This window comes from Euwallacea similis, chromosome 2 (genome assembly GCF_039881205.1).
Source record: "Euwallacea similis isolate ESF13 chromosome 2, ESF131.1, whole genome shotgun sequence".
NCBI classification, from domain to species: Eukaryota; Metazoa; Arthropoda; class Insecta; order Coleoptera; family Curculionidae; genus Euwallacea; species Euwallacea similis.
This window is the reverse complement of record NC_089610.1, coordinates 8,277,324-8,348,955: the sequence shown is the minus strand read 5'-3', so window position 1 is coordinate 8,348,955 and position 71,632 is coordinate 8,277,324. Positions and strand designations below refer to the sequence as shown.

General features: G+C 35.2%; 6 protein-coding genes across 10 annotated transcripts in view; 1 reads left to right on the top strand and 5 right to left on the bottom strand.

Moving 5' to 3' along the window:
- LOC136419249 (juvenile hormone epoxide hydrolase 1-like) overlaps window positions 1-2,311 on the bottom strand; it is a 4,748-nt gene extending 2,437 nt beyond the window's left edge. Inside the window, exons 1-3 of the mRNA XM_066405460.1 lie at window positions 2,189-2,311; window positions 2,031-2,131; window positions 61-400 (exon numbers count right to left, since the gene is read on the bottom strand). Coding sequence (XP_066261557.1) covers window positions 61-400; window positions 2,031-2,131; window positions 2,189-2,267 — 520 coding nt within the window. The 5' untranslated portion in view covers window positions 2,268-2,311. The remainder of the gene's footprint in view (window positions 1-60; window positions 401-2,030; window positions 2,132-2,188) is intronic.
- An 11,295-nt stretch (window positions 2,312-13,606) lies between these two features.
- On the bottom strand, window positions 13,607-27,430 carry LOC136419507 (uncharacterized). The gene is made up of 9 exons (XM_066405893.1): window positions 27,120-27,430; window positions 21,943-22,083; window positions 21,707-21,886; window positions 18,693-18,794; window positions 15,001-15,173; window positions 14,752-14,947; window positions 14,301-14,393; window positions 13,841-14,239; window positions 13,607-13,785 (listed from the first exon to the last, which is right to left on the bottom strand). The coding sequence occupies exons 1-9, from the start codon at window positions 27,147-27,149 to the stop codon at window positions 13,672-13,674; spliced, it is 1,428 nt and encodes a 475-aa protein (XP_066261990.1). The 5' UTR covers window positions 27,150-27,430; the 3' UTR covers window positions 13,607-13,671.
- Window positions 27,431-28,913: 1,483 nt separating this feature from the next.
- LOC136419405 (protein GVQW3-like) lies at window positions 28,914-29,978 on the bottom strand. The gene has a single exon (XM_066405689.1). It carries the CDS (start codon window positions 29,976-29,978, stop codon window positions 28,914-28,916), a length of 1,065 nt encoding a protein of 354 aa, XP_066261786.1.
- Window positions 29,979-30,692: 714 nt separating this feature from the next.
- LOC136419508 (uncharacterized) lies at window positions 30,693-33,866 on the bottom strand. Its single transcript, XM_066405894.1, has 2 exons — window positions 33,398-33,866; window positions 30,693-33,342 (listed from the first exon to the last, which is right to left on the bottom strand). The coding sequence occupies exons 1-2, from the start codon at window positions 33,806-33,808 to the stop codon at window positions 32,887-32,889; spliced, it is 867 nt and encodes a 288-aa protein (XP_066261991.1). The 5' UTR covers window positions 33,809-33,866; the 3' UTR covers window positions 30,693-32,886.
- Window positions 33,867-34,108: 242 nt separating this feature from the next.
- LOC136419506 (mitochondrial inner membrane protease subunit 2) lies at window positions 34,109-38,030 on the top strand. 2 transcript variants are annotated; one of them, XM_066405890.1, is made up of 9 exons: window positions 34,759-34,892; window positions 34,946-35,104; window positions 35,155-35,364; window positions 35,514-35,690; window positions 35,750-35,903; window positions 36,347-36,527; window positions 36,580-36,780; window positions 36,838-37,075; window positions 37,792-38,030. In XM_066405890.1, exons 2-9 carry the CDS (start codon window positions 34,958-34,960, stop codon window positions 37,981-37,983), a joined length of 1,500 nt encoding a protein of 499 aa, XP_066261987.1. In that variant the 5' UTR covers window positions 34,759-34,892; window positions 34,946-34,957; the 3' UTR covers window positions 37,984-38,030. The 2 variants fall into 2 exon arrangements, with proteins under 2 accessions (XP_066261989.1, XP_066261987.1); XM_066405892.1 differs by lacking the exons at window positions 35,155-35,364; window positions 35,514-35,690; window positions 35,750-35,903; ... (2 more) ...; window positions 36,838-37,075; window positions 37,792-38,030 and adding an exon at window positions 34,109-34,468 and having other exon boundaries at window positions 34,659-34,892; window positions 34,946-35,084.
- A 128-nt stretch (window positions 38,031-38,158) lies between these two features.
- On the bottom strand, window positions 38,159-53,306 carry LOC136419329 (homeobox protein OTX1-like). Of its 4 annotated transcripts, none has more exons than XM_066405566.1 (8): window positions 53,084-53,306; window positions 47,115-47,152; window positions 42,470-42,642; window positions 42,208-42,359; window positions 40,625-40,821; window positions 40,351-40,459; window positions 39,589-39,795; window positions 38,159-39,353 (listed from the first exon to the last, which is right to left on the bottom strand). In XM_066405566.1, exons 2-8 carry the CDS (start codon window positions 47,138-47,140, stop codon window positions 39,273-39,275), a joined length of 945 nt encoding a protein of 314 aa, XP_066261663.1. In that variant the 5' UTR covers window positions 47,141-47,152; window positions 53,084-53,306; the 3' UTR covers window positions 38,159-39,272. The 4 variants fall into 4 exon arrangements, with proteins under 4 accessions (XP_066261663.1, XP_066261665.1, XP_066261664.1 ...); XM_066405568.1 differs by having other exon boundaries at window positions 42,476-42,642; XM_066405567.1 differs by lacking the exon at window positions 53,084-53,306 and adding an exon at window positions 49,327-49,456.
- Between the last annotated feature and the right edge of the window lie 18,326 nt (window positions 53,307-71,632).

The following is a 71,632-nucleotide window of genomic DNA, read 5'->3' as shown; positions in this document are numbered from 1 at the left end:
TTACAACAGGAGTCTCACAACACAGTAAGAATTTGAGTAAGAAAACTCAAAGCCAAATACCTTTCTGAGGTTGAGTCAGCTTAGGAATAACCTCATAGAACTCCCTAAAGGAGCTCAACCATCCATGCAACATCATCAAGGGTAAAACCTTCACATTTTGTCCTTTAGCCACGTTTGGTTTGATATGCAGGAAATGCACTTCCAAACCTCTAATCTGGACAAAATTATGAGAGTACTGATTCAGGAACCGTTGCCTTTCAGTCCAGTTGTACTGGTTTTTCCAGTATTCCATAAAATTTTGGAGAACTGTATTGTGTATTCCATAACGTTGTTTCACACCCTCTAGGCTTGGATGAAAGGGTTTTGTGTGGTGCAGACGGAAGTTCAGGTCATTAAGAGCCTGAAAGGTTGTTTGAAAGTGATTGAATAGGAAATTGACCATATTTCATTAAAAAAATATTAAAAATGTTGCGCATATTATACCCTAACGGACAAAACTAAGGAAATTTTTGAAATTTTCAGAAATAAATTTAATTTGACCCTTTGAAATGTTCATATATACCATGTCTTATTTATAAAAAAGTATTCGTTCAATAAGTAATTTTTTTTTATTGTTCTTATCGATAATTTTTTTTGCTGATTTACCATTTATACTGGGACAAAACTAAAGAAACTACGGTTTATATTAATTTTTATTAGTTTAAACTTATGTTTTGTGTAGAATACACATACGAATTTAGTGCGTAACATTGCGAGAATGCCTACCGGAAGACATTTATCTGAAGACTTGGAATCAAAAATTATTAAAGCGTTTCAGAATGAGGCAAAAAAAAAAGACATGCGAAATATCTTTTTACACATATCCGTGGTATCCAAAATATCAAAAAGGTATAGGACATGAGGAAATGTTATTACTAACAGACGTTATGGTGGTAGACCAAGAAAAACGATCAAACACTTAAACAGGGGGAAAAATGTTTGCTGGGGCACAATCGAATTTGTCTACTAGGGGTATTCTACGTGAATTGAGAGTCAAATATTTGAGCTATGAGACTATATAAAAATGTTGTAATAGGGTAGGGCTCTAAGCAGACGAAAGGCAAAAACACCATTGACTTCTCCAAAAAATAGAAAAGCCCGCTCGCTTTCGCCCAAAATACATTGCTATTAGCATTTTGAAAAAAGGTCATATTTAGTGGCGAGGCCAAAATAAATCTTTTTGAGTCTCATTGGATAGCATGAATAAGGCGCTCAGTTGGTAAACGGTATGACCCCAAGTATACTTTTCCTACAATAAAACACGACGGAGGTTCTGTTCTTCTATGGGTATGTTGTTCACCATACAAAATTTGTCCAATTTATTTCATTGAAGGACAAATAAACAAATTTGTATACTTAAAAATTTGAAAAATGTAATGGAACTTTTTTGTGACAATAATTTGCGAGTTAATTGGATATTCCAGCATGACAAAGATCGAAAACATAAAACAACAATCGTTACCAATTAGCTCAAGCAATCGAAAATCGTTATTTTGGATTAGCCAGCGCGAAGTCCAGATTTGAATCTAATTGAAAACTTACGAAATGAATTAAAAGTACACATTAGGAAACAAAATATCGCAAATAAGGAATATTTATAGCAATCCATTCAAAACACGTGGAGAAATATGGATATGTCCGAAATAAGTACTCTTCTTGAATCGATTCCCAGAAGGTGTGCAGAGGTTATTAAGAATAAAAAGTGTGCTGCACATTATTAATTTGATCGATTTTGTTTTATCACAACTATTGTTTATTGTTAGTTGTTCCACAGTTTCTTTAATGTCTTGTTCAACTATATTTTTTATAGAATAATTAACTGTTTTCTTTATAATACAAACTATTTGTAATACAGGTTAGTATGCTTCTTTTCTCGGCTTATGCATATTATTATTAATCAAACTACGTTAGTTCAACGGAAGTATTGAAAAAGAGCAATATCGAAAGTTTCTTTAGTTTTGTTCATTAGTGTACTTAAGGTAAATTCTTACGCTTTGAGGAAAATCAATTGGTTTGGTGATGATTTTACGGCGTTGATTGGACACAGGGCCTTTACCCCACCATTTTTCTTCCAAAGGGGGATATGTTTTGACTACAAATTGAAGTTAAATTTGGTTAAACTGTAAACAAGATAACGACTTTTACTAACCTTCGAATAATTTGTTGTACACCAAAAACGCGATTATAGCAAAAATTGCAACAACTACACTGCGACAAATCCACGACATTTTTTGTTTTAAGCTTCAAAGCAATTGACGATTAGATAAGTGTTTTGTAAATAAGTTAGCTCTCAATAAGTGAAACAAACAAATGGTTCGGTAGCTTCATCCTTTTTCTCGCAATTTTATATGATAAAGACAACATGAGGATCGAACCAATGTTAAAACTACTTTAACCTTCGACCGTGGTTCACCTTGATCTTAGCAAATTCATAAATAGAAACAGTAGACGTTGCAACCATAAAAATCGTGTATTTTGAACGTTTGTAGATCCTCTGTATGTTAAAACCTCCTGGAATGACGACATCGTCAGGAACATAAGATGTAACTGGGTTATCTATCCCTGTCTGGCATCAGTCCCTTTACATTGTAATACAGTAAGGGCCCTAAGGAATGCAAATTTATCTTGTCTATAAAGATGTTGACAGACCTGTCCTGTATTTTGTTGTATAAAAAGGTCCTCCCTTGACAGTCCCCTAAAGGCCTGAAATTACGTTTAATTAGCAGTGCTGGGCCAAGGGAGATATTATAGGCAAAAAAGCTGAAAAATTATACACTCTTTTTACAGATGGACAAGAGGGATTTATAATTAGCGACCCTGTGGACCTAATAGGGCTTGAATTTGTCATAATATAATATGGCTCTTATTAATTGCATACAGAGGTACGTTTAAGCCCTCCCTAAAGAAAAATCTTACTGGTGGAAAGTATATTAAATTTTCATTTATTCCAAGAGATAATGCTTATAAGGGGGAAGATAACCAAGGCGGCTCTCCCATCCCGGAACGAGGTACTTAGACTCCGAACGACAAGAAGAACAAAAGCATCGGGGGTAGTCAAATTTGCAATTTGAATAATTAAAACACGAAAGGAGCGTTTTAAATGCCGTCAAAATGTTATTCTTTTCCTTCACTCTTAGGGGCTTACCTCCTTATTTTTAATTCCATTGTGCGGTCCCACCAATTGGGCTTTTGAGAGAATTAGCTTTCCTGTTAGTGGAAAGAATTGGTAAATAGATTTTAGCATATCTCTTACTTCTTGTGAAAATTGCAAAAATATGCAAAAAGCAAATAAACTTTCTAATTCTGGACGGCAGAAGTTTACTTGCCAAGAAAATGAAAGTGGATGGCTATAGATTCATCTATGCAAAGATATTTTTGTAGTTTTATAAGTCGAAAAGAGTAAGAGATAGGCATGGGGCTACGAGGATAGCCTCAAAAGTACCCGACGTGACATATAGATAGCGATTTTTTGTTAAAAATTTGCCCATATTACGAAAACCTAACCTTAAAAAGCTTATGTCTAAAGCTCGAGGGCGCTACGTTGACTTATGTTTGCTTTGGAGCCATTTATACTGAACGCTTTTAGTACACATGGGAAAAATTGGTTACTACTCTCAATACTTTCATTTGAAAGATTTTAGTCCATGCAACATCAAAACGGAGTTAAATTTTACTCTAGGGGAATCTGGTCCTTCGTTAACGATTGTGGAATAAGAAAGTCTTGTTTCATCAATACAACGCACCAGACCACGCTTCTGTCATCGCGATGGCCAAAATCAATCAACCTAGTTTCGAACTTTTTTCACCCGCTCTACTCGCCAGATTTAGCCCCCTCAGATTATTTTCTATTTCCCAACTTGAAAAAATAGCTCGATGAAAAGAAATTTGCCAATAATGAAAAGATGGAGTACGAGGATGATGCCTATTTTGAAACATTCGAAGATTTTTACTATAAACAAGGTATAGAAGTCATGGGATATCACCAGGAAAAGTCAATCAAACTTAAAGGAGACTAAGTTAAGAAATAATGTAATTTTTTTCATTTTTTTTTCTTTAAGTGTTAGGTTAGGTACTTCTGGTACTGTCCTCGTATGTATACTTGAAACCATTCCCCTCGATTACAGGCTCTAAAAGGCCGCAAGTACACAGTGTTCCTTCAAGAAGGTTGAGTTTTTAGTGACATAGTGACGACAATATAAAAATGACTTTTATGCAAAATTCTTGTCGAAACTCTGTAACTCGGAAACAATAACAGATGTGTACACTACAAAATCGTCCCGTTGATTACATTTCCTAAAAGTCTGTAAATTTACAGGGTGTTGATTCAAGAAATAAGAATTTTCAGTGGCAGACAAGCGAAGGCACTACTGGTAAAAGCTCTTCTGTGCAAAGCTGTTTTTAAGGTTCTATAAAGTAACTGTAAAGAGACAGTTCTGGAGCGATGTGTACTAAAAATCTTTCCTCTTGATTACAGTTACGATTTTTATCACTAACAAAATAGTGGAAAAGCGAAAAAATTTAAACCAAAAAACCTTTCACATTTAGTAATAATATTTCATGAAAGTATGAAAGTTTCAGGTATGGGATGAATGCACGAGGTATCCACATCCAGGCCCTGTTTGCTTTTTCATTCCAGGGATATGTTATATTAAAAGTTTGATATATAACTTTTAGTGGGGTAGACTGAATGTGGGAACAAGCCGCCTTACAACAAAAGCGCCGCGAGTTTGTTGCTTTTATTGGCGTCAAAGAAATGTTATGTTGCTTTATATGAAATATTCGAAGACCGTACTATTTGTAAGTTAATATGCATATTTACTTCACGAACTGAATTATTAATACAGTCTTTAGAAAATAAAAACAAAGCACTCTGGACGTGTATATGAATAATGAAGAAGGAAAAAATTGTTTTTTTCCCCCAAGGAAATCTTCGATTCCGAAAATACCATTAATGTGGGGAAAAAACATATAATCAATCTTTTGTAAAAATGCTCATAGTTTATGGCGAAAAAGGAGACAATTTTAATTCCAGGAGCTCCATTGAGCTTTTAATTAAGGTGACGATAGTCGTTCCCCCAACTTTCCCAAAACTCAATCAGCAATAAATTTACATGGCCTGTTATTGAGGGCGTTTTAACGAAATTATTTAGAATCCACTTTTCGGATTGATTTACTTCGACAAATCCGGAGCTTTTCGCTTTTCAAAAAGAAACTAATTAAACTTTTAACTTATTGTCAATCTAGTTTAGCTTTACGTCCTACAGTGTACACCTAAACACTGTTCCTGTATGTGATTTAATTTAAATTTTCAACAGTCGCTGCAAACTTCCAGAGCTAGTTTCCAGTCAATATTTTAGTATGTTTGAACAGGAACATAAATCAATTCAAAAAGCACAACAAAACCCTGTCAAACATCAGGTAACAGAAACACAGTCGGCAATTATTTGCATAAATGCATTAAACGAACTAACAAAAACTGGATAGATGCCAGCTGCTCCTGCAGCTGAAACTTCATTATTTAAGTGCCGCAATCAATTAAAGTGCCAGTTATTTAAAATACAGGTCAGAATAGGAAAAGTAAGGCCCTAATTCTTAGAAGAACTCGTTTGATTTGTTGCTTTGTCGGGAAACAATAATGGAGCAGCTAGTTTAAAGCTTTAGTTCGTGTTTGTGAGTCGGAATAAGTTTGCGTTGCCAGTGAGAAGACGAGTTTGTCGCATTTACTTCGAGTTATGAGATTTATTGACGGCTAGGAATTCTGCAAGTTATTATATAACCAAATATCAGATGATCAATGAAGATGGTGTTGGTTTGCATGGTTCCGCACCTCGTATTGTTGGATGAAACCTATTAAGAGACATTTTTCGGAAAATTCTCAGGACATTTTCCCCCAGAACACAATTAATTTAAACGGAGCGGCCTGCATAATTTTGGTTATTTAGAACGCGGATAATGTGAAAAATGTGGCATTTACGTTGCCATATCCATCTCCGCAGGATTTGAGCCTAAAAGGCTCAAAAACTTAATTAGCACGAAAATTAGAAAAATTGCAATTTGAGCTTTCTCAAATTTTAACCACCCAAAACCCGGCCGTTTTAAAGAGAACACCCTGTGTATTTTACAGGGAGGCTTTTTCTCTTTTAGAGGATTTGAAAGGGCCGAAATCGATGGCAACGCAGTAGCAGCCCATGTAAGCTTAAAACCTGGAAACCGGCACCACTGGAGGAAACAAACGAGGTGGATCCTAAAGGTGGCTCAAAGAGTTAAACCGTTTTCTTTATTTCTAAATTCATCCTCGACATCAATAGCGGGAATGTCACGAGTTTCCTACAAGATAATAACCTTGAAAAGGGATGGTGGATAAAAGAAAGATAAATTGGAATCCTCGTTTCATCTGGCGGCTCCCTTCATGGATCGGGAAGGGCATTTGCATCCAAAATTATGTCCGCAGGAAGTATGATAAACCGTAAGCACAAACTTAAGGAAGTTATCAGCAGGAGTAACTTCCTGACCGCGTTGGGTGTGATATCAACCCAACAACTATTCCCTCAAAATTTCACTCTTATGACTTACACTCAAATTACTTCACATTTTTTTAATACAAGCAGTGCTGCGCTCAGGACAGTTCCTTCCAATTCGACCGTTCTTATTGACGTTGACCTTCCTGGACCTTCATTTTGTTTAAACGAGCCTGCTTCTCGAAGACTTTGACGTACACCTGGAAAAATCATTCTTTCAGGAGTTTAACGGTTGAGAAATCGTTCAATGTACAACCGCCTAGCGACTGTTGAATTTCAATCGGCAAGTCCGTATATGAAATGCATAGCAGTCATCTGGGTGTTCGTATATCGATTTATCTGCAAAGAGAGAAGCTGGCAGACCACCAGACGTATCAAACAAGTGCAAAAAACAACCGTTATTAGTAATCGCAATGAAAAGAAAAGGACGTTTTCGTGAAATTTGAAGCATTTAATTTTTTCCGGACAGGTTTAGAGACATGCAAGAGATTGGAATTTAATTTTACCCTCGAAAACGAAGCCAGATATAAAAAAATCAAGCGGCAAAAAAGTTTTATTTTTAGATGCTCTGCTGTAAAGAATAATGAAAGTCGCAAAAACCAGGCGTTATTTTTGTGTAAAATTCCGACAAACCTGCCCCGTGGGCACGTTCCTGAAATGTCTTAGGAAACGCCCTGTACAACGCAGACGGCACCGGTCGCTGGGAGGCAGTTCTTTTATAAAATGTCAATCACTGAAAACACTCAATATGAATTATTGAGTATTACCAAGAAAAATGGGTGTAATAAAGTCTGCCTTGACCTTCCCTCGACGGGTTCTTCCCCTTTATCTGGGCAAACCGACACTAGTATCTGTCTTTTGCTCCACATTCCTAACTTCTTAGATATAGATAGCTCTGAGCTAAGACACCTCGCACTGCACATAGCGAAGTTAATACCGCCAACCTGCAATTTTATTTTATCATATTAAAATAAAAAATGCCTAACCGATACTCGTTGAAGAAGAACTGAAGTGTCCCTGCTTTGGAACAGTCCCCGAGTTTCTGAGAGGAACTCAAATTATCTTGTTTTCTCATTTTGGTATGCGGTGACCAATGAACAGATGAACAACATTCCAAAAATTTCCAGACCACTTGTAGTTCCATATCCCTCTTCTGTTTTTTTATAGTCTTGCAACAGAAGGTTTAACTCGTTTTGCACGCAATTCCTTATTCCTTATTTTAAGGAGTTTTAAACCCCTCAAACGGCTATTTTCTGTATTTATCGCTACTTGTATATTTCAATACAACATCCAAAAATTACAAATAATGCCTTAATACCACGTATACACCCATTGTCCGTGACAATACTTTAATTAAAATCCGATGTAGACCAACATGTGTGGACCATTTGGCCAGGATCCAAATTAAATTAAATATCAAAGAGTGGTGTAACATGAAATTTCTGTTAACTCATTTAAGGCAATTATCGAATTTCACGATATAATTGGAAACCTGCAGAATTATGCCAAAGTATAATTAAAAACTCTAATTGATTTTCATTGATTCTATGTAGTGAAACGTATGAAGGGAGTAATTTAAAGTTCCACCTCAGACGTTGCCAATATAAAACTACCAAGAGAAATATATCTCCGATGAATCGACAAAAACCCAATGTAACTTCACTTGAACTCGACAGTTCAGTTGTTTATTCTCAAAGGGCTTTATTGGACAATCCAAGAAACGGAACTTAGGACATTCTTTTACTTTTATATGCTTACTCGTGCACAGAGGCTGTCTCAGAAAGTTCGCCTTTATCTGCGCTACTTTCAGCGAAAAAATACATCAGTTTCCCTCTCTCAAACTCTCACTACGTAAGTTGCAGAAACACTCTTCAAGAACGGTCAATAATAAGGGGCAAAAGAGTTAGGGATAAAAATAATTGCGAAACGCTACTGTTAGACCACCGAAAACTGCTCGTAAATAAATTCAGTGGACATGTTTACTCTGATATATTCGAAAACTTTACTGCAGTCCTGTCAAGGTAATAAAGAGAAAGTTTGGCGCAGTCCGATGGAAATTTGCCTTGTAGTTTCCTGCAAATAGTTAAATGGGGCGTCTAAATTGTTTACAATTACGAGGGTATTTCTTGTTCCGGCTTTATTGCAAGGAAAGTTAGAGGGAGAACTAATAATTAGTAGTAATAGGAAAAATCTAAAAGTGGATTCAAAAGCAATTTCTGCAGGAAACGTGAGCCCTTAGACCAGGTTTTAACTATTTAAAATATATACAGGGTGTTACAGAATGTTGCGAGGAAAATTTAAGGGCAGATTGTACATCTACAAATATGAAAAGAACCCCATTTAAACGTGGGTCCGGAAACGCTCCGTTTCTAAAGCAGTTACATCAATGGCGTTCGTGCCAGTAAGTCTTTACGTTTAGCGAGAAAAACTGTACGCCACTGGTTTTTGCAAAAATTAGTGTCGCTTTCTTAAAGCCAGATTTGTTTTAATTTGACCAGAAATTTATGACATTTATAAAAAAGACCAAATAGATTACCATTTTTTAATTACGATTTCGAAAACAGCTTATTGCACTGATTAATAAAATAATTTTTATTTCGAAAACGGTGCGCCGCAACGAAAAAGTACAGGAGACACTTTTTAGACAGAATTAATCTGGCTTTAAGAAAGGGACACTAATTTTTGCACAAACCAGTGGCGTACAGTTTTTCTCGCTAAACATAAAGACTTACCGGCACGAACGCTACTAATGTAAGTGCTTTAGAAAACAATTTTGTACATGTAAATGTGACCTTTAATGATACATTTGCGTGTACCAAAACTCATCTCAATATCTCAACGGGTTTTTGATAAAAAATAAACTATTAAAGACGGAAAAGTTAAATCACCCCGTATCATGAAAACGGAACATTTCCGAACCCTCTTTTATATAATCTTTTTTTCATAATTTGTAGATACAATTTGTCCTTAAATTTTCCTCACAACATTTTGTAACACCCTGTATACAAGGTGTCCTATTAAAAAAAGACCGGCTATTGAGATGTTACAAAAGGCCATTTTGTACGAGTTTTACTGGAAACATTCACTTTGAAGCATTGAACTCCTCAGCTATAAGACATAGGTATAGGAACATCCATTAAAAATTGCCTCCAGGATATACATATATGTCTCAACGGCGACAAACATATAGAGTGTTTTATTTAAAGATTTCGCTTTCTGGATCAGTTCATGTTCGACATGATAAATTTGCAAGTTTTATCGAAATGTTCACATACGAATTAGTAGAACACCGGAACTGTAGGAGATCGTTTGGTGTATGGGACCTCTAATATCAGAAATAATCCCCATGATATATGACTACAAAGTATTGAAAAATATGCAAGATGTTCTATTTAAAAAAACTAGACTTTTGAGTGGCCAAAATATCAGATACATTTTAACCAAATTTTGCTTCAAACGTTCACTTTAAAGCAACAAGTCTTTTCAATCAGACGACATAGACATAGGAACATCTATACAGGGTTAGTCACGCAAATCGTTCATCAGGAATTTTTGGACTTCCTACAATCGTGGCCCAATGAAATTTGGTTTCAAGCTAGAATCGACAATTTTGAATCCAAGTAAAATATTTTGAAAATGGCGGCACTTCGGGTGATACCGGAAGTAGCCACTAACTGCGATATTTTACATGGAACCCCCTAATTTTTTTGTCTTTTTGGGTTTCTCGTTTAATTTTAAAGTCATTTTATGTAAAGTGTTTTATACCTAAAATTTACCATTTCCAAGTTATATTGGAAAATTTGCAAATTTTGACGGCTGCAAGGTCCCACGGAAATTGATGTTGTGAGCTAACCGCTGTGAATTTTGGAATCGCCGTTCTAAGGCTTAAAGAGAACCTAATAAGCTAGGTTCCGGTATCACCGGAAGTGCCGCCATTTTCAAAATATTTTACTTGGATTCAAAATGGTCGATTCTAGCCTGAAACCAAATTTCGCTAGACTATGACAGTGGGAAGTTCAAAATTTTCTAATGAACAGATTATGTGGCTAACTCTGTATTAGAAATAATCTACAGGTCGTAAGTACCGGAAAAGATACAGGCTGTCCAATTTAAATTTCTCGAATTTTAGAGGGGCAAAAGCTGAAGAGACAAACTTGATCTCACAATTGATTTTACACCGAAAGCTCTTCCGCTGCTTAATGATGATATCCCCGTCCTTCGCATTAAGATCTTTCCATTTCAGGCCAATTCGATTCTTCCGGTTGCGGTGATTGTGAAAATGGTGAATGTGTCGGAAAATGTTGAAGGTTGTTGTTGTTCTACAATTGCTTGTTGTTGTCTTCGCTGGTTGGTCTTTGGTTCGATCCAATCCTAGTCTTTTTGTTCATAAGATGAGATTCTGAGACTAGTAGCGGTAGAGTGAGCTTCTTTTTCACTCCAGACAATAAAGCCCGAGTACTCTCAAACACGAGGATACAGTTACGAGGGCAGTTATTGTTCCGCATTTATTGCAAAGCAAGCTAAAGGGATTACAAAAAATTAGTAATAACGGAAAAATAGCCTAAAAGTGAATTCAAAAGCAATTTCTCCCGAGAGGACGTGTCGCTAAACCGGAAAGTAAAAGTTTAAATCTCATCCGATTTTCACCTCTCTGAGCGGTATAGAAATAATGTAATCCCAGAAAATCCCTGGACTGGCCATTCACCGCTAACAAGCTACTCAATTCTGGGGAAATTTGTGGACACCTATATAGTGTTACATTTTTATTCCCACACCATCCACGTTCCAGACTCGAAACACGCTTGTTATGCGACGTAGCTACACACAAAGAATATACCTGGAAACTTTAATAGGAGCTTCGCAGAATATTGAAACAACATTTTTAAGTGTATCGATTAAAAATGGGAAAACTGCAAACAGAACCTGAGGAGATTCTCATCGGAAAACTTCTTAATTAAGGTGACAATACTGGCTGAAAAGACATCCAAAAACTTTCCCCTAAACTCAATCAGCAATAAATTTACATGCTCTGTTATTTCGCGTTTAACTAAATTATTTAGTTTCCGCTTTTCAGATTCAGATTGATTTACTTCTATAAATCCCAAACTTTCGGATGCAGGAAAATAAAGGAACTAATTAAACTTTCAGGTTAGTGGGAGTTTCGTTTAGTTGGCTCCTCTCTGCATTGTAATTGGGGGTGAGAGGAGCTAAAGTTGGTTTAGAGGCAAGATTGTCTAGGATGTCCTCTATTTAACATAATATTGCACCAATTTGGTCATCCTCTCGTTATTAATCAACAGCATGATGGCGTGCACAACCGAAATCCCCGCTTTGTTATCTTGACTTATACAAGATCAAAGGGAAATTCCGTATTCAATTCGTACACTCCAGAGTGCTAACTAGGGAGGAATATGTTATACATTGTAAGCAAAGCCAAATTAAATCTGAATAATAATGAGTTATATTTTGACGAGGGGTTGCTTTTAAATTATTTCGAATTCGTCATTGTTATTACTATTAGTATGCCGGATGGTTCTGGTGTTATTGGAGAAAGCATCGTTTTTTTCTTTTCATCCGGCATCACATTTTGATATCTGTTCTATTCCTTTTAATCTTCCCTTGGCAAGTATCGATCGGGCATAATTTCGAAAAGCAGACCACCCGCTGGGAAAGCACAAAGGCTTCGGTTTTTCTTTGTGAAATGCTTTATTAACACCAAGTAGATATCGTTCGTTTCGTTGAATCCTCGGATGCTCCCTCTGAAAATATATTGCCGCAATATCTTTGCACTGAGGAAACAATGGCGTTTCTATATATCGAATGTCTGGTCTATACGGATAATAAGCGATTCAATTTTCTGTTGAGTCAGCCCGTTTCCCATCTATACACACGATTTTATTGGGCTATGAGCTGTGACGTCCCTCATTCCCATTATACCCTAAAAAACAAATCTCTTCAATTTTTTTCCCAAACAGTTTTAATGCGCTTTTCAGACTGTGTTGCGGCCTTGTGCGAACAAACAATATTCTGGAATATTTGAATAATTTTTCATAATCCGGATTCTACGCGGATTATGTTGCGAATTCCCAGCTTTATGGCCAAGTGTTTAATCGAAAACACAAAGTGGAAGCTGCTTTCAACTCGACAGATATGCGAGCAGTGTAGACATCCCTTTAGAGGGCATATTTCATTTTTGTCCGGAAGGGAGGAAAGGGTGCAATGGAAAGTTTGTTCGTGTAAAAGTTGAAAGTTGCATCTTTTAAGGCAGAACTTGCATGGCTGGAATTTTGAGGGTTTCTATCGTCAGTTTTATTTGTCTTATACGGCACTAAGCAAGGGATATATGATTAGATAATAAAGTTTATAGGAGTTTCAATTTTATAACTCACGAGCGATGTTATAGAGTCAAATTTGTTTTATTGAGTGCTTGTAGAGTTATTGGAAAAGTCGTTTCTGTCGTGGACATTGTGCTATCCAAGAAATCGCCATATGCTTCCGCACTGCGTTTAAAGGTGTTTACCTAAAATAGTAAATAATGAGAATTTTTTTAACTGCAATCGTGCTAAAATTTCACAATTTATCCACGAGAGATTTACGTTATAACATCGGATGCAAAGCGAAATGACAGGTGTGCAAAAGGTCTTCTGGAACATTCACTTTGAAGACTTCAACACTCCAAAACTATACGAGATAACACCCCCACGTCAGGATATCTGGATCCCATATTTAGGGAAACGCCCATGTCAGGAATAATCTCCAGAACATATAACTTCTCATCAACGTATGTATATTTATAGTGGTTTTGTCAAAATATTACCTTCCGATACCTTAGAACTTCCAAACTCTCTGAGATAGCTATAGTAACACCCATATCATGAATTATCTTCAGGATACATAGATTCTAAAAATAGAAAAACATACAAAGTGGTTTGCCTAAGAAAGCCAATGACAAAAGTGGGTAGAACCATGAATTTGAATGTGTGACGGCACTTTGTGGGACCCTTTATGGCATACGAGGCACCTAATAATAAAACTTATATTAAAAAGTAATGAAATTGCTTTAAGAAAAATATATACACTGCAAACTTAACTTCCTAAACCACAAATCATTCAATCATTGTTTGGGCTTCCCCACAATGTAGATCCCTTCAGGCAGCTCATTTTCCTGCTCCAATGTCTGCCTATATGCATCGTTTTGCTTACTCGACGACGACAGCGTATTTATAACCTAAAAATCACAAATCATTCGCAAAAAAATCACACTCCCCCTCTAAACGACTCACATTATTATGTCCAGCAGGTGCTGGGTGGACGTAGCTAGTACCAGGCTTAAACAACCCCCTGTCACCGTTATTGACTACCTGTGCATGCACGGCGGGCGTGGCCTGGGTGGACGTGTAACGCCCTATTGGCTGGTTGTAAGAAGGAGGAGTTGGAATTGGGGTATAGTGCTGATTCTGATAAGCGGGGGTGACTTGAGAGGGCGCGTACGGCGTTTGATAGGTGGGCGGGTTTTGGCTGGGAGCGTACTGTTTTTGGAAGGTCGGTGTGTAGTGACGTTCATAAGAGGGCGTGGCTGGTGTGGGAGAATGATATGACGCAGTTGATTGAGTGTATGATGGTTGATATTGGTGGGAGCTTGTTGTATAGATTTGAGTGAGTTTTGAGGGGTAGTTTTGGTCCTGAAATTTTTTATAGATGATTAATTGTTGCTTGAATTGGAGATTGTGAGATTATTATTACGTGAGTTGCAGGTCCTTCAAGGTAATACAGAGGGCTAGGAGTGGTGTGATGCACGTATTTAACCGGGGATTGATGTTGCTCTAAAGATCCTTCCTGTAGAATGGAAAAAATTAGGGACGTTAAGCGAGTCGTAAAAACATCCACCTGTCATATACAAGCTTATAAAACCTCTGTAAAACAATACGCTTCCATTGAAGATACTGTTTAAATTTATCCTTGAGATAAATTTATACAGCCCATAAAAAGGCTAATCGGAGATGAAAATACGGCTCACCGGAGAATTAGAGTCGTCAACTGAGCCCGAAATTATGAGCGGCTTTTGAGCTGATACAGGAAAACAGGTAATTTTACGCTAAATAAAATTTGATATTCCCGCTCTGATTTCCATAACAGAGTTATTTGAAAAGAAAGAAAATTCGTATTTCCTTTTTTGTGTTTCCAAAAGACTTACATAATCGCTATTCTCAGACTCCACATAATCGTAGGTTTTCACAGTTTTACTGCTTGTTTCTTCCCTTGAACTGTACTGAGATACAGGTACCGGATTTACATTTTTCTGAGGTACATAAACCACGTTCGGATGAGCAATGTATTGAGGATGTTGTTGAGCTTCCGGATCTTCTTCGTACTTCACATCTGCCTTATATCTGATTAAATCCAGGGCTAGATTATAGAAATAACAAATTATGAAAGATTTTACCCATGTTTGTCAGCTTTGTAGGAAACAATTTGCACCCTCCCATCTGGAAGTTTCACTCTGTATTCCCCATTGGTGGCCTTAGAACTCCTCACTTGCTGGTGGGAGAAGTCATCCCCAGTAGCTTTATCGAGGACTTTATAGGCAAAAGCATAGTTGTTCTTCTTGATGGGAGCCTACAGAAAGGTGAATTGATTTTACAGTGTAAAAGTAAACCAAAATTCACATAAATTTGCGTTGTCAAATAAATTCGGTAATAATATTCGACATTTCAGTGTCCGACTTTCCCAGCAAACAGATTATGTATTCGCAATTATTAGTAGAGATGCGATTGGCGAATAACATAAATTCGGCATTGGTTTGGTTTATTTGACGAGGCTTAAAATTGAAAACAAATATGGAGATGTGTCTGCAAAACTTGTTACAGTTATTAGTATGAAATAGAAATCCCATGTGTCACAAGGTAGATTGGATATTGAGGATGGAATTTTGCGAGAGGTGAAATCATGAAATTTATGATGATTCGATAAAGAAAAGAAATTGGATAGTTGATGAGGAAATCAAGGAAGAAAAGATAAATCAGAAAAAAAGACTAAAGAAAGCACAAATCACACAATTTGAACTCTGTGTCTTCAATTATGGCTTCACTACGCCACGATTTCTTTACCCAACAGGCTGCAAAATTTATTGATTAGAAAGAATACGTGACTATTTATTCAGCCTGAAACTCATTGACGTAGGGAAACTATTGGAGGCATTTGACTTTTTAAATTTTCCTGTCTTGAAGGTCAATCAAGTGGGTTTCCTCAGGACTTAAAATTCAAACTCACTACGGCACCGTTGATTCATTAACCAAAGTAAAAATTTTATTGTTTATTCAAAACACCTGAGAACTTCGCGACCTGAAATTCATGGGAGTAGAATGTTAATTTATGGAAAAAAATCGACATGTTCGCTTCTGGAAGATTATTTTACCGCCGTCACTTAATGGATCAAGCTGAAAAGTTTTATACATCCTGAAAATTCATCGTATATTCGAATAAGTGGAATTTTGCAAAAAAGTTACTTCTTCTATATTCCCCTAAGGGAGCTGTCACCAGGCCTCAAACGTCGTTTAGTTCAGTAGAATCCTCCCCTGCCTGACTGTTCAAAATTTAAAGGATGACTGGGATTTACCTTGATTTACCGTTCGCTTGAGTACCAAAATATTTAGTCACGAGTGTTGAAAAAAAAAGTTTTCTCGGCGCTTCCTTCCAAAACAATCTGCTGCAAATCTCGTGAAAACCGATTTAATAGAGAAAATGTTCATAGAAATGAAATTCCATTAAACCAACAAATAGTAAAAATTTCCCCGTAACTACGTAATAACGATATTATTATGCAGCTCAACCGAAATGCACCGGTTTCGCGGTGAAGTTACATAGCATTAATCTTTTTTGAGCAATTTTAATTTTAATTTCGCCTCGAAATATAAAAATTGTTGCGGAAAAATGTTACGAGGAAAAGTAAAATCTTGGCTAGATTAAATAAGTTGCTCAGCTCAAAATGATTTACGGGAGGCAAATTTTTGTTGTTTGCTTTTGGGCCGGCTCTAAAAGATTAGCTCAGAGCTGGATTTTGAGGCAATAAAACTACCGCAATTTCAAGAAAAGTGGCAAAAAGCAGGATTTTCTCCCCTCCTCAGAATTCATTTTCATGGCTTTTCCATGACGAGTTGAACGAACGAATTTATCATAGAGAATGCGCTCTATATTTTCCGAAACTGCACATCAAATATGAATCTCAATTCCTGCGTATGAGCCGCATATATCCAGAGCGCGGCTCTATTTCTATTTTCCTCTATAAAAATAGCGGAAAATATTAATAAGTAAGGAAGAAAGTAGACAAATGTCTCGCCTGGAATTTAGGGTTGGCAAGAATGCAAGCAATTTGCATACTAAATGAATCCGGGACCGACGTTTTTAAACTTGCAAAAGGGGTTATTGAACGGTCAAGTTTTTGTCGTCTGGAATCACAATACTTTCGGATTTCAATGGTTTTTTCCAGTTTGTCAGTATACTAACGAGTTCCATCATATATCTCACTCTATCTGCCTCATAAAATATTTAAAGCAAAAATGGACGAGGAATCCAAACAAGTCAGTGAACAAAAATAGAGCACTGCAGATGGTTTACAAGCAATTTGCATATCAAATGTAACGAGGCAGGCATGGAAGCCCTTTTTGTTTTCAAACTTTCATGATCAGTCTTTTTTCAGCAAGACTGAGCGATTCCAGGGGTCGGTCCTTACATTAGGGAAAATTTGGGCGTTACGTAATGTCAGCTATTAGACAAGAATTTCTTATTGGACGAGACCCTGGTAAAGCATAACTGATATTGTTGAGCGGATCTGATTTTCCATGTAAATAGTTTCACAAACTTCAGAATTGAAAAGAGAGAGATCTCCAGGGATGTATCTAAAGAACAGTAGATGTAAAAAAATCAAATTTTTTAACCTCCGAAATTAGGCTAATATTGCAACGTTTCGGCATTACAATTTTATTTACGCCATTGGGCCATGATATTTATCAGAATTTGGGTGTGCGATAATGTTGCTGCGGCTGGCGTGCGCCTGCCGCAGGTGAAAGACAGTAGAAAAAGGGCTTTATCGTCGGCGCTCAACTTCTTTTATGTACAATGAATATTCTAGTATGTTGGTTTATGCTAATGTTTGCACGTTTGTAAAAAAATATAGAATGTAGTTATGAGATATTTAACTATATAAGGAGACCATTGTTAAGATTGAGTGAGTCTAAGAGCAGTGACAGCTACAAGAACGAAGCAGTTATAATGCATAACATAATATATTAATTGATTTGTTAGAGACTAAGAGTTTATTTTATGCCTTGAAAATTCGACTTGAAGAGTTTCAAAAATCACAAAATAGATATTTTCTCTTAACCCAATATTTCCAGTACCAAAAAAAATATAACAACTTGATTAAAGTCGGCTTATAACGCCCGTTCAGACAATTTATTTCAGTTATTTTATAAAAGTATAATTTTATAGATTCTCGAGATATCGAGGGTCAAACTTCGAAAATTGGTAAAAAATAGATGAGTAGGTATCTGCCCGTTTCAGAAATTTCCAAAATATGTACGAAATTTTTGGGAGCTGGTGTTGCTCTAGTCGAGCGATTCGGAGTTCGTTTTGGATTTTAGTTTGAGGCACTATTTGAATCATGAAAATAGGCCCCAACTTTGGATAAAAGAAGTAAAAAGCAGATAATTTTCCCATTGAAATTTTCGTTTAAATCGATTGATGTGTGCGTTCGAAAATCCCGATTTCCAGCCTTCCCGAAGGCACATTCATTTCGAAAACGTAACCTTTCATTCAATAAATTGTCTATTGAAAATGCGAATCAAAAGCGTACGGTGCGCAAAATGCAAAATGAGCGAGATGGAGAGTTTCCCATCCATTGTTTACCCGAATACGGATAGTTTTCCCTACAAATTGAAGCCATTTTCCGATTCTAAAAGGTATAGAGTTCGGAACCTATTTTACTTTTATAAAATAATGTCAGATAAAGGACGTCGTTTCCACGGGTCTGAAGTTTCTTACCGGGGATTTTATAAATAACTGTCTTTCTCTCTGCGGAAACTTCATAAAATTCTTGTAAAAGCAATAAAATTGAATGCAATAAACGCATAAACTTACCACTGCAGCATCATAATTCTTGAGCTCTTGAGGAGGGTAGGCGATTACTTTAGCCCCTTGATGAGAAAGGGCGTCAAAGATCTCCCCTTCTAACTGGTTTTGCTGCAAAATATAGAAAGAAACATTTTATTAGTGCATAAATGGGTATGAGGTAGCTATAAAATGGATCCTCATTACGTTCTGCAAGGCAAGGTAAATTGATAGTTTTGAGTTAAAATGGGGAAGCAGAATGAGCTCATTTCTCGGTTGCATTACCGGCTTAATACGCTTTTAGAAAAGTGTGGTGCTGTGCAGTTTTTGTAACATGAGAAAAGATGATAATTGGTGTGTCAAATGTAAGAAACAAAATCCAAGGATTAATAGGCGCACTATGCAGGTTCGTATATCAAACATGGCAGTCATGTAACAAACCAGGAATCCACTTGGCCAGAGCACGTTCCTGGAAATGCTTTTCATGTCTTTCCTTATTTCGCACTGGCAGCCAAGTGCAGCAGAAGTGCTCGACTATGCACATTTTCGTTTATGACTCTACTAGAGCATCGCCATTTCGTTATTTTTCATTCAAAATACATGAGGGCCTTTTTACAACTGTCACCTGCATAATATCTGCTTAATTAATTTTCTTTGCAACAATGTTACGGCAATAATTGCGGCATCAGAGTTGCAGCTGCCTGCAAGTTTAAAAGGAATGAGAGCGGCCTCAGAGAATGTCATGCATATTCATAACGTGCAATTTTCCTGGAATTAACTTTGTCTAACCGATCCTTTTACTTCTGACAAATTTTCTGGTTTACTGGCTGCCGGGGCTTGTGAAATAGACGTTACAGCCGCCCCACATCACCGGGGCACTTTCAGAAATGCTTCACTTGGCTGGAAGATTAAAAATCGGCTCAGGGGCAAATTAGAAAATCCCCTTTTTGAATGTATCATGGCTTTAAAGCCCTAGTTTGCAATAAAAAAAAGGTTTTGTTTCGGAGGAGGGTGGTCATTGTACAGGTAGATGAGTTGAATAAGCCCTCAGTGATTGAACCCCCTCTATGTCACGTGATTTCTTGAATTTGCCATTCGCTGCGGTTGATGTATCTATAGATAGCATCTCCCCTAGTTTTCGAGATATGGAGATTAACAAGAGATACGGAGATTAGTTCGCAAGCATATTCCTAAGCTTGACTTCATTTCAGTTATCAAAGAAATAGCTCAAAATTTACCGCAAGAATACCAACAAGAGCTTAGATTTAGGTCAAAATTTATTTTCCCGCTCGTTTATTAAAAAAATGCTTCGCATTTTATTAGTTCACTCAAAAGTTACTTACTCCAATGTAAACGTAGGAAATTTAATCGTTATTTTCCCTTATTGCAGGCAACCGAACATACCACTACGTAGAAGAGAAGCAGGGCGAATCTAAAATGACCAGAGGGAAATTGGAGAGGAGAAGTGAGACGAGAAAATAAAAAATCTGAAAAATAAAAAAAATTCAAAATCTGTTAGATATGTATATAAAAATTTTAAATTAAATATAAAAATTGATTCCTATTTTTTGGCGTTTTTTAGTTATATCCAGTATGCAACCTGGCTCGATAAAATATTCAGATCAAGCTCTCCGCATCGTTTCGTCAAAAATCAGAAGTCATATTGTGGCTGCGGTTTTTTGCCCTGGAAAATAAGACATGCATGTCGGGCATTAATATAAAATTGTCTGGATAGGTTTGCAGTCCCAAAGGCATGCGCCAGCTATAAATTTTTATTACCCACATGTCGGTTATATGTACTTTTTTAGTGCTCGAAAAAAAATGGTTTTTCTGCAAATTTTCGACGTTAATTGGCCTTTAATCTGAGGACCGCAGCGACTAGAAGTAATGCCTGACCACAGTCCCTAGGCAAAATTATTCAAATGGCAACCTAGACTTAATGACCCGACAATCCCTTAAACTCGGTGACACTATTCGCTAAGATAAAGCCTCTGATTTTGCTTAATCCCTTAACATATTAAACTCGAATGGACAGTGGACAGGATTTCGTGATAGGGCCGAATTGAAGTCTATTATAAACTTTCATAATTGGCCGTCCTAGACAAACACCTCTAAAAGCCCATCATATTCCAGCTTTAAACCCAAATGAGGACGGTTATGTGCTAAATTGGGGAAAGTTCCACTCTATTTTTATTTAATTTAAATTAAAGCTAGAGGAGAATGTACAGGCATTTATAAGGGCTATTTTTCCCTCTATAAGAGTATTATTTTGTAAATTTTTGTCGTTTAAAACGATCCAACTGCAGTTCAAAAAACGAACTAAAACTCCCCCGAAATCAGGGCAATTATCCAAACTTTTCGATATAACAGTTCAAATATAGAACAGCAGCGAGTGCGTTGGGAGTTTTAAGCTAATTATATTATTTTTTCCGAGAATGAAAATGTAACAAGGTTAAAAGTCAAAAGCAATTTGCTATGCAGAATGTGCTCGAAATCCGAGGCCTGAGGCGCTCAATTCGTGATGAATGTTTGCCCGTAATAGTTGGGTACCTACATGGTCGTTTATTATGTATTATTTCGATATAATTTCCTTGTAATTTTTCCTTTTTTTGTTACTTTGCGTACGTGCTCATTATGAGCCCAATTTAATGGGAATTGCAGATAAAACTTTCTAATAGATCGCCGATTTATTGCAGGTTTCGTATAACGAAAACAACGTTGTGTTCCACGCAAAAAGGTAGAAATGTCATAGTAAAACAAAAAAAAAAAACATTTTGTCCCAAAACCAACCAATTTGCTGTTAAAATGTGTCCGGTTAATTTAGGCTTCCTCGTCTGTCGTTGGCGGTGCTATTTTGCCAGAGGATATACAAATAAATTGTTTTGAGTACGAGGAAAGCACATCATATTGGATTTGCCTTCGAGCTTTCCACATGAAAGATAAAAGGAATATGAGTGTGTCTGTTTTTTCTATCCAGATTGACTAGCAAAGGTGCCTCAAAGCACCCATCGCCAAGCTTTAAAAACTAATTTTTATAAACTCACCTTACTTACAGAGAACTTCCTATCAAGCAATTTCTGAATCTTCTCTGCTACTTTAGCATAAGGCGTAATGTCGATGGGGTACTTCCTGCCGGCATTATCCACAGTGATAATGTTGTATCTGTTGCTCAAAACCGACTCCTCACCATCGGGATTCAGTGGAAACACTACTGGACCAGGATTCTAAATAACGTAAAAATGAAATTAAGCCAAAAATTTGAGTCCTAATGGGGATTTACCTGAATTTTGGTTAATTGGTGTTCGTAGGGGTGAGGATTGTAGTTTCTTGGGGAGAGAAAAATTTCCCTCTGGTACTCTTCTGTGCACCACGAGAAGGGTAGTAGGGAGATCCAAATCAGGAGCATTAGGTGTGTGCTGTCCTGGAAATACCAGAATATTAAAATTATTGCGTCCTTGACATTTCCGAAAGATAACAAAAAATTAGTTCATGAAATCTCCAATTATCCGAAAATTGATAAAGATAGCTATAGGACAGCACTATAGGGGATTGTGCGTTGTTACTGATAAATTCATATATGCCCAAATGCACCACCATTATTACATAAAGTGCAACTATGCACTGGGGAAATATCTTAGGAACCCCCGACCGTCCCTCCGTATAAATTTCGCGGGCCCTCTTGAAGGATGTAGTCAATACTGGCCGGTCCTTCGCTTGTTGGAAGCAATAATCCTATAAAAGATGTCATCCGCAACTACCATCGGAGTTCCGCGTAAACTTTCTTTTAGTTTTGAACTTCCCAAATTTCAGATTTCCGACAACGGACCACAGTTTACTTCCCAAGAATTTGAACGTTTCGGTACCGAGAATGGTACAACTAACATAAAAGTTACACCATACCGTTCGAGATCAAATAAATTGACCGGACGTATGGTGAGAAGTTTTAAGCAGCGAATGCACTTTGCTGACGAAACAATGAGTCAATCATTGAGATTAGAATTTGTGTGGAAAAAAATGGTAATTTGGGCTTTCATGATGCAATAATTTCCAAAAACTATTTTTGCCATGTTTCTAACGCTAAAACTCTATTTTTCCATACGAGAACATTTTCAATGCATTTTAAACGGAGTTTTTGGCATTATTGCTTTTCAACCCTAGAGGTTTGATTATTTCCACGGTACGCCCTGTATATTATTAAATAATATAGACCCAGCAGTCATAAGGGAACAATACGTTTGTACGATTCGCTATAGTTGTTTTTGTTGGTTTTCGAATAATTTGAGCTCAAAATCTATTTTCGCTGTAACTCGCTTAATCTGCTCACTCATAAAAATTCCTATATCTACTAATCGCCCTTATTTGTCGAGTAATATAAGGAATCAATAATCCCACGTCTTCAATGCGCCAAGTCCCGTTAACTAGATATTTTTTCATAAAACACCCAGTTTATTAATTATTCAATATTCATAAGAACAGTAGTTCTTAATGGAAAACTATTAGCTCCAATATGTCCTCCACCATTCTGTCCAGAAAATAGTTCGTAAAAAAATAACGTTATATTTGTATTTTTTATGTTTTATTTAAAGTTTTAGTTACAATGACTAAATGAATTTCAAACATTTGAACTTACTCCAACCAACTCAAACCTTCACTACTTTATAAATGCCAATTACAATGATAATATCAAAGTGTAAATATTGCTTCACCATGTTGTCAAGAAATGATAAATGAGTTTCTGTTTCTAATTTTAATTTTTATAGGCATTAATTGGAAAGAAACAAATATTTGGAATTCTGAAAGCCATAGTTTAGTATCTATTTTAAGTATTGCACTACGTGTAAGCATTTCCAAGTACTTGTTTCCTCTAATTGAAAAACAATTCAAACACATATATCGATTTCATTGCAAATCTCATCAGCATCATCACCTATAATCGCCCAAGAGAAAGGTTTTTACCGCAGCTATAATTTTCCGATCGTCTTATTGGAAACTTGATTAGAAATCGCTTTTCTCCTCACCATATATTACACACTATATTGTTCTCCTAGTATTCATTAAATTGATTATTCATTAACAACACTAAACGTAGGCGCAATTACCCATAAATAATAACAGCTGAAAAAAAACACAAAAAGGAATATCAGATTTCATTGCCTTCTTACACTTATTTGGAAACACAATGAAGCCGTTGCAGAACCACTTCATCATCTTACCCTGCAATTAAAACATTGAATCATACCTACCATTGTGATATACTTGGGCAAAAATGCATGATCTTGGTATAAGTCTTCAAGCACGATTTGAAAGTACAAATTTGTAAAATTGCCATAATAGATAGGTATTTAGTAACGGTCATGTAATTCCAGTGCAGACGAATGTATCATTTTATTATGAAAATGAAAGTCAAAACTGCATTGTTACGTCAGTTACATAGGAGTTCCCAAAAATTTACGTTTGGCAATATATCCGCGATTGCGATTGTTGGATCATTATTAATTTAATGTTTTTATCCACTTGTAGGCGAGAGAAATTGTTTTTAATTGGGAAAACATTTTATACAAAAACTGAGTTAAAATGCATTGGATGTGCCATGAGGAAACAAGTTAATCCTGTATGAGTTCAGAGTGTCTCCAATTCCCTGATCTTATTTTCCCTAAAAGTTCATACATCAAAAAGCCATCCAAGGTAGAGAACTACATATATACATTTTAATGCTTTTTAGATTGTTTTAACGAATAATAAATTTTATAATTTTACCAAATAGCTCGCTTATTTGTGTAACTGCATGAGCAATAATGATCATAACGTGGAAAACTTATGGCGAAATTGTTCCCATTTTGTTAATGCACAATTCCCAATATTATTTGTTTTCGTTTGTAGATATCAATTAGGGGCATGTGGCTAAATTGGTATTGTTAATGCTGATTTGAAGACAATGAACTGAAGAGTGAAGGTGGAAGATGGAACAATGGGCTATAGGATTATAAATTACCCGCTGCTGTTTTATTAATTTATTACGCAGATAGACTAAATGTTGGTCAAATTAGGTAACTTAATGTTGTTTTGCGCTTATAGGTTCATTGAGGATTTCATATGGAAAGCAAATTGATGAAAGCTACTTTTCCTCCGTGTCTGTTTCGGAAGTCTCCTTGTAAGTTATTGCTTCCCAGGTAATTGGATTCAACCATCGGCCGATTATGTGCAGATAGGCATTACAACGATTACAAATTAAAGTCTTATTCTCGTGAGATCCTTGACTTTTAGTAGCATTGAAGAAGTGAAAAATGGGTAGTAAAGCGAAGAACGCGAGTTAACGCCATATGTTTAATTACATGGCCATTGAAAGTGTAGGTATTTAGGTTTTTTTGAATTTCAGGAACATCAAAGCGAAAACGATCCAGCTTCTGAACCTTTCGAGGTTAAGATTAGTCCCTTCTGGGGCATTATTTGAAGCTTCAAGAACATGCTCGCGGTAAACACATCTATTGCACATACTGCATTAAAGGCATTCTTTCTTGCCAATTATCTACTTCACCAACAGTATTATTTGCATAACATACGGCTTGTTTTGAAGAGAGTGAAGCAAAATTAATTGATTTTAAATTAGGTACTTGCCCTGTGTGGGTCTTATTGCCACTTACTGATGCAAATACTAATAACGCACGTGTGTCTTATATTTCTCTTTGTTCTGTTAACACTTATCGAACGTCCTGTATTCCGTAACATCAAAAATGCTTCAAACTGGAGCAATAATCGTTTACCGGTTATTAATTAAGAATTATTATTAAGTGTTTCGAAAATTACCAGCCAATTAAATGGGTTCTTAATTCATCCGAGCCACTGGCTGTGTAATGTAGCTTAAAGGTGCATATAAGACACATGAATTATTGTTTGAAAGATTGCTTGTAGTACATTAAAAATTATTCGTATTAACTTGCAACATATAATGGCAAATTGTTGAAACATCGCTTCCTGGATCTACTTTACACTTTGTTAGACACCATCTCAAGCAAAACACATGTTCTAACATTTCACTTAAGTAGTACAAGAATCATTTCTGTTGGCCCAATTTTCTTGCATACGTTACGTAATAAATATGATCAAAGAAAGGTATACGCAAAAAATCTCAGAAATGATGCTGATGAGTTTTGGTCGATTTCCCTAGATTTTGGATTTTTTGTCATTGAAACAATAAGTAGCTAATTAAGAGGTTGCCATCAATATCACCAGAGGAATAATCTCTCCATTGTTCGCCCTCCATCATGTAATCGCATGCATGCACACGCACTTTGTGCATATTACCCAAGATATTTCGCAAACAATCATTAAAAAAATAAAACTTGGTTAATAGTGGGAAAATGATTTAATTGGAGTCAATTTCATCAACTTGTGCGTCCGACATTAATTTGATTATGTGAGCAATTCTCATAATCACAAATTCGATAGATATTTTTTATAGATCCTATAACGATCTTGACTGTTGCAATCGCTCTTAAGGAAAAGGAATAAAATTCGGTTATCGTCCCCTCTTGAAAATTTTCTGTTTTCAGTTTTAGTCGACTGACATGGACCCTATAGTAAGCCTTAATACCTTTATTGCGATTTTTTCAAAATTGCGACAATCAGTGTTAAAGTCCATATCTTGAGAATTAAAAGAGCTAGAGCTTCTAATTTCTTGAAATTATAATTACATAGAGGCAAAAGTTACTCCAGAACTCATGTTTAAGAGTTATTCCCTATGAATGGTAGGTTCATGTTCTTCCATAATATGCATGGGGGCCTATGTGAGGACATCAGCTTTACAAGACATAAAGACTATCACACCGAAGAATGCAATTTCAAATTTAAATGATGCTCTTATTAAACTCTGTATTACTCGAAAACCAAGGGAGGTGGATATTGAGATGGCAGGAACATTAAACGTAATGGATAACACATTTTAAAAATGCACAATATAGGTTGTCCTATATGAAAAAGTACAGTTTTAACGCCTCGTTGGGAAAATAGTTGTAAAATCATCCCCTCACAGAGCCTCTTATAACTCAAAAATTGATAAAGATAGCTATGGCAACAAACATAAGAAATCGTTCAACGTGAATAGTGGGTTCACAATATTCATTAATTCCTACAGTGTTATGTGAAAAAAAATTAATTTCCAAGACTTAATGATAAGAATCATAACATAATTTTAATAGTGATAATAATAAAACATAATTATATTTTCATATTTTATCTGCTTTATTTTGTGGCTATTTGCAGGCAATTTTATTATTTGCTTCCTTGTAATATATCTGAATATAACTGGTTGTCGAAAACAATAAATTTTTTATTCGTTTAAAAACTCTCCTGCCCCATATTATTCAAAAAATGAAATGAGTTTTATTGTCCCAAACATAAAAAAACAATTATGTAAAATTTGCAAATTGTAATTAACAACAATCCCCTATCAATTCTTACCTTTCTGAATTGATGCCTTCTAATATCCATTTTAACTCTACACTCAAAATATCCACTTAATTTTTAGAGTTTCTCCGTAAAAAAACACTACTAAAAAATCACCACCTTTTCCGCTCTCATTTAACTCACGCTATCTTCTTAATATAGTCAGTAAAGGCCGCTCCACCCGCATAAAGTACTCAGTACTATCAACCTTACGATGAATTAAAGCAACTTATATTCAATCTAGCAAAAGTTCCCACCACTTTAGTTTGCGGTGTGCTCTTCTTTGGTAGGTAGGCAATGGAATACCTACTACGTGTATGTGGGCAAAATGTACGAGCAATTTGAAGTGATAATACCAAGTGGAAGCTATTTGAATTTGAAGCTTTGCCGAGATACTGTATTTATACTTTAATAAATTTGTACATATAAATAATAATAACTTACTGAGAAACTGCATCTCGGTTACTAAATTTAAACAAATTCAGACATTTGTAACTTCCAAATGGAACAATCTAGGAAGTTCATTTTCGTATATGTTCAACACCCATATAAAGGGATGAACATATCAAGTGAAAATGGTGGTACCCAAAATTAGCTTGATTAGTGTCTACTACTAGTCATTTGCACAGAAGGTTTTTATTCAAGTTCATTAAAAGCATGACGCCAATTTCATTGTACCTGCTGAACATCGCGCCACGTAATTGGTTACACCTATGATGACATAAAAAGACTACTAATTAGTCAAAAAATGGTCAAAAAATAATCTTAGACCCCAAAAAAATAAGTACTTCGTACCTTACTTCTTGTCAAACATGCTAAGCACTCTATACTTTTCTTTTTCTGTTTCAGAGGCATGTCCATAAACACGATTTTTGATATATCCCTAAAGAAAAAATCCAACGGATCCATGTCCGAAGAACGGGCTGGCCAAGAACGTTCCTATTCGGTGTCTAACCATCTTCCAGGAAATTCATGTGATAGATATTCTCGCACCAGTAATTATATGTTAAAATTAACGGATTACCTGAGGATTTCTCCAAATCCCTTTCAAGTAAAATGTGATAGCCCGCCCTGGTAAGGGATTGGTTACAGAAGAAAGGATTAATTATTCAAGTACCAAATATTTCAATCCATGTGTTAAATCCAGTACACAGAGAAGTTCTATCTGGACCGCTAATGCATCTCTCTTCTACTAAAAATTCTGGTGTTCGTCACTTAACTCATATCTGACCAAATAATTTTATGCAGAAATTTTTGATCACCTGCACAGTGCTATCTACATCATTCGCAAAATACTCATCATCGAGTCGAAGTCCCTGAGGAATTCTAAATTTAAAGGGATAGTAACTTCTTTTGCGTAAAACAAATTGATTTTGGGACATCTGTAGCATGTTCAGGTTCGCCAAGCGATAATTTGGGATTTTCAGCAACCGACAACATTATATGCTCTTCTTGTTCTTCGGTACTGTATTTGGCGCGGTTTGATACTGGTTTTGTAAATGATCCGGATTCCTTAAAATTTCTTACGAGTCATCGAAATTCTTTCGGCATAAACATCATCATACATGCGTTTTGGTTCACCTGCGTTATAACGCAAAATATAACACTTTACCATTAGAAGCTTCTTTTCGGATAAAAAATTCTGTACTGCAAAGTTTGGCAATATGGTTCTTTTATGAAAATAATAAAAAAAGTCATTAAAAACCAAAACAATTAGTACATTACTAAGTGTGATATATCAATGAATATACGAGGTGTGTAAATTAAGTAATGAGACTGATTTAAAAAATTTTTTTTATTCGAATAGAATTATAATTTAATATTGTCTCCCTCAAAATAACTTTCTTGGGAAGCCACACAGCGCTGGAGACGGTTCTTCCAATCCGCATAACAGTGCTGGAAGTCCGATACTGGAATAGTCTTCAGCTGGTCGGTTACAGCCGTTTTAATATTTTGGAGTGTCTCAAAACGAGTTCCCTTGAGGTAATTTTTCAGTTTCGGGAAGAGGAAAAAGTTACAAGGACTCAAGTCAGGCGAATAAGGAGGCTGAGGAGCCACATGAATGTTTTTATGGGCCCAAAACTCATTGATTGAAATTGCTGTGTGACAAGGCGCATTATCGTGATGCAACACCCAGTTGTTCTTGATGTTTGGTCTCACACGAATGACCCTTTGTCGAAGTCTTTCAAGAACCTTTCGGTAAAAGTGTTTATTGACCGTTTGGCCTTCAGGCACAAACTCTTTGTGGACGATTCCCTGGATATCGAAAAAACAAATTAGCATGCATTTGATCTTTGATTTGCTCATTCTTGCTTTTTTGGGCCTTGGAGAGGTTAAACGGTGCCACTCCATGCTCTGGCGCTTGGTTTCCGGGTCATATTCAAACACCCAAGACTCGTCACCAGTAATGACACGTTCCACAAAATTTGGTTCATTTTCAATAGATTCCAAAAAGTCAAGGCACCTTTCCTTCCTGATGTCCTTTTGGTTTTTCGAAAGGTTTTTTGGGACCATTTTTGAGCAGATTTTTCTCATCCCCAATTCATTGGTTAAAATCTGATGAACGGTAGTGTGAGTTAAATTCAACTCTTGTCTGATCATTCTGACGGTCAACCGTCGATCTGAACGCACAAGATCTCGGATTCTGTCGACATTTTCATCGGTTCTTGAAGATGAAGGCCTCCCGCTTCGTGATTCATCTTCAATGGTCCCTCTTCCTTTTGAAAATGCCTTAAACCACCGAAAAACCTGGGCCCTTGACAAAACACTGTCTCCATAGGCCTTCTGAAGTTTTGCAAAAGTTTCCGTTGCACTGTGCCCTAATCTGAAGCAAAACCTAATAGCACACCGTTGCTTAAAATTGATGTCACTCATTTTTAGAACGCAGTAGAAGAAACAGGTACACAAACAAAATCGCTATGGACTACCAAATGACTTTAGCGAGTTCAAACTCGTACTGAAGGCGTATCACATGTTCACCTGTCGCTCCTCCAAGTCCCGCTTCCCAAGGGCTGCTAGATCGAACGCTACGTTGCCAGTCTCATTACTTAATTTACACACCTCGTATAGTAAAAAGTTGCCTTACAATGACAAAAAAATGTACCAGGGCCGTATCAAAAAAATAAAAAACTGCGACGGGAAAATAGTTTTAGTTTTTATCTGTCTCTTACCATGCACAAATCGAGAAAAAATGAAATAAAAAATTTCTTTTTTTTTCTAAATAACTGAAACATCAAAATTAATTTTGTAGATTTTTTGCATCGTCAAATTACTTAAATCTGAAACCGATCTATTACCGTTTGAGAGATCCCCATACTAAGCACTGTTATCTTGGACACACGGTATACTAGCTCGGAATGATAATTTTTCACGTAGATATTCATGCACATACATATGTATGTCCAATGCCCTCAAAGGCATAATCTTATAACAAGTTAAGAATATAAAATTATCTGATGGTTTCAGATACTTACCGAGAAAGTGTATCAATATTTACCGACAGCACCAACCCGAACCGTAGAGAAAAAAAAATGTTGCTGAGAATTAGTAAGGAAACGCTGCGGATTTGAGAAGTTGTAATTAAAACTTCTCGTTTAAAACTGTGGGCAATTTAATCATTTTCCATATATAAAATAACAAACTTGTGGTTTCATCTTAATCTGAAACGTTAATCACTTTCATAATCCATATAATAAGCCAAATAATTGAAACTAAATAGAATTTTATACTGATTTTTTATTATAGTTTTGTGGAAATCGAAGAACAGGTGTGAGGAAAAAATTATATTCCTTTAAAAAACTAAAATTAGTAGATTCTGCTGTGGTTACTGGAAAAAAGTGTCGCTGAATAGTACAACAATTGGATAAGTCAACAATGAAACTTGTTATATAATTACTAGGGTTGTGTGTAAATATTAGAATAATTAATCTTTATAAACAATATCACGCGTTATGCAGAAGTTGAGACACAAAGAGAACACCTTCAAAAATTGTTAAGTCTATAAATAGGAAGAGAAGAAAGTTTTCAACTCACATCAGTGATTTTAGCAATTGCCACTTAATTACCAATTAAGCTTAATAAGCAAATTTGTGGGAAATTGCCCGTTCAATTTAGTTTCCGCACACCAAAACTTTTACCGATAACTTTGGATCCCTTTTGCATCAAAGGCCACTAATAAACTTTATCCAATCAAACACTAAACACACTTGAGGGAATCTTTCAGTTCAACGGAGCAACGATATTTTTTCAAATTCATACAACCATTTTAGGTAGTTACAAGCATTTTCGCAAACCTCCCAAACCCAATTACAATCTGAAGAATCAGGTCGTGATCACAAGCACCTATAGTTACAGATTATTGCCTAAATGAAAGTGCAAAGAGGTCAAGCAACAGAGGTTACCGTCCATAGTAATAAGACTTCATTATTCAAATATTACCATAATTGGATTTTCCCCCAGAGGTAGTGTAAAAAGTAGTACAAAAAGCATCGAATGCCTTTATTAAACCATATCTCACGTGCCGACTGGAACTAATATAGACAATCCCGAACTTCGCACCATAACGGCCAAAGCAAATCGGTTCCACCAATAGACGAATGGGTGTGACCGGCTTTAATTTTTTCCATACAGTCGATAAAATACTCGATTTTTTAATAATTGTTGGTCATAACTGAACCATTTTTATATAGGAAGCGTGACACTTTCAAACAGGCATTGTGGTAATGGAATTGTGCCTCAGCTCAAAAAAAAAAAATGAGCAAGGAAAAAAGAAGAGTCTGATGAAAAGTTGCTTAAGTATTATGACTTAAATGCGGCTAAAAAAAGTTTCCTGTATGAACCATTAAATTGGAGTATAATCAGCCATTGTTAAATCATTTCTCCTTCATCAGTAGAATTCTCATTGATTCGTATATAAAAAAGGGAAAAAATTGCAGAGTAATAAGAGCCACGTGGGTGGTAAGGACGTAACACTGCCACAGAAGATATAAATCACTATTGCTATAAACATGAACAATAACAATTAAGTTTAAATTAAAGTTCAGTATTTCGAATAGAGAATGTTTCAATTATATCGATCCATATATAACCACCCAATACAAGTGAATGGTGTAATGCCTTTTGATGTTTTTCTAGCTCATATAGATATAACCACAGATGCCAAATGTTTGAATTTTTTTAAGTCTATTTCAATTTATGCTTAATGACCTCTTATATACACACAATATCTACAGTTGATCGACAACATAATTTCACACATATACAAGGTTATTTCGTAACAATGGAGCGTTGCAACTTTTCTTCTACAGGAATTCAACGAATAATTCATTTAAGTATATGCATAAACTGTCCCATTGTTTAAGTTAGTATTTCATTGAACCTTTAAGGAACATATGAACTGTTATAAAAGGTATAGCAAAAGTGGGATTTGAACGGTACACGCCCACGACTCTCGTATCTGTGGCTCTCACGGTTGACTGAATAGACAATGGTTGCCTAAGAGTATATACCTACGTTGGAGGATGGATTTATTAATGAAAAATTATTAAGAGTGGTTCTTTCTATATATAGGTAATATTGCAAGGCTAAAGTAACTTAAAGGCGTTGTGGAAACTTTAAAAACTCTTGTTTGAAGAGCAAATACAAATGAAAAAAAATAATACATTTCATGGTAAAAACTGCTTTACGTTCATTCATTCTCCCACAAGAAGTCTGGAGGTGGTGACTAGTTAAGCAAAAATTAATTATAGGACCACAGTAAGTATTTTACTTTGCTTAACTTGACTTAGAAGCCTATTTGAGATACATTTGGTCCCAAACTCACATGCCCGTCCCCTGGTACCTGCACCTCAATAATCTGATGCTGATGAGCTATATTACTAGAGCCCAAAGCGACTTCTTTCAAAGTTTGAGTAGCTGAATCAAACACAACTTGCTGGACATAGAAAATACCTTGTGAAGTTGGCTCATTTGCAGCCGCTAAAACCACTTGTTGGGGCTGTTTTAGTAGACTTTTACAAGCCTCCCCATCTGGGCAATGTTTCCTCAAAGCTTCTTTAGCTCTATCTGCAGCTTTCTGCGAAGTTACAGCAGCACTCTCAAACACCTTGGCCATTAATTGTTGCAACCGCTCAGCAGGCTGTACTGGTAGTTTTGGAGCTTCAAAAATTGGGTCACAATAATGGACAAAATAGGAGAAATCTTTGGTTGTATCTATTGGGTGTAAATGCTGGAAACTCAGCTAAAATATCCCATGTTTTAGATATTAATTAGTTATGAAATGCAATTAAAAATACCTTGACTAAGGCATTAAATCCAAGTTTCCGAAATCGACTAGGTCTCTTCTTATTTGGTGAACTTTCTAATATTTTAATATCCACTGTAGCCCTGCACTTCCGAGGATCAAAAAGAAGCTTTTTGTCTACCTCCTTGGTTGGGTAGGCCCAGCACTGATACTGCTTTCGAAACTTAACTTTAGGCCCTGTGTTTGAGATTTTGTGCACCCACACTGTATTTGTAACACTTGAAAACTCCTGCACCCACTGGTCACAATATACATTGTAGTCCTCCTGCTCTACAGCAAGGCGAGTCCTGAATTTTATCTCATAAAGCTTGTTGTCTGTCCATTTGCTTTCGGTTATTTCAAATTTCCGGTTCAAGTTGGTGAGTATTGAGTTAAAATTGGTTTTTGCTGTATCAACAGACATATTTTCGGTTATTTTTTATTGTTTTAATTGATGAATGAGAGGTTTAATAGGGAAATGGATAGAGGATGGGGAATGGAACGGAGAATTTTTCAGTTTGAAATCCCTGTATTTTGATTTATTTAATCTGACAGCAATCAATCAGCCGTTTATTGTTTATATCCATCTGACGTTTGTTCATTTTCATGATGGACTGACTCGAAATTAATATATATTAAAGGTGTCTCTTTCTATCGTATACCAGTAATGAGTGAAATAGAAAAGATGGGTAAGTGCCAAAAACAGTTCTATCAAACACGTCACTCGAAAAGTGTGGTCAGATATGATTTTCAATTAATTTTTTTATTTTTTTATGTAATCTCTATAGAGTAATAAATTAATGACTTCTCTAAATCACTCAAATGAGAATTTCAAACTTCCTCAAAAGTCTCTTTTTCGGTGTCCCAATAGGAATTACAGTCGTAGACTCCATAGGATACATTGCCCGAGTAGATGGGATTTCGATGCAACCAGCCCTAAATCCGGATCGAAATATCACAGATTACGTGTTTTTGAATAGACTAGCTGTGAAATCTTACGAAGTTCAGAGAGGAGATATCGTTTCTTTAGTCTCCCCAAAAGATCCCAGTCAAAAGATCATTAAACGCGTGGTAGGACTCCAAGGTAGAAACTCTTAATTAACGTCCAAATATTTCCTTTTTGTTTCATAATCCCCTTTTACTTCATTGTTTCTTACTCTCCTACACGTTCCTTTATTGATTTTTCCTTATATTCTGGTCACATTGGCTCACAAAAAGAATGCACAATCACTTAATTTCTCAATGACTTTCTCCACATATTTTCTATCTTCAAGGGGACATAATCAGAACTTTGAGCTACAAAGATCACATAGTAGAAATCCCAGATGGTCACTTTTGGATTGAAGGAGATCATACTGGGCATTCTATGGACTCAAACAATTTTGGTCCAGTTTCATTAGGTCTGCTTACTGCTAAAGCTTCATTGATAGTGTGGCCTCCTTCTCGCTGGCAAGTAATTGAGAACTTTTTGCCATCTTCTAGAGTTCCTTTAAATCTTCCTTCAAAATGTAAGTTGACAACCATTCATTTTAGCATTAATTTTAAGAAGGATTATTGGTAGAACTACTCAAAGATGAGGGCCATCTCGTTGGTTAACAAACTAGAATTTGAATTCCCTGGCAATGTTGCAAGAAGTGCTGTAACGTTAGGAGACATAGATAATGATGGACATAATGAATTAATTATTGGGAATGACCAAGGAGATGTGGCAATATTTAAGGTAGGTTTTCCTTAAACTTTTCCTAAAAATTGGCAATAAAATTTTTATAGGGCAGCAAAAGACTACAGACAATCTCAGACCTTAACTTTGTAGCTTGTGTTGCAGTAGGGGATATAAGAAATGCAAGTAAAAACAGTTTAGTAATAATAACTTCTGATGGTTGGTGTTACATATATGAAGTACTTCCTGATAGCCCTGATATAAGCATTGAAGATGAGATCACAGTGAATGAGGTTGATTTAAAGGAGGCTAATGATGAGGTGAGTAGATAATTGACAACAATTTAAAAAATCCAAGTCAACGAATTGGGTCATGTAGAAAATTTCAATGTAAAATTAGAACAGTTTCTTTCTAGATGAATGTTCATGCTATTCTTTCATTCAATTCAGTTTAATTTTCTTCTCATTAGGTTGATGGTCAAGGTCAATCGTCTTCAAATGCCGCAACTAGTACAAATACTGAAACTCACAGCAGTGAAGAATCCACTTTTGGTGAGAGAAGTCATAGCGTTAGAATAGATAATGTTAAGGGACTGAAAAATCCACTAGTTTGTGTTCATGTGCAGAGAATTCCTGCAAATGTCAAAGTAATAATTATATTCATAGAATTTTTAGCCAAAAGTTGTTTCCAAACTTTCAATTTTAGACCATCATTCTTGGAGATGTAGATGGAGATGGGCAAATTGAGATGGTCTTAGGTTTAACAGACAGAGTTGTCAGATCATATAGGTTCGTTAAAAATCCCTTAGCTACAGATATGTGTGAATTAAGTCAATCAAGCCCTGAGGAAAAACTTTCAGGTGAATAATAATTGAATGGATTAGTGGATAAGGGGAAACAATTCTACTTTGTGGCATTCAAGGTAAAGTAAAAAAACTTTATAACTTTTAACATTGCTTTATAACTAAATTCACTGCACATAGGTTGTAGTTAGTACAGTAAGAGTATTTAAATTAAGTTTAATTAATTGGTAAGGTAAAGGTAAAATGTGAGGAAACTGCTATGCACACTGATTGAAAAACGAAAAACTCGGCACCCAATGATTCCCCTTCTGAACTCGCAGATCATGTATATATTTAAAAACGGTGAAATTTGTTCGTTTTTGCGCTAAATATAATACACATAGAATATATCGACAAAATGGCCATCTCAGTTTAATATATTAAAACGTTGGAATTATTCCCTTTCTCCACTCAACGCTTCAATTGTTGTTGAATCGCGACATTAATAATAAAATTCAAAGGCAAACTGGTTGCTCTCAACAAATGGGAATGTGCGAATCAAATTGGTTCAATCACAATTCACCATTCACCTGAGGGACAACCATCGATTTTGGTAGCCCAACCTGGAGGAACTTTCATGAGAATTAAGTGCCAAACTGAGGTTAATAATGATCAGGAAGTACTTAACAAAAGCGATAGCAGGTAAGAGCCCCTTTACAAATTTGTCAAAGGGGTACTAAAATGTGTCCCTCAGTTCAAATCCTGAGTCTTTTCCTGGGTCCGTGGACTATCAATTCTTAGGCATCTCGAGGATGAGAAATCAGAATATTTCCACAGAAATTATTGGTGATTTGCTGCAGTCACATAGAGAAAAATCTGAGATAACAAATCGACCTTATGCGGTGGCTACTTTAGATGGCACCATAATGCTTGTTCAAGACGAAGTTATTTTATGGTTAGTATTTAGATGTATTTAATTATTTTCTCCAAACTATAAGAGAACTGTTTTTAGGGCTATAGCAGTGGATCATCAAATATTCGCCTTAACTAAATTAGATGTAACCGGAGATGGATCAGAAGATATTGTAGTATGCACTTGGGATGGTTTGACCTATATTTTAGATCAGAACAAAAATTCCGTAAGGTTTCACTTGGAGGAGCCTGTTAGAGCTTTTGAAAGTGGCTGGTATAGCTTAGACGTTAATCAAGCACCAGTAACAGCTTTGGTTTATGTCACCTTTAAAAATACAGTAAAATTTCTGCTTATACGGAGTATTTTTTAAGTATATGCCTCAAATTTGAGGGGATATTTAGTAGATCAATATAAGAAAAAAATCCCATAGAGGTACATCTGGAATCAGTTAATTTCTGAAATACAGGAAGGTAAAAAAATCACACTAGTGTTTTCGAAAGGATTCGGGAGTCACTCAGAAGAGTGGATTTATATACATATACTAACTGGTGATGGTCATTTTAAATAATTTTGGTGGATTTTAATGCATTCATTCCATTTGCTTCAATTTTGTTGAGTTATATCAGTTTTTTCAAAGATATGCAAAAAGTTGAATCTTAATTTTAATGTGAAATAAGAAACGAAATTTGAAAAAATATAAAGGAACAGAAATAGTGTATTTTTAGTTATTCTATTCGATGTGATTATGAAAATTGCAAAAATCTACTATTATTGGGTAAAATTCCGAGAAACCAGCCTCGTGGCCACGGTCTCTGAAGCCACCAAACGAATGCTGACTAATGAAATCATACTAAGCATTTTTTTAATAATAGAAATTTTTTCCCCCAACTTCAACATCCTGTGTTTCGGAAAGGGAGTGATTGCTGACATATGTGTATAGAAAGTTGTTTCTTAATTTAACTAAAAAAATATCCTCTTAAATTTGCTGCGTATGATTAGAAAACACTCTGTATATTTCTTAATGGTGTGGCAAATAGAATGGTTTTATTTCAGGTTATTTTGTACTACGATATCCCGGTAAGGGACCTAATTTGCAAGCGATTCGAACCGGACTTGGTTAAATTAAGCGAACTTTTTATTAATAAGGAAATAGACCGTGAAAAAGCCCTAGAGCAGGTTAAAAACATGGACAAAAAGACCAGACGGGATTTGATTGAATATTTGTTGTATGGAGCAAAATCATGACCTGATAATTGGTTTTCTGTTTAATAAACAGTTAGTAAATTTAGAAATGCATTTTTTTTTTCTTAAAAACTTGTTCCCACAAATGGGAAAAGAATAAGAAAAATGTCTTGTAGTTCTTTTAATCTACCCCATATAATAATACACAATGTTTTATATCTTTCAATGATGAGTATATTTTCTGATTGCACAATAGTTATTTCTCCACTTTGTCATTCGAAATAAATGAAAACGGAACTGGCTAGAAAATACTGTTTAGGCCTTACAAGATTTCGAGATCAACTAGCTTAAATCCAGTATCTATACAAATATTTTTATTATCAGGAGACCATTTTTATTTCTAAGTAAAAATATACTTCGTCGGCCCGCTTAAACAACACAGAATTTCAAAAAAGTTATTTAAGCTGGCTTCAAAACTAAACCTAACGATCACTGAACAAATTTACACGTTACAAGCTACGGGATATGTACAGAGGTTTAAAAAATTACGAAATATAGGTAATTTCGATGACCGTTTACAAACGTCCTTGTTATTGGCACAATCTACAGGTTTTTTAGTTTTCTTTACACGCATTAAATTCGTCGAAATTATTGTTATTTGGTCAATAATCCTTTTGGCTCTCACTTTATAAATGTACATATAATGTTCTTGTCTATAAATTAAGTCCAAAAGGAGTGGTTTGATCAATTTAAAATTTTATTTTTTGGTACTTAAGTGCTAATATAATACAGAGAAATTTACTAATTTTATGTTACAATTCTAAGGTTCCAGTTTTAAATTATTTTTGATATGAAAATCTCATTCATTTCTAAAGTAGTTTCAGGGTAAACACATGCTCAATTCAGTTTTTAGCAGCAATAGGAACATATACCTACTGAGTGGATAATTCCCTAATGCGTGCACCCAGTAGATATACAGGATGTTACAAACTCGCGGGAATGTATATGGATTTTCTACACTATACGAGATAAAGGATCAGTTAGATTAAGACAAGTATGCGCAATTTAATGCTGTTTAAAATCCGCTCATAATTGGAAAAATTGTGACTCAGTTTTTCGCAGATATCTCTGAAAGTGTTAGGAATTTCTTCAATCTTAAAGCAGATTCAAAATGAACGTTAAATTGCGTATATTTGCCAGAATTTAATCAATGCTCTATCACTTATTGTTCAGAAGATCCCCATACATTCCTATGAATTTGTAACACCTCGTATACTTTAAAAACCGACGATATTCTTTTGGTCTATTATTACGTGTGAAGTCTTCTAGATGTATTCAGGTTTCAAAATGTTTCATTTTCTTTCCCATGTGCCGTTATACAGCCAAGCTGATTCGTCCCTGCTTTTTCCCCATCCAGACTCAATACCGTTTTCCTGGAACAAATTCATTAATCAAAACGCTAATCAAATTTAGTTTAAATGATAAATGTCGGGATGAAAAAATAATTTGGCAACCTGGCGCTGAAGAGATTAGCAATAATCGTGATGTGACTATCTCGCTCGTACCCATAACAAACTCGCTTTACTAATTAAACAAATGAGCGTCCCAATGTTGCCATTTAACAGCCATTTATTAAAACTTATTTTCAGTAGATACAGTAGTTTTTACCCCAAATTGCGAATGATTCATCCCACTAGAGCTGATGTAGTCCATATTCGAATAGTAGTAGTTGTTGTAAGTGGAAGAGGAATTCGATGACATTATGCCTCCTTGAGAGGCCGCACACCATCTTGATTGCTCTAATGGGAAACAATCTATTGAGGCTGGAGACCATATACTCGAGTTCGCTGAGTTGCTGTAGGTAGTTGTAGCGACCTAAAAAAGTTGCCATTTAGTATATTTTTTTACGATCAGTTTAAAAGATTTATAAATTTTTAATTTAAACATTTTCAAAAAATCGCTTAATGTACAGGGATTCTATATAAAATAGTAGGATTTAGCGTAGCGTTCCAACGCGAGACAATTTTCTTTCAAATCAGAGCTTCGTGAAGGTACAAATTGCCTAAAAACCGAAAAGCTACCAGAAAGATAGCTAAAGGAAAGTGTATTAAGAAATTGTTCCTTGTGGTTGATAGGTGTTTAATATTGAATAATATATAGGGTGACCAATGAAAAAAATCAAACTTGCAAGATCTAAAAAGAAACAAGACTAGAAGTAGCATTATAGATTTTGCTTGTCACAAATTTTTACGTGACTCCATGATGAGCAGCAATGAAGACATATTATTCTTCATACTATGCCTTCATTCGTCATATTAGTCATTGAGCATACATAGTCTCTGACCTTAATGAAAATGATAGAAAATGAAGGGAAGATACAAGAAGCAAGTATATAAATCTAGAGATTTTTTTTGAAAGATCAATACTCACAGTGGGGGAACTCGTGCTGCCACACGTGACCAGTAGCTGAGGTTTAACATAGTTGGGGCTGTCTCTGAGATGAGGCGCTGTGTGCACCGAGGGCGAACTCGCTGAGGAACTAAAAAACGAGGCCTTGTAATATATGAATTCAGGACAATGGAGTCTTGATTGAAAACTTGACATTGACTTGATTGAAGATCTTGAGATTATACAATTAGACATTATGTAGCTGTGGCAAAAGCATAATCAAAACATAAATACTGGTGCCCAATGCGATTCTTACCTGGTACCCGTGTTATTGCTGGTACTACTGACAGACACCGGAGGCGTCGTAGGCGAAGACTTCGTTATAATGTTCGATGGCGATGGTTTCGTTTTTATCCTCGCCGTCGGTTTCTCTGAATTGTTTTGCGACTGATTGTGTTGCGTGACTTGTTTTTGCTGCTGGCGACATTTCGCTCTCCTGTTCTTGAACCACACCTAAGAGAACAGCAAAGTAAATGCATTGCAACCCTTTAAAACATCCCCAATTTTTGTCACACTCATAGAAACCAAACAAGGGAACTAGACCCCATATATCGTATCCATCCTTTGAATGGTAAAAAGCTTGACGTACGGTACGTGTGTCTACAATAAAACGGAGGTGCACAATAATAAATCAGCACGAAAGAAAAGGCAACGTTTACGAAACTATTAATTTCACAGCCATCAGTTTTGTGGGCTTATTAGCCTCCTAGTGTTATGACCAGGCACGTTTCGCCCACAAGGTATTGTGGCCTCTCTATAGCTCACATCCCCTTGTGTGTGATTTTCGGCGTGCACAAATAAGGACCGGGGGCGAAACTGATGCTTGACTCCCTTTTTGGGGTCCCCGACAACTCTCAATTAGAAATTTTTTTTTTTTTTTTATGGGAAATTTCTCAACACCCTACTGAATGATGGCGATCCAACACAACTCCATTTTAAATTCTTGTATTATCCGTTAATAATTTACGTTCAACACCTCTAAATAAGTTTGTCTTTCTATAGAAACCCCTAGGAATGCCCGCCTCATCAGCATTCTCAATAGCGGGGCTCGTTTTCAACATTTGTACGAATTCCTTTTGTAACATTGTCGCACCACTCTCTGCTTATTGATTTTCCCTGAATTTAATACGTGTTTGTGTCATTAGTCCTCAGGTATTTCATGGCTTTAGTAGAAGGAAGACCCAGTTAAAAGAAAAAGTTTATGTAAGGGTGTTCTAATAGTTAAGTTCTATTCGAAGATTGTTTATAAAAATTCCGAAACGCTCAAATGGAAAAAAATCGCTTAAAAGCCGATTCAGCTAGGAAAGTATATTAATTGTTGACAACACAGTGGCGTTGCACGGGCTTATTTAAGAACATGAGAAAGCACTCAAACCGACTTTAAAGCAAGGGAAATTTTAAAATACGTTATCTTCATAAATGGTCCATGTACGGCAAAGGATATCAATTTGAGTAATTCCTCAGTTATTTTACCAATAAATTTGCTACTTTGCTTGAAAATCGATAGAGGCGTATTCTAGTGAGGTTAAATTACAACTAACTAAATGGAACTTCACCTGAAACTACGCCACAATTGAATTTTGGATTGAATAAATTCCTATTTATTGTTTATAAATAGTAAAATTTTCATTTTGATAAGTAAAGAAACGGTGGTATATTATCAACTCATCTAATAGATAACATAAAAACACGTTTACTAAGACGAACAAGAATGACCTTTTTGGAATATCCAATGGAAAAAAATCGAGTTTCCAGCATTTAAAGAAAATCATGCCAAAAACTCCCTTTAAAACGCATTGAAAAAGAAGAGAAGCAAATTTTTCAAAAAAACTTAATTACCTGTACTCTGGACTCCGGAAGGTTAATTTTTAAGGCCACCTCTTCCCTCATAAATATGTCCGGATACCTCGTTTTCGAGAACAAGGCTTCCAGTATGTCCAATTGGGCTCTGGTAAACGTGGTCCTCTCGCGCCTTTGCTTCCTTTGATTACCTACGTAAAATACTAATATTTACTATTTTTGATATTTTGCCTCCACTATACATGATTCCCCAAATTAACCCAAACTGCCTTTATATTTAAGAGCAAAAATTGGTACGTACACATACCTCCTGGATACCCAGCCATGGAGGGATGAAGAGAGTCTACCGGTAGTCCATGTAATCCCAAACCAGGCATGGGATAAAGGGCTGATTTGTAGGCCATGGTACCCCCAGAATTTCCGCCTCCAGTGCTTCCAAAACATGGGAAGGAAAGGTCGTTGTCTGCACTGCATCTGCAACCAACAAAATAGTCTATTATTTCCACAATTTAATTAACAATTCCTTATCTACCAGTCAGCATTTTAAATCGCAAACGGCAAATCAAACTAATTGACAGTGCTAAACAACGATGCCAGATAAAACTAATTTTATCTGGCAATCTGGCTAATGGGCCATTATTAAACTTATCAACTTCAAAGTATCCCTGCGCGCTCTTCCCTTGTTGTCGTCTTATTCGATTGCCACCCTCTGTTTGCCGTTAACAAAGCCCGGGGGATGCACCCCCGTCTCACTAAACTTCAAAAAGTGAACGATAGAAATCGTATTAATTTGTCCTAATGGGCGGATCTTATTTTGCTCTTATATGGGCATACGAGATTTGAGTTAATAGAGGAGAGTTGATTGGGGATCATTTGCCTTAATTTAGGGTAGAAAAAGGATTGAACATTTTCGTAAATTATGGTTATCACATATTCCTACACGTAAAAATCCATAAGATTAAAGTCGGGACTCCGTGCAGGTCAAGGTATCCAATGGTTGGGAAATATGTATTTATTTGGATAGATTTTAACCAGGGGGAGTTGTGCAGGGAAAAATGTTAATTTAAAAATAAGTACAGAACTTGCCAAGAAATGTAAAGAGCGCAAATCAAATTTTCGAAAAATTTTGTATATCATTAAATCAAGAACTCTGTTGACGACTCTCCAGTCAGTTTTGAAATGCAAATGTTCCAAACAAAATACCGTCTCCCACCTAACTGAATGCTAATTAAAAATTTAAATTTTCAACCCAAATCGTCCCCCAAAAAAACATCTTCGTTAAAATTAACTGCAAGAAAACACAACACACTTTCACGCCCTGGAAGCCGCAACAAAAACAAATTGAGGGCCAGAAAATTGCATGGGGCCGTACGTGTGTGTGCCCCGTTTACCCTTGTTATCTCAAGACTACAGTAGCGATGTGGCAGGAGGGGCCGAGCCGTCGCTGAGTGCAAACACAGATAAGGCCCTAAGTGGCCCTTTGGGCTCAAATAGCGAGAGCGAACAGGACAACTCTATTAGCGCAACGGTTGCCCCGATAAGTTGCCCATCTTTGTGTGCGTAACGTTATTTTAATTAATATATTAGCCCTCTTTCAAAGATAAAAATCTGTCTCCTGTAGCAAGAAAAGACACGTCTGGGGTCCCCAAAAACACTGCACCCTGCATATTAGTTGTTTTGAATGCTCTTTAAGTCGGCTTAATCCTCATACCCTGACATTTCTTTGTACCGGATTATAAAGTGATGGTAACACCTCGAGGAAATTTGATCCTTATTGTCGAGCATATAGGAGCCAACCGTGATACCCACCGTAACTGAACACCTAAACTTAAATTCGATGGCGACGTTCCTCTTCTGTGTCTTTTTAAAGCTTGTTTTCGTTATCTGTAAAGTAGCCTTCTTTATCCCCTGGTTATTTCTTATAGTTTCGTTAAATTCCTAAAAATTATCTGCACGTGCACACATAACAATCTGTTTTGATACTGGCTGATTAGCTGGCCAAAACGGCCGATAATGCCTTTTGGTAGCTAGGAAACGCCCTTTCTTCATGCTGTTTGAACTACCTCGATAAATAGGAGCAAAAACGTTAGAAATGCAAATCGGCTTAATGTGGAACTAGGGGGATGATTGACGCAAGTATGGCAAAAGATTGAATAAAGAGGTTTGTTAGGTAAGATGGGTTAAGCCTTTTGGGGTCAAATTAGCCGAGAGCATTTTTCTTTTGATGATGATGCTCGAGATATGAGGAATCTGTCTGTTAAATTGATAAGAAAATCGTAGATATGAAACCAGAGAAATTAAGTATATCAAGTCGTTTTTAACTTCATTTTCTGCCCCACTGTTTGATTTGATATGCAGTATCGTGCTTTTATGATAAAAAAAGAAAAACTTTGAGTATAAAAGTGGTAAGATTTATTCTAAATTGCCAGAAAATGTTATATAACACTACAGATAAATATTGCAAAGTTCAAAAAAGGCACAAAGCCGGTACGCTTATAATGGAACATCCTGTATATTTCATAAAAATTGAAAACGGCCAAACCAAAAGTCAACATATTATATATTTTTGAAATTAGAAAATAAAGGTTTATTCAACTTCCGTATTTAAAGTTTTTACTTTTTTTATAATAAAAGAAGTAGGCGCTATCTCAATATACTGACCAACCTTGTACATCCATAAGTTTTCTTCCAGAACTGATTCCGGAAAAATTTCAGTAGTTTCAAATAACGTCTCGTTTTATGATGCAACACATTATTCTTTATTTTTACATTTCCAAATTGCGTTTTTTTCTGAAAATTGAAACACAAGAAAGAGCTGCAACAAAAGTTACATTAAACCGAAATAAAGAGTCATTCCTTGGACGATAGAGACTTATTATGTTATACATATAGGATGCAGCCCACATTTCACATGAAACATTGGAAATAAACGATCTATCCAGAGAGGTCTCAAAGTTCTATTTTGTGAAGAAATCCACTCTAGAATTCTGAAAAAATTAATTAAATGAAGCAGAAGTTTAAGAAAATATGTTTTCTCCTTGCAATCATGACGATTTTCGCGGAGTTTTCAATGCTTCTGAGGAGTAGAATTCTAGGTATTTAACAATTACAGAGATTTCTTCTGGCATTTTCTTTTAAAAACAAATTAAAAAAAAAAGATAACAGAAAACCTAAAAATGTTAGAAATTACATAGAGATCAATGAAATACATATATCGAAAATATAAGAAATATAGCAAAAATGAAAACAATGACAAAATCTTACCAAATTGCAATATAATGTACATACAAAACTTGATATCGCTATTTACCATATTAGATTTATTCCTTTCTATTATTTAAGACTAACCTGAAGAACCATCGTAAAACTCTAAACACGCTATATCTAATTGTAAATCTCATTATTTCGAGTGCGGGTTAATGCTCAGGATGGTCTCTATTTTGACAAAACTTTGCCCATCTCTTGGTCACATCCTTATTACTTACCTCCCTGGGGATTTCCAAAAAATTGTCGGCTCTCAAGCAAAAAAGGGCTTACAGGCCCCATACAGTCTAATTCAACCAATATTTTCAAGGTATTGCCGTAAATAATTTCTTTGTCAGTTTGTTTGTTCAACAGCTGAAAGATGACAAAGCGTGCTGAAAGGGTTCCTTCGGGGGAAGTTTTCGGATTAGCCATCGGTTTTTGAATACATGTGTTTATCGCTAATTATTTGCTTCATTTTCAAAGAAACAAAATTGGCCTTGGTTCTTTTGGTTCGATTTGGCTCAATAGGGTGTTAGAACCACTTACCTGTGCCAAGAAATTAGACTATTAAATTTCTTAAGAGGGAGAGATTTGTCACATAAATGTTACATAAAATTATGCGAAGTTTAGTGCATTGCCTTATTTTCATGTTTTATTGCACTTTTTAATGTTACCGACAATATTTATCGCAATATATCCTTTAACGATGAAATTTGAAAGCTTACTGAAGATAATAAAACATAATAAAAATGATGAAAGGCAAATGGCAGAAGTTTAGTATTGATCGTTGATGTTGTTTACCTGGGTAGAATTTTCCAAATATAAGCTTAATGGGGCAGATCTTCCACTTGAGAAAACTTAATGCAGATGCATATTGTTGGTCATCTGATGAAATATGCAACTGCATATCAAAAATTTCATAATTTTCTATTTTGATTGCTCCAATTTTATTGTAGATTTGATCTAAAATTGTAGGTTCACTTTAGAGTTATAGGAGATGAACCAATGAACCAAATGAACAAAATCAACGAAACTTGGTTCACTATATTGAATCCTGAGATCTCGTCCGTTTCGTCTATCTTCTCTATTTCGTTATTTTTTTTAATTTCGATCATTTCGACTGTATCTCCTATTTCTTTCATATTTGAAACTTCATTCATTTCGTTTAGTCTGACAATAAAAAAATCACCCTTTTGTACTATGGACGCTCATTACTTTTTTTTATAAGAAACAACCTCTACGGTTTGTTTTAATTAAAATAATTAGCAACTTTGAGAATTTGAAATCAGAAGCTTCCTAGATAGATTTTGAAATATCGGTCAAACAAAGCCCTCACTCTTCAATTAAAAAAATAAAGGGAACGCGCATGATTTTCTACAGGGTAAAAACCCTAAGAGCCTCCTTTTAATTAACAATAGGACTTGATGATGAAATTGAAATCAGCAGCGCACTGAACTTTTGCTGAAATATTGTTGAAATGAAGGAAAATCTAAATTGAAATATGAAGTACCTATGACATTTTATGGTGCAACCTCAGAGTGTTCCATTTAATTTGAAAATGGCCACTTCAGGAAATTGAAGTCCCAGTAACAACATATTCAAACATACCCCACATTTTCGCATATTTGTTATATTTTCTTGCATTTTCCGTAGATCAAGACATTTTTTTAATTTAAACTCAATATTGTAAAGGAACTTACCCAGCAGTCAGGCTGTTTGGCCACATTTATTTTGGTCCCTGAAAAGAAAAGAATCGTTAGTCGTAATTCAACTAAACCAAAAATTAACCAATTTCTTGCCCAATTTCTATGTTTTTTTTCACATTTGTAGCATAATAAAAATTTAAGATCTTTCAAAAATTGTTCCATATCTTGGACAAGAAATTGGATACTAAACAACGAGCCTTTCGAAAAATCCTTGCATAGTCCATCCTTTATTGTAACATCAGTACACAAAACCGCCCTTAAAAGTAACCCCAGTAGCTTGACATCCTTTCAAAAAACCCCAAGATCAAAGACATGATTTCGATGTCGGTTGGAGCAGGTATAAACTTGAATCTTAGATGTTATCGGTGTTAGTGAAGATGTGTAAAGTCCCGAGAAGGTTGCAAGTTTACACCAATTTTCTGGTGGTTTGCACACGTGGAAGCAACCGAGTGGAAGTTCTCTTACCGAGAATCGATTACAAAGAGAGTAATTTGGCAAGGCGGCTTCACAAATAGGGCCTACTTAAACTGTCATTTTGTAAGCTTTTGGGCATGGTAAAATGGGTCGTTTTTCAGTCCAATAATATCAAAAGAAAAAGAAAGAAATAGGGTGTTTTGAGCTCACTTCAATCAAAACATGAATTGAATTTGAATAACTGACAATCGATAATTATGCCCAAGGTCCTGTTCAAATTTCCGTACTCTTCACCGTTCAAGTCCATCCTTGCGGCACTTAACGAGGGCTTTGAGGCTATTTTTAATTTAAAAATCTAATAAGGATTTTTTACACTCGCGTGGGTTTTCGATGATGGGGTGGGGTCTCCATTAATGTTCACTTTCCGCACCTAAATGTATTGTATGGGAACTTCACATGTGTCCAAGAGGGTACTTGGAGTTATAATATAGCAAATTCTGGAGTATTTTGACTTAGCCTTATTTTCTATTGATGGAAATATTGCAGTCATGTGTCCAAAATGTGGGAAAAAATTAAAATTAGAAGTTCGGCTTTCTCAAGGGAGAAAATAAGAGGAGTCTAGAGGAGTCTAGAGGAGTATAGAGAGAGTATAGAGATGTACATGAATGAGAACTACCTCCAAATTTTCCTAGAAACTACAATGACCACATTTTCACAAATCACTGTGTGGAAGTTTAAGAGATACTGTATGTTTATAATATTAACTCTCCAATAGAGAATTGAAAATCCAACGAAAACCTTCCATGAAGCTAAAGATGGACTGGAGTCTACAACAAACATCTTATCTAGAATATTTAACTCTTCCTGTAAGGGAACACCTAACTGACAATCTTGGAAATTTAAGGTTAAAACTAGAGAGAATTTTAATAAAAATGAACATTAATCATCAGTGAGTCGCAACCTCGATTAGAGTTGTTCCTTGCAATTTTTCAAGTCAAATTTCTGAAGTTTAAAAAAGAGGATTTTTTAGCAGAATTACTAAGTGAAATTTAAAGCTGAAGCTTAGGAGATATGAAGAAAATAAGAAGAAAAATTGACGAAGTAACAGCCAAATAGATCTTGGATCAAAGATTTCGTTTGCAATTTCTTATCTAAGTCAAAGTTCTCAAGTTTTAAAAACAAGAGGTCTTTTTTTATCAGATTTACTAAGAGAAATATTAGGTTCAAATTTAAAATATATAGAGAATATACGAATAAAATATAAGAGATATATAGAGAAAATACAAATGCAAAGAATGGCATCAATGATTGAAGCCTCTTTTTTTGATTCTCCACTGGTTTCTTATAATTGGTAGTAAGCGCAACTAATTTTATTTGAGCTGGCTCAAAAAATAACTCTAAAGTTCGATAGACCGGAAACAAATCTTCTTGATCTTCCTCAATTGCAAAAATCGATAACTTTATTGAACCCAGTAAGTGCTTGACTAAGTTCTCTTTACAATAGGCTACAATTAAAACGGAAATGCGCCTTCGATTTGATGTGATATGAAAGGTGCATGCTTTGCAAGCTCGATTGATTTTCAATAAATACCCTATTTATGAAGAATTGTTAAGGCCTTCTGAGCAATAAAATAAAAAATGCATATTCATTTAGCTTGTTAACTCAACACATTAAAATTGTTTGGTGGTAACACCCCCATCTTGGCATTTGTTTTTGCGTGCTAATCGTGCATAGCACTACCACGTAAGCATTTAATTCTTTACAATTAAGAAGCAGTTTGACACAACCCACCATAGTTTCTCATTGAAAAATATCCAACATCCATGCACATAAGCACTGAAAACATGCAACTTTTCACTACTTTTGTCGCAAAACGAGATCAAGTGCTTTTTAGAGCGGTCGCATCCGAACTGAGCGAAATACGGTCGCAAACTAAGTTACGAGACCCAAACGGCACTAGTAAATCCAATATAATCATAATATAATGATAATAGTCTTTGCGAGAAATCCCCGGATTTAGTAGCATTCCATTTAATCTTCTTAACGTGCGAATTCGCCTCTTTTTCTAATCGGATTTTGGATTAAATTCGAACCAACCACATTTTAGTTTCATAGTTGGGTACCAGATTTTTAAGAATTTTTAAGGGTAGTTTGCACCCCTTTACTGTTCAAGTAAAACATTGAAATCCCCTTTCAAAAATATCCCCAAAAAAGTTCTTGTTTTCATTTTTATGTTATAAAATTTCCGAATTATTTCCACTGAAAACAAATAAAAAGAGCTTATTGTTATTACCGATTAACCGGTAGTTTATTGCTTTGTCTTTTAATATTTTGCAAATTGTCGGTTAGTTTATTTAAATTTATTCGGCTTTTAGAATTGAATTGGGTAATAAAATCGCACGGTTTTGATCGAATTTATGTAAATGTTTATACGTGTGGTTTTTGTAATGTTTGTCGGGAATTCATTTCGAACTTATGAATGATTCAGGGAAAATGAGAAAATATTCGATAAATATAATTTAGGGATTTGTTGCAATATTTTGCCCACTCGAAACTGAAGTCCGATCAGTTTATTTATACCATGAAATTTGGAAAAAACACATGTTTTTTCAGTGGAAATTATGTGGTCAATTTCTTATCAATTAGCTTTCTTTTGCCTGAATTGTACCGCAGAATCTCTCTTCTACTCGCCTGTCAATGTCTCTAAGATATCACCCAATTTACATAATTTATTAAAAAATGGGAACGGTGGGAACATATACATAAATCTAAATTTCTGAATCAGATACTGTACATTTTAAAATTGCAAATTCATTGAAACCTATGGAACTAAATTGTTAATTATTATCCTTGTTGATGCTTCTTTTTCATTTTTTAGTGAGAATCTCCCACACGCCAAACGGATGCATTTACGCCTCTAATCCCTAATAGAAAAGTTTATATACAATAAATGTTGTAATTTCCCCCTTTTCTTCACATTAAATGTGCAATTAGAGGCGGCTCATGCATGCAACATAAATTTGAGATTAAATTGCTCATGATGCGTATATTTGATTAGAATTTCGTTAAGTTTGTTAATCGTTACGGAAAATTTATAGTTAACGACATGAGCATTAAGGAACATCCGATAAACTTTTCATGAAAATTCGCTAATATTTTTGAACGACCTTTAAATTTTGCAAAAAGTCCATAAATCAGAAATGCAGATAATGTTAACACTTGTAATTAAAAATAAACCTCACTAGTATCCAAATTTACCACCAATTGCAAATCCCCTGATGGGTATTCCTAGGTTGGAACAAGAACGTGTTAATTAAGGGAATCTTTGGGTGTTGTCGGACTTGCCTGATTGCAAATGGTCCTACTTATCACTAGTTTAAATTTGTAATTTTTAGCGTTTACACAGACGTAGGTACAATGGAAATGATAAAGAGAGATAGAGAATTAAATTCAGCACAAATAGTCACAAAATAAAGCATATAATTGAAGACATTAAGCAAAACATGAGATTTATTTTTGAAATGTGTGTCAAAGCCAACGTCGAATAAATGGATAAAAAACTTACCCATTTTTGGAGAGAGCGACTGTAAAATCACTTTCTGCAGGTGCATAAGCGCACCTGCTTCATCAGGGTCATTTCTCTAACTAAATTTAAATAACAAAATTTTAAATGAACTTTGACTTTGATTCATCTTTCATAATCGAGTTGTCATAGGAAAAAACATTAGAAAATATAAAACAGAAATGAATATGAGGAAAGTAAAAAATTCCAAAGTGGACATTTTGCGAGCAATTCTGCTTTGCGGCCATTCTGTTGATAATAATAAAAGAGAGGACAGAAAAATAATGAAATGGATGCAAACAAAAACAACTACTTCGAGGGCTAACAACTTTAACTACTTCCTTGTAAGTCCTTGAATTAATTATTTCTGTTTGTTTCCTTCTTAAATTCTCTTCTGGCCTATCTTTTATTACAATCAATAGAACAGTTGCAAAGCAAATTTGCTTACAAGTTACCATTTTACAATTTTATTACTTCATGCTTATAATCCTGATTTATACATAAATCCTATAAATTACAAACTTGAGGATATTTTAAGTTGTCGACTGCTTGATAGTTGAAAACCTACAGTCACAGACTTTCAGAAAACATCAGTACATATATGTACATATACGTATATATATGTATATATATAATACACAGAGTGTTCAATTTACAGAAATTGAATTTCTTCCAGTATGCAAATCCTTCAGATAGTCCCAATTGCTTATAGTTAGTCGAAAGTTGCAAATTTATCACCAAATTGGAAATTGCTAATAATATACCAAGTGTTTCCTAAAAAAAAAATCGAGAGTCCTGTACCATATATCTCTCTCTATCCACTACTATTTCAATAGAGTTAAATAAATGTCTTCATTATTTTAACATCCGCCGTGGTAGAGCTATGATGTACATACATGGCAAACCAAAGATTTGATTCATTTCGATCATCAGTACTGAAACCTTCACTGCATATGAGATGAAATGGGAATCGAAGGATCTCCGAATTGAAAAGACCTCATCATTAGAGACATATATATCACAGAATAAGAAGAGTTCCATTCATTTCAATAAAAACTATTCAATATGCATGTCAATAATGCTTCAAAAGCAGCTGCAGAAATGTTGCGCTCGCATAACAGCAAATTAGACAAATTAGAGAGAAAATAATGAATGAATTTTTATTTGAGTTGAAGATATTCATAGATGATATTGATCACAGAAAATTTGTTCCTGTATACATTTAGAATGTTCATTTAGGAGCGAAATTACGTATTCAAATTCTTGTTAACTGTGACCCTATTCATATTCAATTCAACTTGGAAACGGGGTAAAGATTTATCCATAACCATAACTGAAGGCTCTTAATACCCCAATAATTAACACGGAAATTTTATTATAAAGTAAATTTATACTTAGTTATTTGGTATAGATGTGCCTAGTACGAGTGCGCTATATCGCTGATTAAAAAAATACTTCAAATTGCCTTGGAATACCTCGAGCGTGTACATCAAAATACCTTCGCGATCTGCCCCTCGACTTAGTGGGTATAGAATTAATGTGTATGGCCAGCAGTTAGACCGGATTTAACACTTGCGGATCTGACGAAAGAATATCTTGCATGGTCCGATTGAACGACTCTACAATAATTTGATAAAATTCCGTTACATTGTTGAGATGCTCATTTTGTTCTCTGTTGCGTTTTGAATTTTTGAGTGAAGGTAAATTACTGGCTGTCATTGTTATAATATTGCTAATAATGAAGCAATTTTTCTTCCTTGAGTTGATACTACGTAACTAATTTCTTTCTCTCTCTTTCTCTCTTTCTCTCTCTTTCCCTCTCTCTTTCTTTCTCTCCTTAATTCAGGGTTTCACTATTTTGCCCACATATAACTTGCCTATTATAAGCGAAACCTATAGAGAAGAAGGTTGCTCATGTTAGGGCTTATTGCAATATCGAAGGTTTACAGATGGCGCCTGTCTCGCGCCTAATGAAAACGAACTCACCTTGCCGAAATGAAACGAGAAACCAGCTAATAAACAATAAGAAGATAATCGCCGGATGGCACACTAACGAAAGTCAATATATATCACTGCTCACATCTATTTGTTCACTTAGTCAAACAGCACAATGCCGAGTTAAGCCGGGGTACTTAAAGCGAGATAAAACCGAGAGTTTAAACGTAAATCGGTTTAGCGTGGATTCCTAACTATATACACGCTACTAATACGAAAGCTCAAAGCGGTATTAAATAAGTAGAATCGATTCTCATCTTTTCGTAGGTCCGGACATGGAAAGGCCCCGCCCATAAAGGGGCCAGGGCGGGAATTGGAGTCCCGACATATACGGTGCGCCACTGCCGACGACCGGCGTCATCATATGACTATGACGACGCAAAACCAGGTCCGTCCGTTACCGGGTTTGGATGCTGGGAAATCGTTTCCTGGATACCCGCTTCCTGTTTCCCAATATTCCAACTTTGCCTTATTGCGCCCTCCGGCTTGCTTCTCTGGCAACCGCGTTTGTCTCGGAGAGGGAATTAATTGCAAAGGTAATTTCTGTCCAATTAATTTAATTACTGATGCGAAAGATGACTTATCAAATATGAAAGCATCTATTGATGTAAAATTTGATAATTCACAAGAAAAAACTTTCAAGAATAATTTCGAGCATGTTTAAGGACAAAAAAGTGCGGTGACCAAATGCGACTTTCAAAAAAAGGGGTCTTGACAGCCCTTTTTAAAGTGCAGCCAAAGAGATTCTGTTGGTTATTAATTAGGCAATAATTAGTGAATAAAAACAAACATCTCATCACCAGTGACCTAGAAAATGCTATTAACGTTTTACAAACAATTGTTCGCAGTCCACTAAAACTGGTCTCATGTTTTTGGACATATTGATGTCCTTATGACGTCTTTTTACCATGGAGACGCGACGTGATGTATAGGGTGTATTCTAAATGTACCGCGCAAATTTAAAGGGTTTTTCGTTGACTCAAATTAGGAAAACAATCCTATAAATATTTTGAATTGTTTTTTTTCCAAATTACAGGTTGTTTTAAAAAACCTGGTATTTTCAAAAGAGGTTGATAGTTACATAGAAAACGATTGAATTCATGTATTCTAGTTGATAGTAGTCGTTTTAAATTGTTTTTCTAAATTTAAGGATTTAATTGGATTTATTGGAAAAATATATTTTTTCATACTATGTATTTTTAAAATGAAGCGACTCTAGACATATGTTTATAGGAACTTTTTTTCCTACTCCAACTCAAGGAATATCCCCTTAAATTTGCGTTGTATGTTTAGGGAATATTCTCTATAAGCATTTTCCAATTATTCTTCCTGCCAATCATTAAATAAATATTAAGTATCAGAGAAAAGACGTGAGTTATCACAATAACGTGATTTCGTCCAATTTGGCCACAATGAATTAGCGTATTATTTGCCAAAAAGGAGGGTCAAAACTGTAAGAAAAATATTACGTCCAGTTCTTCTATACGTCATTGATCATCACAATGGTCGATTTCGCGACGTCGTGATTAAAAATTAATTTTTCATAAGGAAAATGTTTAATTTTAAAAATTTTTTTAGCTTATTTTTAACAAAGTTTTATTGAAAAAAAAACACTAACACACTAAAAACATCATTTATTTAAATTTTTCTTTCTAAAAGTTTATTCGACTTCGTCAATACATTAAAAACAGATGATACTCATAATCTAAGACTGCCATGAATTCATTAAATTTAATACTGTTTTTATTTTGATACACTAAAAATGAAGTTTTCTCTCAATGAGCAATGTTAAACAAATTTAAAATAACATTGCGTAAAAATGCATTGAGATGTATAGAATATTAGGATCATATGGGCATCGGACTATCAAGTAGATTTACGGGAAACGGAAAAAATGCAAATACTGAAAACCCTTCATGTACATTCAAGTTAATCTCAAATAGATTGGGTTTCCTTGTTTTCTGTACCTCTCCATTTTTCATGCATTTTTAAAAGGTTTTTCTCCATTTAAAAATCGAAAAATATTCCTGCATATATTCGAGATTTCCAAGTACCATGGGTTCCTGCAGCTACAAAAAAGAACAATTCTTCTCGTCTATCAGTTCATTTGTTGCCGAAATGGCGACTGAACGCCAAAACAAAAAAAGTTTGAGAAGATCGAACGAAATTTTATCAAATCCTGCGGGAATTAATTTTTATATTTTGTTTTTGATTAACCTTTAATTTAACAAATTAATTAAAAATTAGTTAATAGGAAATATGCATGTATATACGGAGTGTCCGATTTAACAAACTCGACTTTTCGGTTGAAATAGGGTGACGTGACTAAATTTACAAATTTGTTTAAGTTTTATTCAGATCGTTACTTTAAAGATTTGAAAAACTCCTAAACTACAAGAGATGCTACAAGGAACTACAAGGTTTTTGTCTTCCTGTATTATGAGACTCGCAAATTCTAGCTACAGCACAAAAATCAAAATTCAGGCTATATCTATATTTAATTCATGATATTAAGAATAATAATCCCTCCAATTTGGCCTATATTTGCGATTATTAAAAAGTCTGTGCACATATTAAAATTCTTTTTTATGGTTATAAGCTGCGAGATAAATAATAAATATAGCGTGAATTTGAATCACTGCAACATCACATGTAATGTCGTAATCGTACTGTGCGTGTATGCTGGGTGCTCTATTAAGAATGAATTTTAGTTATTATAAGTTGGTAATTTTTCCATTAACAAGCGATCTGTTGCTTAGAACTACTACTAATCAAGGTTTAATTAATTAAATTCTATTATGTGATAGATTCGAATGAAATTTCTCAATGCAACTGTTCCAATTCTCCAAAGAGAGTTCCACGGAAAAGTTTTAATTTAGTATCAACTTCTTCGATCAAATTGACTGATTTTGGACTGATTTCCTATTTTGTTGAAAGATGTTAAAGGACTGAATCTGTGTAACGTCAGTGGCGTAGTATACCCCCAGAAATATAAACTTTTTTTTAAGTTACCTCTTGATATTTAACAAAAATTTATTTTCTTAGAAATCTTCTTCGGAACATAACTAATTTTTTTGGGTACTAAAACTGTCTTAAGTCAATTGCGTAGCACGTCCATGCAATTCAAATTGACTCGAAAAGAAGAGACCTACGCCCTTGGTTTTGTTATGGTAGTGGTACTGTAGAAGCTGTAAATAACATTAACAATTTTATGTAAAATAAAAAGTGAAAAAGTCCGAATACTCAAAATTAGTAAAAATCAGGAATGTAAAGTAATTAAAAGGGGAAAAAAAAATTATCTCTAGGTTGGCCCCTGCCTTTAAACCTGAAACTTTCTAAATGCCTTGACACGTTAGTTTCCATGGTAGCCTCTTCTGTTCACATAGAACGTATAACGTCAGTTGTGAGAAAAATACAGGCTACTCTTTGGAAAAATCACAAACTCGCAAATTTGATATTACTCTATACTCTTACAGCATGGTAGACTTTTTAAGAGCTCAAAGTCTCTTCTTTTTTTCCTCACACGATTACACAAGTTTTCAATAAAATTTATTCAGATCCCCAGCAAGTGACCGCCTGCTGAAATCCGATTAGAGACCACTATAAGTATTTTTTTTATTTGATTTAGAGGTTACGCTCCCAAATCCCACCTTGCGAAAGATTCCTAGGATAAAAACCTAGAAGACAAAAATCAAAATCGAGAACGTAGCCATTAGTTGAATGAACCAGATTAAATTCCTTATCACAAGCAGAGATCGCCGAGCTCTTCCCTCTGAATGAATAAAGCCAAAATTTGTTATGACACAAGTTATGAAAAATGCAACCGACGATGACTGGAAAGTATTTTCAAGGTGTCAATTTGACAGGGGTGTACCCAAGGGACTGCACTTTATACAAATATTTTTTGGGCCACCACAATAACTCAATAATGCCCGGGTTTTAGATCCATTATCTACGATTATCCCGCTTATTGTTGGACACAAAGATGACGTTGAATTATTCTTTCGGGTTCTCTAGTGGGTTGATTATTGCAGGGTATTGTGCAAATGGCCATAAAAAGATATATTTGTTTCCATTTATTTTTGATACTCTTATAGTGAAGGTAATCTTATGTAGTAGCTTCCTAGTTATCACCTGAAATATTTATGCGAGATTTGAATGAATTAGCTACGCTCGTTCAGTTGCCTGTTCCCATTTTCCTCGCTATTTAAACCTACGTAATCCTTATCGATTCTTTCCTCTGCATATTTACCTCTTGAGTTGCCTCACTGTAGATAGTGAGCCTCAACGCCAGGGAAAATGTATGAAATATAAATTAAATATTCAGGCTACTTGATATTTTTGCCAAAGCATCACAGAAATATTTCATCTCTTCACAGGTAAAAACAGCCCGTTATGGTCTTCTTCTCAAGCGACAGTAATCAAAGTTACCACCCTTCGACTTTAATTTTGGCCAAATTTCTAGTAGAAAATTCCTGCTGGTCGTTTTCTTCAGGGAAAATCCTAGGGTTAACAGGATTTCTCCCCCAAGTAGGAGAAACGTAATGGAGAAATCTTGCAAAGCACGTTGCGCAGTTGACACTGCAAAGCATGATTTTTTCATTTTATCCTGCTACCAGGATTTCTACGAGAAAATTTCCCACCAAAAGGAGTTTTCCTTCCAAAAATTTTCCTACTGGTGCAATTCATCTTCGAACTTTTCCTGCATCTACACACATCTCTCCTCTCAGATTCAGTTTCTCCTCATCCTGCGGGGCTCCGCCCCCCATTGTCTCAGCCTCCCACCGACGCGGCGCAGGCGTCGTCACGTGAGCGGGATCTCACCAATGGCGTGGTTTGGCCGCAAATCAATTCCAAGCACCGTTGTCTCAGGTTTGCAGCAATTCGATGTCGTCTCAGTTTGGAGTCGATTTGCAGATAAATGGAGACGTCTACCGTCATAAATTATTGAGAATATGTCAAAATTGGGTTTGCAGGATTTTCTCTGCGACCCGAAATTTGTTTGTCCCCCTGGGTTTTTATTAGGTCTGGCGGGTTTAAAATTGCGATTTTATTGTCGAGAGGTGTCTTGTTTGGGAGATTGTAGTGGAGACAGTGTTGCGTTAATGATTTAGAGGGTTTGAAATGATCGGCCCTAACCAAATCAGTTGGTTTAAGTGTAAAATGGCACTTCAAAGACTACATTTTGTAATATTGTAGTTATCGAAAATTTGATTTTCTTATGCAACACCCTGCGTATTTTAAAATATTTATACAGCATGAGACGTAGTTTTTTAATTGGAGATTACTCCTAATATAAGTGGTCCTAATCTATCTTTTGTAGTTTAATCATTTTTAGGCCTCCAAAGTGAAGATTTTGAACACAATTAGAACTAATTTGCACATTCAGTCGCTTTGTTTCGACCAAAAAGACAAGTTTTTTAAATTGGACACCCCGTATATTTTTGCGTGTTTAAAGCCTGTATGATGTGGACATTATTGCTAATCTGGAAATTTAGACAGGGATAAGGGGCTGAAAAGTCATTGGAATAATTTTTTCCACCCACTTTCGAAGTACTAATCACAGACTCCTCTCAGGTACCCAAAACTTCCAGTCGATCTTACTATAGTACCACCCATCAAAGTATAAATAAGACGAGAGAATCCCACCTTATATGCAGCATTAATCTTCAATTGAAACTTTTAGGAATTTTACTTCTGAAGGTTTTTATTTTTCATTTCTATCAGTTTTGCTATTTACGAAACTTAATTTTATACATATTTTAAATTATATTATGATGCCTTTTTGGAATCCTTTCATCTCGAACCGTCTGTCAATAAGTACCTACTCAGCTGGTCTCTTTTTGACCGATTTGAATGAAACACATTTGCCATTTTTAAGGGCATTATCATGGCACGTACGTCCTTTCCTATATCTGCCCCCATTCATCAAACCAACACTGAACAGGAAATACGTCCACATTAACCCACAAAGGCCAATTACCAAAAAATTTCAAGTTGACAAGAAAAACGTGACTGAAGCAAATTCCGCGAGGTAAGAAAACCTTCACCATCAACAAGAAGTAGTCATGTTTGCGTCAGTCCCTATAACAAGTTCGTCATGACTAGGCTCAAACTGGAACCAGCAGGTACCAGAATTCGACCCAGGGGTTAAGCATTTCGGTATGGTTCACCACCTGCGAGTCCTGATGGTGATGCTGTGACAGCTCGATTTCTCTCTTCATGATGAATTATTGAGAATTTTGTTTAATCACGAGATTTGGACATGAACAAGAAATGTTTGGTAATATAAATATCTATTGCAAGACTGTAATAATTACATCGATCAAAGCGAGACAGTTTCCATATTGATCTGTGTCTAAAAATGCCAAGCCTCTGTAAGATGCATAATATTGAAGTTTGATATCTTAGAGGGACACTCCTTTGCCCATACACGTCTTATCTCTGCGGGACCACCAGGAATGACTTGACAGAAATGTATTTAGATATTCAGACGTCACGGTAGTGACTACACATTGGGAGAATGCAACAAGATCACTCTGAACAATCACAATATGAATCAAAATCAACCCAGTTTGGACCCAATTGGACAATCAGAGACGTCAACTTCCCCTTAGATTTTTGAACGATTTGAACCATATAATTGATACGGACAAATTTTCATAAGCTTCCATCTCGATGGAATTACAATTAGCGAGGCCAGTAGCGTGCTGAGAGGGATTAAGGAACTCTAATCAGAGCTGTTGTGTTGAACCAGGCTTAAGAGCACCCTACAAGCAATGACTGGCAGAATGTTCTTAGCATACTGTTTCGCAAGGGTTTAATCCAAAGTTCTCGTTCAAGGGGCCTATTTTGCAAGGGAATTTAATGGAGAATTGAAATTTGTTTGTCCCCATCATAGTCGTGTAGGAATATCGATTCGCTGGTGGGGTTAAGTTTCAGTCGATACCAGTGAAGCCCCATGTTAAGGGTCAGATTTGTTGAAAGAAAAATGTTAAAATTCAATTCATTGCTCATACTGCTGATTGAATTATCCAACAGATGGCCAAAATAAGGGATCATCTTTATCTCTGTAACGATTCACCCGATTTTCCCCGAGTTAATAGACTATCCGCCGCGGGGTGTTTTCAATCATTTTCAATGCGGTGAAAAGTAATTTCATACACCCTGTCTCCGGAGATTTGCAGGTCTTCGGGGATGATTTCGCCTCCCCCCCTTATTAAGCATTCTGCGGCACGATATTAAATGACTATTATTGCGTCATCAAAGAACATGAGGAAGATCCTCTTCGAGGGTTCTTCCCAGCAAATCAAACTGCAATAATTCACCTATGTACACACCTGTTCGAAAGAGATTCGGAACTGAATTGAGGAAGTCAGGGGACCTGTTTGAAGTTGATGCGTGATACCTTTTTGTCGTTCCCACGCCTGTAAGGTTGTAAAATCGGACCTGTCTGCATAGGACCGTAATTCAGCACTATTGTGGTGTCAAAACTGCGTCTATTCAGGAATATTGCGTGTAATTTGTTGACATATTCGAAAAAAAAGAGGGGGACGGGGCTGTAAAATAGCTTGGCGGTCAAGGTGTGAAATAGACAGGTATAGGACATCGGATATTCATCAAGGAAACTTCGGGGTTCAGAAGTACTCGGACACAAATGAAAAATTGAACGAAAGTAGAACTAGAAAATGGACTTCCGTTGATTCGAATCGTCAATTAAAGTTTGCCCAGCCACAACAGTCATAATATTTAAAAACTGCTAAAAAAACTTTTTTTTTTTCATGGAACCACCCTTTGCTGGTTCCCCAGTGCAGCGCCAGGTCCATTTACCAACATACCTACCATATCTTAATATGAAAATTGATAGTTATACTTTGATTATTATTTTAGAATTATACATGAAAAGATCCCAAGATTAAAAAATTAGACGCAAATCGGATCCTAAGCGGATTGAAAGGTTTTGAAAACCAAATTAATGAAAATTTTGAAAATCAGAAATTGATAAATACCTTCCTGGTTTCGACTATTGATCGAGTTATTGATCAGCAGTTTTCACTTTCTATTATAACAGGACTAATTCACTCAGCGTGAATCAATTTTAAAATTTGGTAATCTGTTGTTTACTTGAAGAGAAGAAAAATATACCAGGCGGCTCTAAATTGTCCACCTCCTCGCCCCTTCACTTTGTAAAAAATAATTATTTTTCTTATTTTAAAGCACCAGTGCATAAAACAAAAAATACTATTTTTGACGTTTTCTAAATGTTCGCTACATCACCGAAAAGGCAAAATTGCCGATTTTTTTAAATTGAAACATGGGTCAAGTGACACTTCGATTTAAGTCTTTCAAAACTACGTTTAATTGTGTATTGCGATTCAAAATCAATCGATTAGTTTGTGAGAAAATCAGGTATAAATTTTGTAAAAAATGTAATTTAAATTCAGTAAAATAATATGTAAACAAGGAAAAAACTTGTTTGTTGATAAGACATTGATTTGTTTTCGATTTTGTGCTCACAGACAGTCTTTGGTTAAAAAAATAAATAAATAAAAATATCGAAAGACTGTTTGTGACCACAAATCGAAAACAAATCAATTTCTTATAAATAAACAAGTTTTTTCATTGTTTACATACTATTTTACTGAATTTGAATTATATTTTTTACTAAATTTATAGCCGTTTTTTCAAAAAACTAATTGATACACCTTGAATTGTAATACACCATTGAATGTAATTTTGAAAAATCTTTAATTTAAAGTGTCACTTAACCTATGTTTCAATTTTAAAAAATCAACCATTTTATGCTACTGGTGACATAATGAATATTTAAAAAAAAATACAAATCCGTCAAAAGAGTTTTTCAAAATTAATCCAAAACTAGTGGTTTTACGAAAAAAATTAGTGCGTAGTATTATTCGTTTTTGACCCCTAGTCTTGTGAAGGGTACATACTGATAAAATTTTGGTCCTACTATTTTTTAATTACCGACCTGATTTTGTTTTTTTCGTATTTGGGAATGACTTTTTATCCCCAATTCAATGATCGATCACACGATTGGATGTCTCGGTGTTTCATATGAAAAAATTCATCCATCCAAAATTTATGACTAGAGAAGAAAAATAAATCTTCAGCGGTTTTATGTTCAATGGTCCTTCCAAATTTATGTTGGAAATATTTTTTTTTTGAATTATGATGTACTGATAAGGCCTGTACCCAAAATATAAGCTCCGTGAGTTATTGCTGCAAGGAGGTCTGTGTTGACTTGAGGTGAGGTGAAGGATAGGGCCACTTATCTAACTGCGTTTTAACGTGAAGGTTGTTTAGTGAATATAGATCATTCACATCTTCAACAGGTAAATATTCAGTGCGTTTCAGGTAAATTTGAGTATCCAGGACGGATGCTCCTTCTAAATAAATTTTTCACTTGAATAAGCTGGTCAATATACGATATCCACCTTTAATCCGACTCTGCCTCTATATCAGTGAGAAAGCCATGGTAAATGGGCAAGGTTGCCAAATATGATGAGAAGCAGGTAGAGAAAGAACCTATGGGCGACATTTCGATACCTTTAATTTCATAACATTTATCGCTGATCAAGGTAGATAGGGCAACTTAGCAAAAGGGTATCGCTCCGTTAATGTTTTTATGACACTGGATTATGACGGCCAAAAAAGCCGACAGACCGTATAATTTGGGTTAAACTTAACATTTTACTTTAAAGTCAAGTCCATAATCGGGTTGAAATTTTCACTAAAAGGCCTGGTGATGGCTTTTGGGGACGAAACGTCAGACATGCAATCTTAGGATACATCATTGAATTGATGGTAAAAAATACTTCCAAAATACGATCAAAAGATAACAGGTCCGGATTTCTCTTTTTTCTTAATATTTCGCAACCCTAATGAAACTTGGTAGCAGCTTTAGTCTCACTTAACGGACTTTCTAACTCTAACTGTTTCGTAAATAGCAATAGGGAACCACAGCAATTGAACCATCCTGTATGGGTAATTCCCGAAATTTTTTCCGTCTCTCTCCTAAGACACTGCCTCAGTAATAGGGCTGAGAATTGATACTTTTGAAATCGATATCCAAAAGTCTGTCATCGATGCAAGTTTCACGATTGAATGACCACCCCCAGATTGCAGACTAAATAAAATTCGATTCGCAATAATGTTCGCAGCGTGTGTTGGAGCACCCTCAACATTGTGGTGCCCTGAATGGCCCTTGAAACTTAACCAAACACTTAAGACGGATCGGTGCTGTTATTAACTTTTTCGAGGATGTAGTTCGATTCTTGTGTTTGCTCACAAGAGGTATTAGCGATTGCTCAATTGAAAGGAATATTCAGTTGGAAATCTTGTGAATGATCTAGGTAACCAAGCATTTTAGTCTTAGTCTCCTGGGGCATACCTGTCGAGACTTAAAAATGGGATTGTCTCGTACTTTCCTTAATTAAAGGGACATAAGGAGCTTTGGGGGATTAGATTTTTATTAATTTGCGGAGCGTGAACTTCTCAATATTAGGAGATGCGATATGAGAAAGTGGTATTTTGCCATTTTAGTGAGAAAAATAGTATCTAAGAAGAAATTCTTTGTGGTCCACCCTGTCAGACCTCCTTCCCTATGGATATCAAAGGGAAGCTTGTTATTTTACCATGACAAGAACACGTAAATATTTATGGCTCTGCTTTATGAACATGAGCCAGCTTCAACACAAAACATAGAAAAAGGTATGTTTCATGGAGTCCACCAGGGTGAGCGATTTATGATTTTTCCAAATTCACACATCTTTTTGGGGCTCATGGTCACGTGGAAAGCTTGGTGGGGGAACTAATTACCTCCAAGGCTAATTTTAATTTAAATACCTGACTTTTAATAAATGTTAATGATCTTGCAAGAGCCGCCCAAATTAGGTTGTTCCATACTTTACTACTTTTAGATCTGAACTTTACGACTCAGCGGTAATTTTCCTCGATAAGACTAACTTGTAGTTTTACTCGATCATTCAAGATGGATCGTAAAGTTTAATCGTCTTTCTTGCGTACGTGCAATAAAGGCCGTTATTAAGAGCTAATATCGTTTTGATTGCAGATTTGCACGATTAGTTTTGAATTAATAACGTGTCTTTATTGGTGGTAAAAGTTGCTCTCTGCAGGAGGAAACAAATGGGAATCACGCCAAACATACAAATTATCATAACGATTGTATAGGGGTGGCTCTATAAAATATGGAAGCAATAAATTTGGCTTTTTACCCCCGGTGATGACGGCTGAATGCGCCCTCTCGCATTGTGGCCAACCGGAAACTCATTTCTTAATAAAACTCCCGATAAAATAAATGTCTACTTATCGTGTCACGTCCAATTTTGGGCTTGGATTTTATGTTGCATGTAGGCCTTTTTCTGAGTCGCCCTTTTTAATCAAATTCTTCCTTTGAGCTGCTTTTTCCCTCGTGTTCTTGAAGAGATATCAGGCTGAAGAATTCCAGTTTTCGAGCGGATTGCCATAAAGGCATACGAATACACTGCAAATCTACCCTAACACGGACGTTCAATTTAAGTCAGCAGTTGACATAACGACTTCAATCTATAGAGAATAAAAAGTGTCATTAATTCTGCCAAATTATTTTAACAATGACAGATTCACCTGTCAAAAATGTTAGGTTAACATAAACACATGCCGTTAGAGGGCGCATAAACTCATGTTAGCAGTGACACACAATTTAGTTTAGGAGAGTTAGGAAATTAACTTAAATTTGCCTCGTCAGCTACTAAAAACTTTAATTACTTAAATGCTTCCATTTGCCTATTTAAGTTAACAGAAAGATATCGTTCCTCGGTTAGATGAAGTTAACGCAGATTTGTTCAGTTTCCATAAAATGTTAATTTAGAATAAGCCTTCTTGCCACGGTAGTTAAAGTTAAGGCAAATACACCTCGTTGCAGCGTGGCCCCTTTAACGGGATCTCTCATGAATTCGTTATGCTTTGAGCCTAATTCTTGAAAACCAAAAAGGATGTTTGGTGTAAACCTATTCATCGGCGAATAATGAATTTCCTTCCCTACCCACGTGTACTCGGCGAGTTTCTCCAGTAGTTACTTACGTTTACATCGCATACCTACTTCGTTTTGAGTATTGTAAGGTTAGTTCAGGTTATATGCGTTAAAAAGTACTGATTTACTGATATAAAGTTTCACATTTGATATTCAAAAGACTTAATTCGTCGACTTTTTTTGCCCATATCTCGATATCAAAAGGCTGAAACTTAATCCTGACAATTTGAGGGCTTTGCAAAAACGCACGTCCCTCCCTTTGTCCCTTTTTGAATCCTATTGTTGCGTGCCTGATCCGAATAGGAACTCCCACATATTTCACCGTATCAGGGAACTGCCAGCGAATTTTACGCATCTTTATATCGTGGCCGACTTCTTCCTATATCAATTTTTTATTTTTGTCGATAAATTAGGATTAGGTATTGTACTTATCATTTTATCCGAATCGGGATTTGGACCACTGCCTGCTCATGAAAGCGAAATTCACTTTCTTTTTGACCAAAATAAGAGAAATATATTTTGAGGAAATGTGTAGTAGCCGCAGTAATTTTATAGGAGAACGTCACTGGAAATTGAATAAAAGTGTAAAACGGATGAAAGGGCATGAATTGACTCGAGTGCTTTCAATCTAGAGACATCAAAGGAATTTAAATCCGTCTTTTATGTGGTTAAATTTATGAATCTAATAGTATTTATTCGTCTAAATTACGATCTGTAGGGAATTTGCAAAAGACATAAATTTTGATTTGGTTTAGACTAACGTCTAGATCTACTAGTGCCCGATATCTGACTCAACGGGATTTTATTTAATATCATTTGGACACATTTGGAGATATACAGTGTGTAACAAAATATACAGGTTAAATGTAAAAAAATCATTTCCATCTAAAGAACCTTGAATTGCGTTGCCATGTCAAGTCAACAAACTTTTTTTTCAGTTTTATTCATATAAAATCCACTAAAATACTGGAACATAATACATCACTCGAAAGGAAGTTCCCGTAGATTCCAATTTTGTAAAATCCAAGATGGCGCCCGTAAGAAAATCCAAAGCAGTCCATGATATCTCAAAAACCAATCGCCGAGTAAAAATACTGATCACACTAGTAGAAAGCCAAGCAAAAATGCTCTAATAATGATTCACTGTCAGCTTTCTTCGAATAACGGTTTTCGAGTTTTTTGACAAAAATGAAAATCTAAATTTTCGGTTTTTATCGGATATTTTCGAAAGTGTTTATATTTTTTAAAATTCGCAAATGTATTATTGCGGAGCATCAAAATACGCAACTTTGCCTCCATTTAACCGACTTTGCATTTCTTACCGTTTCCGAGGTTTCCCACATAGATTCGAATTTGTTACACCCCGTATTTTCCTTAATTTCACTCAACTTCAAGAAGATATTTGGCTTTAGATGACAATGAATTAGTTGCGGCGTTGCATAACTAATCAATGAAAGATATATCGTTTATCAATTTTGGATTATATGAATATAATAAACTGTTTTTCACCAAATTCCTTAATACTGGTTTATTACTAATTCAATTAAAATTCATAATTTAGAAACGAATTATCAAATTTAGAGCCTGTAAGGACCGAAGAGTAATGTAACATGTTCGCAATTTTTTTTAAACTGTATTAAAGTGGATAAATTTTCATCGCTTTTGCCCTCTTAAATTTGATTTGATTTAATGTTAATAATTACAGTGAATGGTGATATTGCAAAAGTGAAGCTGCTTTACTGAAACTGGAGAAAAATCAGTGGTGTAGGCCGCGTAAAAACGTTTATTAAACAGAAGAATAAATTCAAAGGTTTTAATAAATTTGTTCCGCTCAAATTCTTTTGTGATACGACACTGGGTTCTCATTTAAAACATTCCTGAATTTTGGGGTTTGCAAAAGAAACTTGGGACTAGAATCTGTAAAAAAATTAGTAGCATAACTTGCTTAGAAACTCATTTAATCATTTATGGTTTTTTTAAACAACTGATCATCCTCTAAATTTCGGTATTGGAAAAGGAAACTTGAGGCTCAAAATCTTTTAAAAATCGGTGTCATAACAGGCTTAGAAAATCAATTATCAATTTTTTGAATAAGTAAAACATAAAAGTAAATTTTTATTTTCTATTCACCCCTTAAAACTAATGGTGTCAAGACCAATAATTTGGAAACTGGTTCTAATTCTAGACTTCTATTTTACTGACCCGTTCACAAAAATGTCACAGTTTTCTCAGATATAGTTTCCTTTGCCTCATTAATTAGGTAAATAAGTTTTGGCCTGAGACAACAATTTCTTAAGCAAGTAGTAAATTCTTATGGTCATTTTGGTAGATTTCTTGGTACTCGTTAAGGAGGGTTCCACGGATAATATTTTTTCCTCTAGCTTCATGAACGATTGCGTAAAAACTAAGCTCAAATGCTAACAAATATAATTCCAATATTCCAATAAACAAACAGGAATTATTTAATTTACGAAATTCCCCGGTGACCAAAATGCGCGATCTATATTTTTAATTAATTTGCTACATATATCATTTTTAGTTTTTGGGATTAGCGGTTCAAATATTAATACTATTTATTTCTTCCATTGCCATTGCAACAAAATATCAATTTAGTTTAAAACGAAATTTGTTTGTATAATGAATTTCAAGTGATTTAACGGCTATTTGCATTTTTCATTCCATCCTCCCGTTGCTTGTTTAAGGGCAATAAATAAAACATTATTTAGCCCCATTATTCTACTTTTTGCGCGTATATTTTACAAAACAAAATCGAAACGTTCTGCAGCCCCTAAATTAATTAATCCCTCACGTGACATTTCCATCATCCCTCCTTGTGTTTACCCATAGGTCCCATTGTCCGCGAAATATCATTAAGAGGCCCGAAACGCCAATCATGAAAAGTAAACTGAACACGTGACTCGCTAATGAAGAGGTCGCGTGTCATCTAATCTTCGTGATCTTCTGAGTTCATTGTGTTCACGTGCCGGACAATTGAAAGTGTAACCTTACATGGACCATCGATGGTGTGCGAATTGGTGGTCGAGAGGGTGCGGGATTGATACTAATGGGAACCTAATTTATTAGCTATATATGTTCTCTTCTTTTGATTGTTTAGGGGGATGTTTGGCCGATTTAACGATTAGACCTTAAGTAGGTAGGTGAAATCAACCCTCAAACGAGCTTTGATTTGCTTCAGTTTCATCATCTGCAGGGGTGCTCAGAGGTGTCTTTGACGATTGAGTGTTTCGAGAATTTACATTCTTCTTAAAGCGCCTAATTAGATCAATTAGAATCATTTTTCAGATTTTTCTTCCTGCAACCCTGATTTTTGGATGCATATAGTGCAGGCTTCAAACAACAGGGGTTCGTGTAAAAAGTCAGAGGTACTCGTTTTACGAATCGAAACATGCGTTTCGATATGAAATTGTCCAAATAAACTATTTTTCAAAATTTTTGCTTACGGCCCTGAAACTTGAAACTGCATAAAATATCGAAGAAGTTCACACAAAGTTGGTGGAAAAATTCATTAAACCCCTCAAAATTAGAAAAGTTCCATCAGGGGGACATTTCACAAAGGATGTTTGAAAGTAAATTTCAGTTCTCTCCCTTTTCAAACTTCTTTCACTTCAGTCCTATAAAATTCAAAACGTACGAATTTTACAAGGATGACTGTATGGAACAAACAACTAAGAGGTTGATTTTCAATTCCTCAGAACTAAACGTTCAATAGTATTTTAATGTGGAACTTATCAAATTTTTTGTAGGATGATATAAGGAAACTGGAAACTTATGTTATATGAGTAGCAAAAGTAAAAAAATCCAAAAAGGATTTTTTGAAAAATTACTCTGGAATCATTAAGACCTTGAATTAAAAAAAAATGAAATAACTCAAAATCTAGTGAGTTTTGGAATATGCATATATGGGTTTAGTTTACTCCTTCTTTCATGTCCTATTTCCTCCTTAAAGGAATACGTCAAATTACCAATAACCCTGTATGTTTTTTTGTAGAATCGAATTAGAATTGAAGCAATGCAGAAATATGAAAAAGCGTTTTCTTCGTTTTATGGATCTTTTATTTAATCACATGAACCACATCAAAGGGAGTCAAAATTTTTTTAGAAACAAATGATCCATTTTAATCCCTCGTCAGAGGAAGTAACTCCCTTTAGGCAATTCACTCATGGAATTTGCTATCAAAATTTTGGATTTGAAATTAGTGATAAATATGTTAATTCGTTAGAAAAGTCCTACCTAAATTACAACCTTGAGATCGAAACATCAATTTTTTTATGTAATATGGCGCAGGAGTTTCCAGTCTCATCCTTGAGCTCTTTGCAGTCTGGATAGGGTCTTTAATCGGACCATGTGTGACCCTTTTCTTGTGGGTTAAATTACCAAATCAAACCCCTGATTTAATGGTAAGATCTGTTTTATTTCAATATTAATTTACATGCAGGCACTATCTTAAAAACTATTTGCTTTAAAAAAAAATTGAGAAAATGATGATTTGTAGAACTCTTTTAAACTTACAAAAATATACATATATATTAAATATTAAAACTTCTATACAACTTTTTCAAACTCAATCAGCCTAAATGGTGACATTCTCCTTTTTTTTCTTTCTATTTTTGACGTAGAACCATGTTTCTTCTTATAGATGTAAGGAAACATATTTTCGTATTTTTTTCTTTGTCTTTTCAACACCCTGTATAACACTTAAAAAAAATAATGACAGTTTCAATAATCTCTTACTTCGCTAATTCTACTTGAAATTAATTAAAAAATAAACGGATCACAATTGCAACAAAATACCAAGGAGATTTAATTTCATTAAGGTTATTGCTTGTATAAATATGTACCTAGTTCTATTAAAAAAAAAACTAAATTAAAAACATATTCTAAACGGTAGATTTAAATTATTACAACCTCAAATTTGAAGGTATAACTGAAAAAAAAATTATATACATCAAAACAATTTGTTAAAAAATTATTCCTATAAAAGACACGCCATTGACAAAAATTGCCTTCAACTTGCCATATTAAAATTTTCGTGTTTTAGCTATAAAATGACTACAAATATTATAAAATAACAAAATATCTTAATCTTAAAAGTATCACTATATCCTTATTTAAGCATAATATACAAATCCCCAAGGAAGTGGACATTGAATGAGAATTCTGATAGACTAATTATTTTTTTACACACACATAAAAAATACGGGATTAGTGAAAAATTTTAGAACGCAGCATAATTACAGTATCTTGAAAAGTATCAATTAATGAAATTGAAACAAAAAATGTGTAGGCACTTTTGCCTATGCTGGTGTAGGAAACGGATCTATGTACTTTTTGCTTCACTTTTTAGGGAAATAGAGAATGTGGAATTGTGCGTGATAGTCCTTAAATTTTCAGCTCATTTCAGTTGAGGTATACAAAATTTTGAAATTTGGATTGAGCCGAGTACCAAATTATTATTATAATATAACTAAAATAAATAAAATATTATAATATAACTTTTAGAAGATCTTTAGAGATCTAAATACAAACATATTCCTTGAAAATTTACTACATAAAAAAATCACATGACGAAAATTAAAATAAAGAATAATGTACGTTAAAGACTCCCCATACACGTAAAAATAAAAAAAAAACAAATGCACAATTCCGCAACAAATACATTAAACAATGAAACACACGAACAAAAAAAAACAATTTTCAATCCTTACAAAAAAATCTTGGCACACCATTGCGCCTGATTTGGGTAAAAATAAAATTTGGAAAAATCCATATTCAATTTCCAACTTTCCCTGAAATCTCACTTCATGAATCATCTGAAAACATTACTTGCAAGATGTGATCGTCACCAAATATGATTTGCCATTATTGAATAAGAATGTTTTTTGAGTTAGAAATTTATAAATACTAGAATACAAAGTAAAAAAACAATGTGGAAGCGCAACGTTGCTATTTCCTGTCATCAAAGCTTGATAACAGAAGTATGAAAATCTCAAAAAAAAGTTAAAACATTTTTTTAATTGTTTCAAAATAGTATTATAAATTTAACAAAGCATTCTAGGATTCAAAATATGACAAACGATATGGATACGTATGGATGTGCTTCTTATGAAACACAGGGTGTGGAAAATTGGTTCCTGAAGATCATTTTCAGTTAATAATTTTCAAAACATGTTGACATAAAATTAATGAAATCAACTTTTGGAATACTTAAAATTTGATGTACGCAATTTTGAAAAATTATTGTCCTTTGTTTGGTACACTAAAACTACAAATTTTCATATAAAAACTCTCATATATTTAATAATTTTTTGACTTTGCTACTCACTAATATACTGGCCTCCGCTTAAAATTTTCCAGACTCGAATTTTCTTCATTTTTTGAGGTACAATCTTAAGTGATATGTCAAATTGAAGAGTTTTAAAACTCTTTAAAAATTACATAATGAGTATCCAAAAAAATACTTGCCCTT

Coding starts and splice junctions, on each gene's coding strand:
- LOC136419507 (XM_066405893.1), bottom strand. CDS start 27,149: ATGGATATTAGAAGGCATCAATTCAGAAAG. Junction 14,240..14,300: donor TTGAAGGACCTGCAACTCAC/GTAATAATAATC, acceptor AAAAAATTTCAG/GACCAAAACTACCCCTCAAA. Junction 13,786..13,840: donor CACCTGCTGGACATAATAAT/GTGAGTCGTTTA, acceptor TGTGATTTTTAG/GTTATAAATACGCTGTCGTC.
- LOC136419405 (XM_066405689.1), bottom strand. CDS start 29,978: ATGAGTGACATCAATTTTAAGCAACGGTGTGCTATTAGGTTTTGCTTC.
- LOC136419508 (XM_066405894.1), bottom strand. CDS start 33,808: ATGTCTGTTGATACAGCAAAAACCAATTTTAACTCAATACTCACCAAC. Junction 33,343..33,397: donor GATTTAATGCCTTAGTCAAG/GTATTTTTAATT, acceptor GGGATATTTTAG/CTGAGTTTCCAGCATTTACA.
- LOC136419506 (XM_066405890.1), top strand. CDS start 34,958: ATGAGGGCCATCTCGTTGGTTAACAAACTAGAATTTGAATTCCCTGGC. Junction 35,904..36,346: donor CCCTGAGGAAAAACTTTCAG/GTGAATAATAAT, acceptor TAAAATTCAAAG/GCAAACTGGTTGCTCTCAAC. Junction 36,528..36,579: donor CTTAACAAAAGCGATAGCAG/GTAAGAGCCCCT, acceptor TGTGTCCCTCAG/TTCAAATCCTGAGTCTTTTC.
- LOC136419329 (XM_066405566.1), bottom strand. CDS start 47,140: ATGTGGCCAAACAGCCTGACTGCTGG. Junction 42,360..42,469: donor TGGGTATCCAGGAGGTATGT/GTACGTACCAAT, acceptor TATTTTACGTAG/GTAATCAAAGGAAGCAAAGG. Junction 39,796..40,350: donor GCAGCACGAGTTCCCCCACT/GTGAGTATTGAT, acceptor CAACTTTTTTAG/GTCGCTACAACTACCTACAG.